This window comes from Photinus pyralis, unplaced genomic scaffold (genome assembly GCF_008802855.1).
Source record: "Photinus pyralis isolate 1611_PpyrPB1 unplaced genomic scaffold, Ppyr1.3 Ppyr1.4_LG8, whole genome shotgun sequence".
In the NCBI taxonomy this organism is placed as follows: Eukaryota; Metazoa; Arthropoda; class Insecta; order Coleoptera; family Lampyridae; genus Photinus; species Photinus pyralis.
The window spans coordinates 11,887,090-11,949,688 of NW_022170819.1; the positions used below are offsets into that span (position 1 = coordinate 11,887,090).

Genomic DNA, 62,599 nt, shown 5'->3' on the forward strand with positions numbered 1-62,599 from the left:
CAAATATTAATGGTATCAATTACAACTTGGGGGGAAGCAATGAAGCATGTAGAAATCTTCAAAACTTTATGAATCTGTTTAATATGACTCTATGTAATAACATACTTAATAATCAACTTAGGACCTTAGATTTAGTAATTAGTAATACTAATGTTCAAGTACATAGAAGTGATGATGCACTGGTTGATATCGACCCGTATCACCCTCCCCTAATCATATCCACTAGCATTATTCTAAGCGGTTTAAGTAGCGACAATCATTTCGGTAACGCCACACAACATTATAATTACAAAAAGGCCGATTATTTGTTATTATATCAATTACTTCGCGACGCTGACTGGACAATCTTAGACACATATGGTAACGTTAACGCAGCAGTAGAAATGTTTTATACTATTCTATATGGGATATTAGATCGCGCTGTGACTAAATTTAAAAATAAGAAATTAAAATCATTTCCAGTTTGGTTCACTATAGAAATTATTCTCGACATTAAACAAAAATTGTTCCACCATAAGCGTAAACGTAAATCGGATCATCACCTGCATGAATTTGTAAGGCTGAGGAAAAAAATCAAAGAGCAGGTTACAGTTGCCTACAGAAACTATATACATAGTATTGAGAATGAAATAACTACGAACATAAACGGTTTTTAGAATTGTATCAAAAATAAAAGGAAAAAAAATCAACAGGTTCGGGGATATGAATATAGGGATCAAAAATATTCCCAAGAGTTAGCAGCCTCAAAGTTTGCAGGGTTTTTTGCTTCAATGTATACAAATGAATCGCAATACGATATGGATGTGAGTGTTTTCTGGCATATGGGCCAGGATACGGTCAACATAATAGCACTCCATAAAATTGAAATGGAGCAAGTTGGGGAAATACTCCGCAAACTAAAACCAAAAAAATCAGCGGGGCCGGATCAGATACCACCATACATCTTTAAAGCATGTTGTGATTTTTTTAAATATCCTCTTACCGTATTATACAATATGGCATTAAGAACAAACACCTTTCCTGACCAGTGGAAGTTATCGAAAATAACTCCTATTCACAAGTCCGGCAATAAAGAACAAATTGAAAACTATAGACCAATATCAATCCTTTCAGTACCGGCTAAAATATTTGAAAAAATTGTATATCAACACATTTTTAATAAGGTTAAAAATTCTATCTGTATACAACAACACGGATTCACCGAAAATAGGTCAACCGAAACTAATTTGGCAACATTTCTGGATTACGTAGCAAATGCTCTAGACAAAGGTATACAAGTAGATGTCATATATACCGACTTTGTTAAAGCATTTGATAAAGTTCACCATGGAATTTTAATTAAAAAATTAGAACATTTCGGATTTTCATTCAATTTACTTACATTCTTTAAGTCATATCTGCAAAATAGACTACAATATGTATGTATACATGCTAAGGTGTCTGATCCGTTTCGTGCTGTATCAGGAGTACCCCAAGGAAGCAATTTGGGCCCGCTACTGTTTCTACTTTTCATTAATGACCTTCCTTTAAATATCAAATACTCACGCTGTTTAATGTTTGCAGATGATTTAAAGATATTTAAAGAAATTAAGAATGTTGATGATGTGCAACTACTTCAAACTGATGTTGACAGTGTCGTGGCTTGGAGTAATAGAAACAAACTTTACTTTAATATCAATAAATGCAAAAGCATGACGTACACTACAGCGAAGAAGGGGTATACCGAAGCAGATTACTCTATGCACCAACAAAAACTGCAAACTGTAAAAGTAATTAGGGATTTAGGAGTAGAATTTACAATTACCTTAAAATGAGACGAGCATATAAATAACGTTGTTAATTCAGCACTAAAAAATTTAGGGTTTCTAATACGTAATACCTCCGAATTTCAAAATATCGTTTCCATAAAAATTCTCTACAACTCCCTGGTACGATCTAAATTAGAGTACGGCAGTAGAGTTTGGAATTCCGGTCTACAAATCCATAAAAAAAATAGAGACAGTTCAAAATAAATTCTTAAAATATCTACATTTTAAGAGGTACTTACCCCCAATATGATCAATATCGGGAAGTTAGAGAGGAAAATCATATCATGCCGTTAAAATATAGGAGAGAAGTTGCTGATATTTGTTTCATGTACATACAAATTGATAAATAATAGAATTGACTGTCCTAATTTGCTATCACTTGTGAATCTGTATGTTCCAGCTCATAAAACCAGACCAAAAAGTATATTTTATGTGCCTACGTGTCGAACCGGTCACAACTTAAAATCGCCAATGATAAGGGTAGCCATAACCACCAATGCATATATTCACCAGACCAATTCTAATATATTTAATGTAAACTTAACATTATTTAAAAAAGGAGTTATTGCATATTATTATGATAAAATCTAATAGGTCACGAGCCAGGAAACTTGAACGAGTGTCCGTAATGTCTTGTTACATCTTTGATATTGCATATATGGTATTTGTTTTTTTTTTTTTAGTATTGTTGTTTTGTTACTTTTGTTTGTTTAAGTTGTTAAAGCCAAAACCGTTGACTGCTGACAATGTAAAAGGGCAAGTCCCGTTTTGTTAGTAAATAAAATAAATAAATAAATAAATGAACACGGGGCTTGCGAGGAACATTCGCACATCTGTCACGGCGGTGGTTGAAGACGAAGGATTGCTTTTGTGGCACTAACTACGGATTACTCCAGATTCGCCTTAAGTAGGCATAAATGGGTTCCGTGTGGTCGGATTTGACGGCAGGCAACGGTTGCCGCCTGAATGGTGGTGTTAGCTTCGCCTCGTTTTTGCTTTCGGCAGATTTCTTGTATCTGTTCTGGTAACTGACAATACGTGCACTGCGATGTGTTCTCTTTTAGTTCGACGGAAAGTTTGAATTTCTCGAGAGATTTCCTCGATTCGGGTGCATTCTTCCGCATTCTACTGCTCTTTAGATGCGAGGATGCAATAATCCGTAAACATGGAATGTTCGTAAAGATTTGAGGAGTTAATTTCACCTGCGGAATATTCGCCCACAGGAAAATTCTCCCCGTCATATTCGCCGTCGGGAAAAGTTCCTTAGTACTTTCATAATTGATCCAAAGTTCTAAATACGAACCCACTGCCTGTTGGTTACACTTCTTTTCACTGTTTTTGTACAATGTACGCGAAGTGACTAATCATTTTCCGAATTCGATTATTTATCACTATTCTTTTAGTTACGGGTCTTTTAGTTGAGCCCACAGAAGCTCCAACGCGAATCTAAAAAATCACTATTTTGACGTGATCTTTGCGACGGCTCAAGACCGATTAATAGATTCTCTTTCTTGGAGGTTGCTAATTCTCTAATTGCAACTTTCAGCTCTTTCTCAGATGGCAGTGCGTAGGTGTGGAACTCGACCTGATTTTTCCGTACGAAATCTTGGATTACGCAGAATTCGTCCGGGCTGTCGGCAGCGATGCGAGCTTCCTTTCCTATTTGGCAATTTTGGCGGCAGTTTCGTTACCGGTGTGCATATCAGACGTGTCGGCGGAGTTCTTATTCATCGTCCGTCGTTTCGTCGGCTGGATTTTCGGTGGTGGCGGCGCTGGTGGGTTGAGGACTGGTACCTTAAATGACTGCGCTGTAGGTGCTGGTGAGGGGGTGGGCGTCCACGTCGGTAGAGTTTATCGATCTGGTGGCGGCTGTAGCGGGTTTGATGGCGGTTACCCCTTCGAGGGATATCCTGCTCTGAAAACAACACCTTACCGCTACTTCGTGCCTCTTCGGTTCGTGGGAGTTCCTTTTCACTCGGGTGTTTCACTGGTACTAGCGGTAAGATGTTCAAACCGGTTTGAAGACCACTCGCGGTAGGTAGATGAATTCACTACTTTGCCTTTAACGGTGCTGTTAAAGACTTCTTATGGAATAATAATTACTAAAGGCACCATCTATTAATTGGTTTCCTTCTGTGTTAAGTTATGCCGTGCAAAGAGTGCTACGGCGACTGTATCCTCGGATTCACGCACGTACACAGTATCGGCGACTTAATTTCGCTCTCTTGCTAGTGCCAGTCGCCCGGAGATTTTACAACTTTGGTGGACTAATGGTCTATTGGTCCATATGGAGTGAGGATACTTTTTCATTTCACTCAAAACGCTTCACCGGAAAAGTACCTCACTGCGCAAGAGCAGTTTAGAATGCCTGTTCTCGAGAAGCGTATTGGACACGAATTCTGACGACAGATACAGTATCGTCGTGTAAGATGCTAGCCGTCGTCGTCGTCGTTCGTCTAATTGTTGTAGCCACGCGGGCGGCCCGGGTTCGATTCCCAGTCGACGTAGAATTTTTTTAAATTTTATATTTTACTATTTCTACATTTGAGCAGACTAATGTTCAACGTTGACGTAGGATGTCACACAGGTCCGTAGGGGCTCGTATTTTTAGGTGTTTTATCAAAGCTTACTCTTTCTACTTCACAATAACTTTAAGCCCGATTTACATTATCGGCCACGTCACGGTGCGGTCAATTACTGTAGCGTGTATTGCTTATGAACATGCTCTGACCGTAACCTAAATGCGAATGGGCCTTCAGGAATACACGCTGCAATAATTCATTGACCTGACCGTGACGTGGTCGATAATGTGAATTGGGTTTATTTTCCGAATAAATTCCATTGTTGATCCAATCGTTGTCAAGGTACTTATTTACCAAATAAGTTTATGGGGAGATGAAAAGATTGGCCCTAAATCTCTCAATTTAATTTCGAAATTTAGTGTATCATACGAGCAGAATAGAGTGCATTGAAGAGCTATCGTTGGCCTACTTCGAATACATACATGGTGAAGTATGAATAAAAGTAATCAAATGCTTATACTTGCAAAATTCAAAGTAAATACTCGTAAGTGCTCCTTCGCACTGGGCGACTTAGCAGCGCTGCTAAGCAGAAGGACAGGACGCAGTGCAGCGCTGCTAAACCATGCTAAATAGACCAGTATGAAGGGGCAGTTACGAGTATTTACTTTGAATTTTGCAAGTATAAGCATTTGCTTACTTTTATTCATACGGGCCATGGACAGCAAGTGATATGTACTGATAGTAATTATCAGAAAAACATACCTATTGTTAAAAACATGATTCCACATGTTAGCGATCCCAGTCTCGAAGCATATTTTGCTTTAGTAAAGATATTGTAGAAGTTTAAAAACCCGTTCAGTTCTAAATGATACATATTCCAACCAGATACAGCGATCCATGGAAGTACCACATATGGATTCTCCTAGACGATTACACGAAATAAAAAGTACTAAGGCAAAAAATAACTTACAGTGTTCAAACCGTACCCCAACAGCATAGTGGATAATAGCATCAAAAACGTATCGCTTGTGTTAAAAATCAGCCATAATGCTGAAATACAACGATAATTACCAACCACTATCGAATATAGTTCACCCTTACCTGATATTCTAGTACTTGTGTTGGTATACGCAGTTGTAATTAGAGAAGAAACTAACCATAGACACATAAATTTAAGCCCGCCATAGAGACTACCTTTTTTCGCAGGTTTTTCTAGCACAGGACTGTTATCCGCAGTCTTATTTTCATAGCAATTCATTTTGGATCGAAAACTGACTGTTACACCGTCTCAAAATTTTGACATAACAATTGATTGTATTTTTTTTTGCAAAATTGATTGATATAATATTTCCGAAAATGTTCTCTTTCAAATTTAAAATGTGTAGAAGTTCCAGATTTCCGAACCCATTCCAATTTTTGGCTGCGTCGCTTAGAAGAGATCAAAGCGCTTTGAAAAAAGCCTGTCATTTTCCCTTGTTAGATTTATGTAATATGTATGGAGCATTTGTTGGACTGTTGGGCATGGTTTAAGTTGCCTTTCACGATCAGGATTTAGCATTGTATCGGCCGTTTTTAGGGAGTGTGTTTGTACGATATGTTGAAGATAGTGCAAGGCGGTCGAACGTTACCTTGCTCGTTCTATCGTGGGAAGATCGATCTCCACATCAAATGCCTAACGCCCGAACACGAAAGAGATTGTAAATTAATTAACTTGGTTCTGTCTTTTCAATCTTACGCTCTACTGGTCGCTGGCTCTACAATGGTAGTGTTCGTCTAATCACACAAATATTAATTTATTTCATTTTCAGAGAAATCCGTACTTATTTTTGCCATGGCTGGCATTATACGCTCTTGTAATCGCCGGAGATATGACAGTGGTTACCATACAACTGTTTAAGGAAGGGATCGACTTTGAGAAGCGATTCTTGATCTCGTCCATTGTATTGATTTACAATTGGCTGGCCATTTTTTGTATGTTTGTCCATATGAATGTCGGAAGATGACAATTAAAATTTCTTAATTGGTAGTATAGGACATACTGTAGGTAAGGTTTCCCTTCACTCGGACGGGTTGTTGTGTACTGTTACGAAATATGGAGACATAGCCGCCTTTACGCAGATCTCCTGACTGGGTTCACGTTTCTCAAAAAACTTCACTGTGCTCCTCCCACGGGGCATATCCGTCACAAAGAAAATATACAAAACGGTGACCCAAAAACGTTGACAGGTGCGGTTGCGGTAGCAGTCTGGAGCACAAGGCGGTGGCGTCGCCAGGTGTCCTCGTCTGATAAAGCATAAATATAGAGTAGGTACATTTTCTTCCCGATTTGGTATATGGCGTACTCCTGAGAAGGGACTTTCTATCCCGCACAGATACTTAATCATGAAAAGTGGCAATATCTTCTTTGGCAGTGTGCTGGTTTCGAGAACGAAAAATATTATACCGAGCCGTACCTACTCTGTGTCCCTGGTTGCTCCGTTGGCCTATTACCTAAGACTTTGCTGTTACCGAGTAGGCACATTTTGACCGCTTGATAGGATGCATAGACGTAATCCAACAGGAAATCCGACTCTGATTAAACAACGTTACCGACCACAAAACCTGTTTTGCAAGCAGTAATTTAACTAAGAGACATGCGGTCTGCTCGCCAAAGATATTGTTGTTTAAACTGCCCGTTTCTATATGTTGAAATAATGCCGACGATGGGAGCGAGCCAATCAGCAGTTGAAAATTTACGTGCTGTAAACGTAATTTAATAAGACACAACTGTTGTGGAACAGTTACTGATACGTCTTATAATTATGTCGCTACTTTTACGCTCTTTACGGAGCAGTTGGCCATTTTTAGTAGCGCTACATATGTCAAAGTAGGGAACGTGACATAAGACCCCAACTGTTACCGATACGCTACCTCGTAGCGTATCGGTAACTGTTGTGTCTTATGAACGAGCCCATTAGAGGTTTCAGGCGGGACATCTTGCACAATGTTTTAATTTATTTGGCTACGGCCTGAGGGAAACTCTGTCAAATGGACACAGAATTTGCTGAGTTTATTTAATGATCATTGTAATGCTAGTTTTTTTGTATTGTAAATTTAGAATTTGTGTAAGTCAGGGTTGTTATTGTATTTAATGAGCGTCAGAAATTCAGGGAACGCATAAATAAGGAAACATTTTATTTGAATATGCTTGATGAATGACTCCATTTCGTTAATAGGTCTCTAATGAAGGGTGAAAAAAAAAATAATAATACCCTTCACCCTTCATTTTATTTGAAATCGACGCAAGAAAGAATTTTTATCTGGACAAATACCTATGTCCATACAAGCCGTTATCGGACGAATTAATTGGTTGGGCGTGATAAAATAACACCTGCATGATAATCGTACGCATATGGGGATCAACAACGATGCGGATAATGAAGTATAGGTGGTGAATGCTTAAATAAGTGAGCAAGATCCAGGACGCGCGCTATATATCGTGGAGAATAACGGCGCAGACCGAATATAGCATCGGCAACTGTCGGGAACACTTATGGATTGAGATTCCTATACTGTATTCATTTTAAGAAGGTAGCGGTAGAAAGCATAGGGAGGCTTTGACCTTCACTGTGATTGGTTAAAACACGAGTCAGTATTACAATGAAACATAAAACGACTGGTGAATTTTGTAAGGTGGTAGTAACTGCCGAAGTGTCATTGGTTGTTATTGTCAAAGATTTATTTCTGTTCGCAGTGCTGAATATTTCTACAATAATTTGGTGCCGTTTTATATTTTTCTTGTGTGTGTTTATCTTCAAACACAGCGCCATCTACTACCTTCTTATAATGAATGCCAGTATAGTTCAATTGCGTAACTTAAATCTGTTTTCGAAAATTCAACCGGTTTAGGGAGTTGGTAGATGTTGCTATGGTAACCATTATTGCCACAATTGTTTCCATGGTAATTTTTACCAACCTGGTTAAACCGGTTCAATTTTCGAAAACGCTTTATATTTCTTATGATAACACTCACATAGAGACGTAACGGAGGGCACTGTCAGCGTCACGAACCGTCGAGATAAGTTTAGATACAATATTTTGACGTGACGTTACCGGTCAGTGACGTGACGTTGACGTTCCGTAAAATACGAATCGACCTCAAACCGCGCAAACTCGTTCACTGCGCGCTCGTTATGGTATAGCGCGCGGCCTGTAAGTACGCTGTTGGTGGGGTTATTTTGAAAGAGTACGTACGTCATTTTTAAGTGAAATGTTATCTTAGACCATGGACTGCTAATTGCAAGTCAAATATGGGCAATGACGTCGCCTGGGTGTATGCGAGTTTCAGGGTAAAAAAAGTCTGTCCGAAGTTGTCCGATGAGACACGATTTGAGACTGTCAACCTTTAAATTACAAACGTCAATTAATTGATAATGTACCGGGTGACCCAATAAGACTGTTCCTCGGCCATATCTCGAGAACTGTTCGTCATATGACTTAGGGGTAACAAAAATTATTGGGTAAATCGGTCATGAAGAATCGCTGGAAAATATTTTCAAGTTCTAAAAATGACCAACAGAGGGCGTAACTGCCATCTTAAATTTTAAAATTGCATTTTCTTTAAATTTCCTATAATAACCTTTTTTCACATTTTTAAAGAGAACCAGTATATCTATCATTTTCGTAAAAACAAAAAAAAAGTTATTTCAAAAACAAAGATGGTGTGGGGCGTTTAATTGTTTTTGTAATAAATCTGCTTTAACTTCCGTTTGACCGATTTTAACAAATTTGGTATTGTTGAAAAGAGCATTCCTTGGGGCTATTTTTGACAATATGACCCAAAATCCTAAAAAAATCAAAAAAATCAAATGGAATGATATGACTTTTTCTTTATAAAAAAGTAGCCTATTTGGCCATTATTTTATAATGCATCATGTTTCATTTGTTTAATTTTCTAATGCCTACCTAAAAGTGTAGAGGGTGCTTTTCTTTCACGCCATCGACAAATACCGGAAATACGTCAAATAAGATACAATTTAAGCATTTTTATTCTTTTATTTTTTTAGGATTTTGGATTATAGTGTCAAAACTAGCCCCCTGGCGGAGAAGGATTCAACTAAATTAACTATATTTTGGTTGATTCTTGTTGCCCAAGGAATGCTCTTTTACATGTTACAATCAGTCCAACGGTTAAGAAGTTAAAGCAGGTGATTGCAAAAACAATTGAACGCCCCACACCATCTTTGTTTTTAAAATTTTGTTTTTACGAAAATGATAGATAAACTGGTTCTCTTTAAAAATGTGAAAAAAGAATGTTTACTTCATTATGCGAAATTTAAAGAAAATGCAATTTTAGAATTTAAGATGGTAGTTACGCCCTCTGGTGGTCATTTTTAGAACTTGAAAATATTTTCCAGCGATTCTTCATGACCGATATTTTTTTACCCCTAAGTCATACGACGAACGGTTCCCAAGATATGGCCGTGGAACAGTCTTATTGGGTCACCCGGTACACTTCGCGTACGTACTACGAGGTTGTAGAAGAAGCTGCTCTTTACGAATTGAATTTGTAAAAGCTGCAATGTGAAAGTGTTTCATCTTGGACAGATCACTTTAATTTGGATATTGTTTGAACTTCTGTGAATACTCACTTTTCATTTCTTGAGATCTCTTGAATTGTTTTGTTTTCTTTTGATATGTCCGTTCTGTGAACGGGTTGTGTACAAAAAGGTCGTATGTCGTCTTAGAATTTTTATTGCAGGATGCTCTAGTTGTGTTTCTGTTGTATAAGAATAAATGTTTGTAATCTTCGGTTGCCATTGAATTGTGTCAATTTTAATTCCAACGTAAGATCATTAGATTTTTCCTTTAAGTTTGTTGTACCCGAGTGGCTGTTTCAAAATTTTATGTAGCGTTTCCGTTAGAATTTACAGAATCTGTTTGCGGCATTCAAAAGTCAACGTCAATATTTTTATGTGTGCCGAGACCCATCCGTGCCCTGAGTTTAATTTAAAAAAAAATGGTAATTGTAAGCTAGCTAGTGGAATGGTGTTTTGTCTACACACAGCATTAATTTTGCACGCCCAACGTGGGACTTTGCACTTATTTTTTATGTGTTCGAATGATAAAGGTCAGCAATATAATTTAAGCGTTTGAGTCTGTGTCAATCAAGTCGTTCAGTGCATAGTGAGGCCTTTTTACAACGTTCTCCAAGTATTCGCTAAAGTTAAGATTTTTCTTTAGACCATTCGAGAAGCCACAAGTTGAATCATCAAATTCAACAAAGCCAGTTCGTGTTAGGAAGATTAAGTGTAATAGAAACGAAGTGAATTTGAACTGCAGTAATTAAGATATTTTTAATTAATTGTCTATCGATCGCTTACATACGTGGCGTGTGTAAATCGGGCTCTGAAAGCCTATCTTTCTTTCAATGTGTTTAATTTTTTTATGTCTTACCGAATAAATTTTTATCTTTGTCAATCAAATAGGTTGTGTTTAATCGAACCCAAAGTGCGATCCAGATTAGAGTTTTTCTGATAATTTTTCTGTTGGGACTGTTGAGGCCGCTGAATTTCCCATTTGAGTTAAAATTAAGTCAGCATTGAGATTTTCCATTTTAGCGGATCCCTGACGTGTACAAGAAAATAAATAATAAGATTCTAAATTTAAAGTTTTCTTTGGCTTTTGATCTTTAGCTGGACAGGTATGTTTTGGTGGCTTAGGGCCGGTTGCACAAACGCAGTTTAAACTTCGCTTGGAATTAATCAGTGGATTACGGCGTAAGATTGGTTGAAATTTGACGTTTTTTCAAATTGCAACTAATCATATGTCTTAATCCAATGCGTTAATCTAAACGAGGTTTAAACTACCTTTGTGCAACCGGCCCTTAGTGACCGTTTGCCATTGTAGATAGCCCTATATTGACTTTTGCAACGTTGTGAAGGACGCGTATCCGTTACCGTTTATTAAGAGCATTCTGGACTGGACTTGGATTCAGATGTTACAGACTCGTACAACCGTACATATCGAGGTGGAGGATGCATTCAGCGACGTCTTGACGAATAACATACAAGGAATAGCCTGATCCGCTCAACCTGAGCCGTGTATGGCGCAGCCAATATTCCCGGGATGGTGATGCAGGACCTCTCTGAAAAAATGCGACAAAGTCTAAATTATAGAATGTATTTATAAAAAATAAAGTATAATAAATACTAGGTACAGGTTGTAAAGCGCACTGTTTTTATTTAGTTATTGTATCACAATAATTACCATCTACAGCCCCTTTCAAACAAAATTTGTGCAATGTCTTTCGAATCACATCGGCCGGTTTGGTCGCCGGCGTTGCTTTGGCGAGCACCATCAGTAATTCCCCAAAAAACGCGTGACACGTACTTTTAGTTTGCATGTGCGAACCTTCATCGTCGACCGTAACTAAGCCCGACGGTAAATCTTCTAGGAGTGCCTTCCTCGTGATTGTAACCGTATTACCCGCCTTTGGAGGCGAGTGAAGGTCGGAGGGTAAAGTTAGGGAAATTCCTGCGAAGTTCCACAACTGCAACACCCTAATTGCGAACAGTCGTGTTTCTAAATTCGTGTTTTGCCATGTAAAATATAGGGGTGTGTGGCTGAAAACTTTTTCAAATGTTGTGGTAATTACTAGAATGTTTGGGTAAGCGTCGATTATGTCTTCGAGAGTGCGCGCTTTCCGCTGTAGTACTACAGGTTTCGAAGTAGTTTTTTTGGAACGTTTTTTCATTCCGAGCATTGCCAGAAGATTCTTCTTAGCCATATTAAAGCTGGGTTCTAAAGCTTTTCTTGGTTTCTCGTATACCTTCAGTTTGGGGTTTACGACCTCGCGGGCCGTTGACGAAATGACTTTCTTTACGAGTGCTCTTGGCGAGCTCGTCGATTCGTGTTTTGGGTATGTGACGTTGCGAGCCTTCATTACGTCTCTTTTCACTATGTTTGAAGGAGGGTCAATCTCAGGGCGAATGAGTATCAGCTCAATTTGAAATTGTTGGGAATTTTTTGCGATCTGATCCAAAGCCTCTAATTGCGCTGGCGTCCAACGATTTGGCCCGTGCACAAGATGTATTATTGATGAGTCGTTTTTAATTTCTCGGTACTGTCTTTCGCATTTCGCTGTCAAATTTTCAATAACAGGGTGGATACTGAAGGTGATCATAAGAATTGCTATTGCGAAGAGACCGATTCCGATTAGCATTGCCGTGATCCATCCTGATGCTACATGCCCTGAAACGAAAAAAGACTTACTCTTATTATCTAACAATTTAATAAGCACGTGCAAGAAAAGGAAACGTGGTCACCCGTTTTACCAGGACTCTCGAGGTGTTTCGATATATAGTGCGTCATATGTCCATGAACTTGGCAGGCCTACTACAGCAGACCACGGTTCTGATTACTCATATCGTTAGTGTTCCGTTAGTGCACGTTACTGCCGCTGAAGAAATCGTTAGTGCACAAAAGGAAACTTACTATTTTTACATAATAATTGGGGGCCTGCTAACTTCATGCCAGCAGACCCATTTAAGAAAATCGATTCAATCTTTACACTAGTTAAACTAGCAGCGTTAGTGCTCGTTAGTGCCGCTAATATAAACGTTAGTGCTTAAAGTGTAAAAGCTCAAAACGTTGTAAAAAGGGGTCTGATAACTTCATGCAGCAGACCCACATTTGTCAAATTGGCTCTGTCCTAATGCGAATTTGAAGCTGTTCGTTAGTGCTCGTTAGTGCTTCCCATGCGACCGTTAGTGCTGCAAGGGATCCGCGTCAAAAAGGTACCAAACCACCTCAAAATTAAACTTGACTTATTGGGACCTGCCAACTTTACGCCAGTAGACAAACGAACGAAATCCGATTGATTTTCTACTTTAATCGACCGGTAAGTATTAGTGCTCGTTAGTGCCGCCAATATAAACGTTAGTGCTCAAAGTGTACCAGTTCAAAACGTTGTAAAAATGACTCTGCTAATTTCATTTCATTTTAGCGCATGATGAAAGATACGATGTAGCAGAAAAAACATGTAAAAAACGTAACTTTTGATAATGCTAAGTTAGACCCTCCACTTTTTAGAAATTTTTATGGCTTAACCGTAATTGCGCTAGATTTAATTCAAGTGGCGCAATTGAGCGCATAACCAGATGTATCAAGTGGCACAAATACCGGTAGCCAATTGCGTATGAAAAGATGTTAAAAAAAGTAACTTTTAAAAAAGTTAAGTTGCTCCCCCCCCGCTTTTTGAAAATTTGTCACGGCTTAACCGTAATGGCGCTAGCTTTAATTCAAGTGGCGCAATTGAGCGCGTTCATTTAAAAATAATACGACTATCAAATCTCTCAGTGGGGGGGGGGGGCCAAGTTAACGGACCCTGGTTATTCAGCACCGACTATGATCTCTTGTAGACGGTGAGACATGCACAGAAGATTCTTGTCAGACAGCCAGATAAATAACAAAAATATGAATAAATTACCACAAATGGTGCATATAACACTTCTGCAGTGACTTCCGAGCGAATGTGCATAATATTTAAAACATTCTACACCAGCCACCTCCTAGGGAATAAGCTTGAAAAATTATTAGACAAACTCACACTCTGTTAAATAATTCTACCGGAGCGAATTGTTCTAAACACGAATTTTCTGGACGCTATAATGTAAAACTAATATTAACGAAGATAAGATATATTCCATACTTTTGACTAACCCTGTATATAATATTTTCAATTTTGTGAGTTGAATGGTTCTCTAAACATTACAAACATTATTTGAAAGTCGATTAGTAATAATTATTTAAAAACTAATAATTTCCATTGCGCCTTCGCGTGTTCCAGAAGTTACTAAAACTGCTGAAAAAAGGAAACAAAAGACCATTTCTTAAAAATTCCTTCTGAAAAACATTTTTGTGTCCTTTGGTCACAATTCATTCGATATATGTGATACAATTGTACTAACAATAAAAAAGTTTCTCGCATGGTTAATTTTGCTCTGCGCGGACAATTAATGCGCGATTTTGTAGGGCCTGTTAAATCTACACTAATACAAGATAAGGCATTAGGTATATACGCAAAATGGAGGCGAATATCATTCTAGTTTAAGACACCGAAAGAATTATAATGATATCGTTTCTAGAAACAGAAATATGACGGTGAAAATATGGAAAAACATGGATTTACTATCGTCGTTTTATCTTCAAAGACGTGAAACCTTAAAATTAACTATTTCCACTGTTACTAAAAATTAGCAAACACTATAATTTAATTGTCTGTACCATTGACCAGTTCTCATTGAAATTTCGTGGCTCTATGTTAAACGGATTCGGAGTAAAAAAATAAATAGTGGAGCCGCGCACGGATTTTCCATAAGCCGTAATGTATTATAATGCGTTCCGAACTGACTCCTAAGGTCACGTGACTTTTTCGAGCGCTCCGGCCTGTAAGTATCGTAGGGTTCGCAAAAACCCCTCTAAAAGACGCCTAATTTTAATGCAATCAAAATAACATGCGTGCGCACTTTGCTCCGTCCTTTTAGATTGTTATAAAAACGTCAGTAAATGGCATTGTTTTAGGTTATTTGAATGATATATTAAATGCGGACGCTATTTCCCTTAAGTTTCTTATGGGATTCTTTTCCACAAAAACTAAAACATTGTTTCACATCTTGCGTTAAAATTGAGGGTTTTTAACGGCGTCTTATGCGGATCTCATTTAAACAACCACTGATTTTAAAGGGATCAACACAGAAAATAAGTCTCCTACGCTCCTTAAACTATTACCAGCACTATACCAAACCATTTGGCAATATCAACGTTTTCTTCAGTTGAATACATCGTACACGAACGAAAATAGAAATACGGAAGCCAAAGCAATTGTATTCCAATTAATTAATATGATAGCAAAAGCTTTTAAGAAGTTATTTCGGTTGCATAAAATTAGGCGTCCTTCAGAAGAGTTTTTGTCATTTAAAACTAGACAAAGGGAAAACAATACACAAATCCATATGGCTACTTTTAAAGGAATATCAACTGTAAATAAATCTACAGTCAGCCGATAAAAATTAGTAGTAGGTTGTTTATAACCTTGCCATTAGAATCCTGCGTGCCCCTCTATCAGCATGTGGCAACCCCTAGAAGCGTCTGTTCCTTGCTGTTTTGCTCTGCGGACATCGCCTTTCACGCGCACCCCACACTTTGAGAACGACCCCTTGTCGTAGGTGCTCCATGAAAAAGGTGTTTTCTTCCACATTTGTGGTCGTGTTTTTGGGGTCGCGAAAAAATGTCAAACATTCAAGTAGATGACCTATGTATGTTCTTCCGCAGGAAGTGAATCTTTGAACGTTTTGTCATTTTATTAGTCACTATTTTAAATCCGCCATTTTATTGGGCGCCATCTTGGATCGGTCGCCATTTTATTAGTCACTTAAGTCTGCCATTTTGTTGGTCGCAATTTTAGATCTGCCCGCCATTTTATTGGTCTTTAAATCAGCCATTTTGTTTGGGCGCAATCTTGGATCCGTTCGCCATTTTATTGGTCACTATTTTAAATTCTCCATTTGAAATATCTCTTGTAGGTAAGTTACAGTTGCCTACCCTTCATCCTTACGACTCACCGCTAGAGCGAGTAAGCATGGCCTCATTATAGGTTAATAAGACCCTGGGTCGCCGAAGTAGATTTACAGGTTAAAATGGAGCATGTCTCCTACAAATGTAATAGAGCCCCCTTGCCTGTCTTGGAGATTGAATTATAAGTTAGTATTTGGGCCCCACACCTGTTTTTTCATTGACTTCTAACTATAGAATCTTTCAAAGCGTCCGTAGCTTCAATTTCAGGTATAGCAAGTTCGATTCCCAACGCAAATAAAAAATGTTCTATAGCAATGACATGACTGATGACGCGGATCCAAGATGGCGGATTTAGAAGTGACTAGTAAAATTTCGGGAGGATCTCAGATGGCGTCTAACAAAATGGCAGATGAACCTATTAAATTTACTACCCTTGGTGCTAACTGACTGTTGGCCGATTGCAACATAACTGACACCTGAAAGGCTGAAACTGCTTCAACAGGTCAGTGGCCGGTAATTGTTCTAGCCGGGACGGGACGGAAGAACCAGACTGATTCCCTTCTAAAATCACCAGGGGTTTCCTCTGGATGCTGTGATCTGTTGTGGTAATGGGAAGATTCACCCTTACCAAGTTTCAAAGTCTTTAACCCTGATGCTTAGGGTAAAAAATGCATGGTAACCAGGAGACATGGTGATGTACAAAACCTGTGGATCTTAGTGCCGATGCGACAGTAGTTTAACAAAACGGAATGTAAAGAACTAACCGTGACCTACGGTTTCTAAATTACCGTACCAAAGCCAATGCCAAAATTAAAATCGCCAACTGCCAAGTTTACCAACTACCTACAAATAGCAATTAAGCAGAGCAGCGATATACCTACAGCCAAAAAGATTACAAAATCTACTACCTGACCAGTGCGTCATGATATTATTTGCACCAGAAGCAATTCCCTGGTACCGTCCCTTGTCGAAGAGTATTCTTTTGTGCTGCTTCGCGGAACGTTGGCCATCTTCCAGAAACAGAAGCAGCAGCGGAAACTTTTCTTCGGTCGACGCGCACGATTTAGACGACATGTTGACAGTTAATTAGACACAGGTAGGTATTGATTACAATTTAAACATGATTTTGCACAATTATTGCACATTTACTTATGTCAACAGAACGCTCGCGTTTGTATATTTTAAGTGGAATTGTTCGACAATAGCCGCCGTTTAAAAACATTGACATTGTGTAAGTCAAATTGTTTTCAAAACATATAGGCATGACGACGGTGGCAGTTATTCGCGTTGTTATCAAGAAATCTCGTAAAGCATATCGAATATGCAATTAACACTGTCACTGGAGTATTTATTTGTTCTTATCGCCACGAATATTAGAAAATTCTTTCTCTGGAATGCAGGAATGCAATGTGTTTTAGTCACGCAATAAACCGTTGGCTTTTTTTGAAGGCCGGCATTTTGGTATGTACCTACCACACAAAAACCGCCTAATCTGGTTCGAAAAAGTACCTACAGCCCGAAAATTTCTTCACATTCTCAATTTCGACCCAAAACAATGTCTTTAAGTTTGTCGAAATAGTCATTGGGCACCTCCAGTACAACCAAATTTGACCTCAGCAGAAACATAATACGATTTTGGTTCGGGGTGGGTTCCCCCAGTACGTTCTGTTGGATCTCCCTAGGATTTTTTTCAAAATTATGAGTTTATTTTCGCCAAATTACAAATTTGGTGCTTGTAGTAGCTTATTGCCAGATGAGGTAAGTACAAAGTGATAACGCGTTTGGATCTTTTATGATTAATTGCGGATTCACGGATAACTTCTGCGCACTCTGGTTATCAGTGAACTTATCACCACAACTGTGTCTCCGATGAGTTCTGCAGTGATTCTTCGCAGATAGAGCGCTAACCTATTTGGTGAAGTGGGAAAACAGGAACACTACGCGTCTACTCACAAGCATTACAAGATTACAACATTGTTATCTTTGACGTTACAAGAAAATACAATCTATAAACATAACATAGTACCTCTTGATCCCACAAGATACATACGCGTTTTGATCTATTTCCAACAGTATTGATCAGCGATAATTCTGACTCTTTTAAGTATACCTACAGAAACTAGCTTTGACGAAACAGACTTAGGTACGTACTTACGCATCTCACCGAAATTGTTAATCCAGCGGCGCCGGTTATCTCGCACATGGCATTGTTTATTGAAAAAGCACTTAATTTTTTGCGATAAGGTCTCTTTTATCAACACACCTGTCCTGATCGAATTTTTAAGTAACTTGACTTTGGGATTAGGTGAATGTTTTTCGAATTTCGCGCTTCAAAATTAATCTTACGACTAACAACAAAAACAGAATTAAACAATTAACAATTACCGAACTAAAATTATAGGACAATCTTCATCAACCTGAAAGTTGCAACTAAATTTTTCACTTTTCATTTGATAAAAAAACCCTACATGTCTGGATCATACAACTAAAATAGTTTACATACATGGTGTCCCGAAGGTTATTACCAATCTCAGACGTCAACAACACGCCCTTTTTTACCCACATGGCAGATCACAATTATCGTCAGCATTGTTTCAACGACCCATTCCTGTGATTTACACAAAAATACTTAATTCTTAGAAATGTCGAGACAGAAGTATGCAACGGTGGTTGTAAATCGGTTAATAAACGATGAGTTTGCTCGTGTAACTTTTTTTTCATCCGGCTAGAAGGACCAAATGTAGCGTTAGGGTTGTACATGAACAACTTGTTATTTGGGCCGCCGGCGGGAACGCAGGTCGTTTTTGGGGTACGGTACGGTTCTCGATGTTTCGGCTTCCAGCTCAATTCGCGATTCCCAAATTTTAAATATCTTTCAAAATTAATCAAATTTTGGGCAATTTGGGAGAGAACATCCAAAGTTAATGGATTAATGGATGGTTAAATGGATGGGAAGATCGACTGTGACTGTGGGTCATTGGTTAGAATCCGGATTCGGGCATAAATATTTGTAAATGTAGGTATAGTCTATAGTGCGTTGGGTTGGTACAGAAGCCTCGGCCGAAACACCTGCCGCATAAAAAATAAAATAAAACAAGTCGGTGCGTCGTAAGTTAATCGTTCGTATACATTTATTGGCGTAAAATATGTACAAATATCATACACGAGGTACTAAAAACAATCTTTCAGTTAAAGGATATTCTCACAATAAATTAAAAATAAATACCACAACCTCCCCGTAGCGTTATTAAAATTTTTTTCCAAAATTTTGATATCGCCATCTCAACTTTTGCGCCGAACTTAATAATTCGACGAAAAAGTAAATTTCAGTCTAATATTTACATCAATTAACCCCCCTACGTCGCACATGCGATACATTCACGAGATCAACGGGAATCGGCCATTTTCTCTCCATCATCAGGTTGATTACATCACACTGTTCCATGTTTGAGATACGTTCGCATCGTTTACTGATTGACCAGTATATGTACCCTTCAGGACATTGGTGCAGGTAACCGTGTAGCAAATGTAGATTGTTCGGATCTTTATCGCATCTAATAAACGTTTGGCTGCACTCGTCCGCGGTATGGTCGAAATAACCCTCAGAAGGGCATAACCTTTTATTGGGAACGGGAATCTGCAATTGAAAGACATTAGTGCAAACTGTGTCTGATGAAAACGGAACTTCTTACAGGAGAATGCAAACTAGAGTCAATAGTCTTGAGGAATTGACGACCAGTGAGCTCCGCTGTACAAGTCTGGGCTTCGCCAGGTGGAAGGCACTGCGTTTTGGATTCATCGTAAATAGTACCATTAGGGCAGCTTAACACGAGCACCTTCGTTTCGTAAGTATAATTGTTTATTGTGCATTGATAAAATAAATCACAATATTTAGGGTGCCGTTTGAAACCCGTTGGACATATCAGTACAATTTGGTCTCCAGTCAATTGGCCGATCGGACAAGGTGTTGTCGATTGAATCATGCTAGAGTTGGTAGAGGAAACATCAGAATTGCTGCTCGCTGAAGAAACACTGGCGTTCTACAAGCAAAATAGCAGCTACAACACACACAAGCATAAGCAATCATTACCTGCTCTGCTTCCGAAGAGTTATTTTGTGTCTTACAAACTCTTGCGGGGTAAACTGAATTTTCATGGTTACATACATTTAAAGATGGATCAAAGATAGTTCCTGGAGGACACATAAACTTGTAAATTGAAAACCGCTTTCTTTGATTATCATCCCAATCCACGCACCGATAAAAGATTTTACAATCAGAAGGATGAGGATAAAATCCTGCTTGAGTGCACTTAATTGGGTATCCATTTTCGTTGAATTCTATTCCATGATTGCAATTTTCTCCATGCACAGTTTGCCCTGTTTGGCCGTGTTGTCCTGGTTGGCCTTGTTGATTAGGCTGACTGGGGTGCCCAGGCTGGCCTTGCTGTCCTGGTTGACCGGGTTGTCCTGACTCACCTGGTTGCCCAGATTGGCCGGATTGTCCTGGTTGCTCAGATTGGCTGGGTTGTCCTGGTTGACCTTGTTGACCTGGTTGGCCAGGTTGACCGTGCTGTCCTGCTTGACCCGGTTCGCCGGGTTGTCCTGGATGACCTTGACCGGGTTGGCCAGGGTGACCGGGCTGGCCTGATTGACTCTGTTGATCAGGGTGACCGGGCTGGCCTGATTGACTCGGTTGTCCAGGCTGTCCTGGTTGGCCAGGTTGACCTGGTTGCCCCTGTTGTCCACCTTGATTTGGTTCAGATGCCGTACCGCATTTTCCATACACCGCCCAAGGATGATTGCAAGATTGCGAGGCCTGATCCCACACCGTATTATCTCCGCATGTAAACTCATATACCAGAAAAGCGTTTTCTCCTTTTACGCAACGATAAAACTTTGCACAGTTGTTTTCATCAGGGAAAAAACCTTCTGTGTGACAATGTCTGATTGGGTTAGCTTGGCCTGGAGCTGGTTGCCCTGGTGTTCCGGGTTGTCCTGGCTGACTTGGTTGACCGGGTTGTCCTGGTTGGCCAGGTTGACCGGGTTGTCCTGGTTGCCCTTGACCTGGCTGACCTTGTTGACCTGGTTGACCAGGTTGACCGGGTTGTCCTGGCTGACTTGGTTGGCCAGGTTGACCGGCTTGTCCTGGTTGCCCTGGCTGTCCTTGACCTGGCTGACCTTGTTGACCTGGTTGGCCAGGTTGACCGGGTTGTCCTGGCTGACTTGGTTGGCCAGGTTGACCGGGTTGTCCTGGTTGGCTAGATTGACCGGGTTGTCCTGGTTGCCCTTGACCTGGCTGACCTTGTTGACCTGGTTGGCCAGGTTGACCGGGTTGTCCTGGTTGACTTGGTTGGCCAGGTTGACCGGGTTGTCCTGGTTGGCCAGGTTGACTGGGTTGTCCTGGTTGCTCTGGCTGCCCTTGACCTGGTTGGCCCGGTTGACCGGGTTGTCCTGGCTGACTTGGTTGGCCAGGTTGACCGGCTTGTCCTGGTTGCCCTGGCAGTCCTTGACCTGGCTGACCTTGTTGACCTTGGTTTGGCCAGGTTGACCGGGTTGTCCTGGCTGACTTGGTTGGCCAGGTTGACCGGGTTGTCCCTGGTGCCCTTGACCTGGCTGACCTTTTGTTGACCTGGTTGGCCACCTGGTTGGCCAGGTTGACCGGGTTTGCTGACTTGGTTGGCCAGGTTGACCGGGTTGTCCTGGTTGCCCTTGACCTGGCTGACCTTGTTGACCTGGTTGGCCAGGTTGACCGGGTTGTCCTGGCTGACTTGGTTGGCCAGGTTGGCCCGGTTGACCGGGTTGTCCTGGCTGACTTGGTTGTTGCCAGGTTGACCGGGTTGTCCTGGTTGCCCTTGACCTGGCTGACCTTGTTGACCTGGTTGGCCCGGTTGACCGGGTTGTCCTGGCTGACTTGGTTGGCCAGGTTGACCGGGTTGTCCTGGTTGCCCTGGCTGCCCTTGACCGGGCTGGCCTGATTGACCGTGTTGTCCACCTTGATTTGGTTCAGATGCCGTACCGCATTTTCCATACACCGCCCAAGGATGATTGCATGATTGCGAGGCCTGATCCCATACCGTATTATCTCCGCATGTAAACTCATACACCAGAAAAGCGTTTTCTCCTTTTACGCAACGATAAAACTTTGCACAGTTGTTTTCATCAGGGAAAAAACCTTCTGTATGACAATGTCTGATTGGGTTAGCTTGGCCTGGAGCGGGTTGTCCTGGCTGACCTGGTTGACCGGGTTGTCCTGATTGGCCAGGTTGACCTGGTTGCCCTGGCTGACCTTGTTGACCGGGTTGTCCTGGCTGACTTGGTTGGCCAGGTTGACCGGGTTGTCCCGGCTGCCCTTGACCTGGCTGACCTTGTTGACCTGGTTGGCCAGGTTGACCGGGTTGTTCTGTCTGACTTGGTTGGCCAGGTTGACCGGGTTGTCCTGGTTGGCCGGGTTGTCCTGGTTGGCCGGGTTGTCCTGGTTGCCCTTGACCTGGCTGACCTTGTTGACCTGATTGGCCAGGTTGACCGGGTTGTCCTGGCTGACTTGGTTGGCCAGGTTGACCGGGTTGTCCTGGTTGCCCTGGCTGTTCTTGACCTGGCTGACCTTGTTGACCTGGTTGGCCAGGTTGACCGGGTTGTTCTGACTGACTTGGTTGGCCAGGTTGACCGGGTTGTCCTGGTTGCCCTGGCTGCCCTTGACCGGGCTGACCTTGTTGACCTGGTTGGCCCGGTTGACCGGGTTGTCCTGGCTGACCTTGTTGACCTGGTTGGCCAGATTGACCGGGTTGTCCTGGCTGACTTGGTTGGCCCGGTTGACCGGGTTGTCCTGGCTGACCTTGTTGACCTGGTTGGCCAGATTGGCCGGGTTGTCCTGGCTGACCGGGTTGTCCTGGTTGCCCTGGCTGCCCTTGACCTGGCTGTCCTGGTTGGCCAGGTTGACCGGGTTGCCCTTGCTGGCCAGGTTGACCTGGTTGCTCCTGTTGTGCACCTTGATTTGGTTCAGATGCCGTACCGCATTTTCCATACACCGCCCAAGGATGATTACATGATTGCGAGGCCTGATCCCATACCGTATTATCTCCGCATGTAAACTCATACACCAGAAAAGCGTTTTCTCCTTTTACGCAACGATAAAACTTTGCACAGTTGTTTTCATCAGGGAAAAAACCTTCTGTATGACAATGTCTGATTGGGTTAGCTTGACCTGGAGCGGGTTGTCCTGGTGGTCCGGGTTGTCCTGGTTGGCCAGGTTGACCGGGTTGTCCTGGTTGGCCAGGTTGACCGGGTTGGCCGGGTTGTCCTTGCTGCCCTTGTTGACCTGGTTGGCCAGGTTGACCGGGTTGTTCTGGTTGGCCCTGACCGGGCTGGCCAGGTTGGCCGGGTTGTCCTGGCTGACCTTGTTGACCTGGTTGGCCGGGTTGTCCTTGCTGCCCTTGACCGGGTTGGCCAGGTTGACCGGGTTGTCCTGGCTGACCTTGTTGACCTGGTTGGCCAGGTTGAGCGGGTTGTCCTGATTGCTCTGGCTGCCCTTGACCTGGCTGACCTTGTTGACCTGGTTGGCCAGGTTGTCCGGGTTGCCCTGGCTGCCCTTGACCTGGCTGACCTGGTTGACCGGGTTGTCCTGGTTGGCCCTGACCGGGCTGGCCAGGTTCGCCGTGTTGGCCTGGCAGACCTTGTTGACCGGGTTGGCCAGGTAGACCGGGTTGTCCTTGCTGGCTAGGTTGACCAGGTTGTCCCTGTTGTCCACTTTGATTTGGTTCAGATGCCGTACCGCATTTTCCATACACCGCCCAAGGATGATTGCACGATTGCGAGGCCTGATCCCATACGGTATTATCTCCGCAAGTAAATTCATACACCAGAAAAGCGTTTTCACCTTTTACGCAACGATAAAACTTTGCACAGTTGTTTTCATCAGGGAAAAAACCTTCTGTATGACAATGTCTGATTGGGTTAGTGTGACTTGGGGCGGGTTGCCCTGGTGGTCCGGGTTGTCCTGGCAGACCTGTTTGGCTAGATTGGCCGGGTTGTCCTGGTTGACCCTGTTGGCCGGGCTGGCCTGGTTGACCCTGTTGGCCGGGCTGGCCTGGTTGTCCAGATTGGCCGGGTTGACCGGGTTGTCCTGGTTGTCCAGATTGGCCGGGTTGACCAGGTTGACCGGGTTGTCCTGGTTGGACCTGACCGGGCTGGTCAGGTTCGCCGGGTTGTCCTGGCTGACCTGGTTGACCGTGTTCACCTGGTTGGCCAGGTTGTCCTGGCTGACCTTGTTGACCTGGTTGGCCAGATTGTCCGGGTTGACCTGGTTGGCCTTGCTGTCCAGGTTGACCGGGTTGTCCTTGCTGGCCAGGTTGACCGGGTTGCCCCTGTTCAGATGCCGTACCGCATTTTCCATACACCGCCCAAGGATGATTGCATGATTGAGACGCCTGATCCCACACCGTTTTATCTCCGCAAGTAAATTCATAGACCAGAAAACCGTTTTCTCTTTTCACGCATCGATAAAACTTTGAACAGTTATTTTTATCAGGAAAGAAACCTTCCGCCTGGCAGTGTCTGATTTGGCTAGCTTGGCCTGGAGCAGGTTGGCTAGATTGTCCAGGCTGGCCTTGCTGTCCTGGTTCACCACTTGCGGAACCTGATCCAGTTCCTGTGGCAGCGCCATCTCCTGTACCGGATCCACTTCCTGATCCAGACCCATGTCCATTGCCAGATCCTTCCCCTGTTCCGCTGCCAGCACCATTCGCTGACCCACTACCAGACCCTGATCCGTTTCCGTTACTACTACCTGATCCCGATCCGTTGCCTTGGCCACTGCCGGTACCGATACTACTGCCGCCTCCAGATCCTGATCCAGTTCCAACAGCCGTTCCGGAACCGCTTCCTTGACTGTTGTTGCTTCCTGTACCTATTCCTGTCCCACTTCCTGAACCGCTACCATCGCCACTTCCAGACCCCGATCCACTTCCATTACCATTTCCTGAACCAGTTCCACTTCCGCTGCCGTGTCCAGACCCCGAGCTGCTACCACTTCCCATTCCAGACCCACTTCCTTCGCTATTGCTGCTCCCGGCTCCTGACCCTATTGCACTTCCAGAACCGTCACCGTTTCCGCTGCCCGTACCTGTACCAGTTCCATTTCCCGTTCCAGATCCACTTCCTTGACCACTACCACTACCGGTTCCAGAACTGCTACCGGAACCACTGCCTTGACCTGTACTGCTCCCAGTACCTGACCCATTTCCGCTTCCAGATCCGGATCCATTTCCATTACCAATTCCACTCCCAGACCCGCTGCCATTTCCAATTCCGCTACCAGAGCCTTGACCGTTTCCGCTACCAGATCCAGAACCTGTTCCGCTACTGCCTCCTGTGCCTGAACCGCCGCTATTTCCAGACCCACCTCCAGAACCTGAGCCAGTTCCACTTCCACTACTTGAAGACGATGATGAACTGGACGAACTCGATGAACTTGATGAGGTGGATGAACTTGACGAACTGGACGAGCTAGCTGAGCTAGAAGAACTAGAAGCACTCGATGCTCCCGCAGAACTGGCCGCACTTGACGCTGCCGAACTGGCCGCACTTGACGCTGCAGAACTGGCCGCACTTGACGCTGCAGAACTGGCCGCACTTGCCGAACTTGCCGCGCTTGAGGCACTGGCTGCACTACTGCTTGCGCCTGCGTTATTTCGGTCAGTGTAGAAGTTAGACGGATTATTTACGGTGGGAGCATTAACTTTGAATATTTCACTATGTACCCCGCAATTTCCTCTGACCGCTATGGGGTGATTGCACGTTAGCGAGTCTTGATCCCAGACTGTGTTTCCAAAGCACGTGAATTTGTATAAGTTGAATATGTTGTTAGCCGCTTGGACACATCTATAAAAATTGGTGCAGTTCGTCGCATCGGGCAGAAAACCTTCCTTTGTACAAATCGACCAATCATAATAACTGCTACCTTCCTTAACTTGTGACGCAATCCACGTCGATACGCCGTTTATTTGCTTGAAGATACCATCCAGTTCGTTTCCAAATTGCAATCCTCTGCATCCGTATCTTTTGGTCAATTGGGGATAATTGCAAAAACCGTTTTCCGCATCAAAAATTCTTCCAATGCCGCATTCGTATTGTAACACTGTGTATTGGTTATTCCTTATCGTACATTTGTAAAATGTCTTGCAGTTGACACTGTCTGGGAACAGGCCTTCGTGGGGACATGCGAAAAGTACTGCGTTGGATATTTGCCTCGCGTGACGTTCTTCTGTAACAAAATTACAATAATTAACACTGATTGGTAAGAAAATCATGTTTGTTAGTTTCTTGTTCTACTCAAACCAGCAATACACCATGTAATTTAGTTCTTCCATGACATTCGTAATGATAACTTACTAATTCGGTCTCGTCATTGCTGCGATGGATTTTATCATTAATTAAAAACGTTTAATTAATTAATTGTACCTCGGCCTCGGCCGTTTTCGGAAAATTCGGTTCCAACTTCATGCGAGCACCGGAAACACTTTCAATAAATCCTCAAACTATTCATGTAGCTTTTTCAGAATTTAATGTAGCTCAACTCGTTTTCGTTGTACCTTCAGTATTTTCGCTAAATTTTAATCCGGCAAATCACGACCAATTTTACCAAAACATCTGAACAATTTCGAACATGTTTCCGTACAATTAATGTACAACAGGTGTTCCATTTACGACACTATTTTGTTGTATGTATCTACCTAATCGTTAGTGCTATCAAAAAGTAATATAAGCGGCATGTGCCCTTTTTTCGTCAAACTTAAAATGGAAAATCAAAATTCGAAAATGTTTGTTCGCTTAAGATATTCGGGGGAAAATAAACAAGTACAAATTGTGCACAACCCTTGTGCAGGTAAAGCGCATTTTTTTAATCACCCCTACAAAATTTCTTCCATAAATAAGAAAGTTGGCACTGCACATTCTACACAACACCAAATTTGGAAAATGGCGCTACATTTGGTTTATTCCAAGTGGCTATGTATCAAATTTCATTTAAATAATAATAATAATAATAATAATAATAATATGGTCTTTATTGCATTTGTGTATTCACATTAATCAAAGCAATGATTTTAGGGCGAAGTTCAGCCTAGGGCTGTTCTACCACTTAACCCTAGATTCGGCCAGTTTTACAATGAACTAGTAAAGCTTCATAAGGACCAATTTACATATAAATTAATATAACATACAACGCAAATTAACGAGCAACAGTGGCACAACCAATGTAACTTAACTGTAACTTTCAGTAGATGTGAGGTGTTCAAGGAGGAAACTTTTAAATTTAGTTTTACTATAGTGCATAATCTCATAAGAGTATTTATTAAAAATGTGTACGGCAACATGGGAGAATGAACGTTCACGCAATGTAGTATTAGATATTGGAGGAGTTAATCTACCCTTAAATCTCAAATTAAGGTTATGCACATCTGTTCTAAATGTCAGGCGTCGATATAAATAAGCTGGTGTTTTCATATTAATGAGAGTGTGAATGAAGGTGGCAGTATGAAAGTATCTCCGATCATTCATATTCAGCCAGTTCAGGTCTTTTAACTTATAACGCACCCGTTCATACTTTCGAATTCCAAAAATTAATCGAATACATGAATTTTGAAGCTTTTGTATACGATATTTGTCAGTACTGTTCAGGCACGGGCCATAAATTACATCGGCATAGTTTAGATGAGACAAGACCAAACATTCACACAAACGCTTTTTTTGTATTACTGGTAAGTATTGACGATGGGGATAGATTAACTTTAAATTTAGGTAACATGTTTGAAGTGTTTTGGTTACGTGTTTTGTAAACCTTAAGTTTTCATCGAAATGCAATCCCAAATTTTTAACGTCTTCTTGAATAGTGATGGCGATATTATTCACTACTATTTCAGAGTTTCGCTTTACAACATCGCGATCTTGCTTCCTTCCAAAAAGAATTACTGCTGATTTACTCGGATTTATGACTAGTCCATGATCCAACGAAGTTTGATAAATTGCTGAAAGGTCATAGTTGAGAGCGGCATTAGCCTGGAGAGCTTCCCTTGGATCAAAGGACAAGTACAATTGAGTGTCATCTGCGTAGTGATGATAGTTGCATGAGAGTAGGCAATGGTTGAAATGAGATGTGTACATTAAGAATAATAATGGTCCAAGAATGGAGCCCTGTGGTACCCCAGTCGACGTCTGACAGAATTCTGACACATTATTATCGTAGACCACCGCCTGGCATCTATTAGAAAGAAAGCTAGATACAAGTGCGCATGCTTGAGGCTCTAATCCAACGTAATGTAAAATGCCCAATAATAACTCATGACTTAGGGTGTCAAAAGCCTTTGAATAGTCTAACAGAACTAAATAAGTTAACTTCCCCTGATCGCTGGCGCATATAATATCATCAGTAACACTAAGTAGGGCTGAACTGGAACTGTAACCCTGCCTAAAACCAGACTGAAGAGAAGGAAGCAATTGTTGGAAATGGAAAAAATCTCTAAGTTGTTGTTCCATTACTTTTTCTAAAACTTTAGACAGGGTAGGAAGAACGCAAATGGGTCTTAAATCGTTAAGGCTTTGTGGTTCCCTTTTTTTTGGTAACGGTCTTACATACGCGATTTTCCAAGCGGCTGGAAATACCGAGCATTTTAAGCATTCATTTATTATATGAGTAACAAATGGAATGATAAACGGAATACATAAACGTAATGCCCTAATACCTACGCCATCATGTCCTACTGCTTTCGATTTGATTTTTAGAAAAATGGAAAACACTGAATTCATCTACCGAACTGAATTTAAAGGTGCTAGTAATGGAATCCTTTAGATTTGAAACATAAAAATTAAGTATGCTATCATTGATATCGCTGCGAGGGATCGAATTTATAAAATGGGAATTAATATCATTCACATTCCTTAGGTTCGTTGGGAGCTGATGGTCTTTGGTTTTTCCTATATTTAACTCACGTAAAGTGGCCCACATTTGCTTGGCGTTCGAGCTACTAATTGTATTTGAAAAGAATTCCTTTTTTTCAGTTTTAACCATAACTGTAATTCGATTACGCATTGTCTTATAGGCATTCCAGTCCAGAGGATTACGTGATAGTTTGAATTTGCTTAAAAGAGTGTTTCTAATTTTGATCATTTCGCGTAAATTTGGATTTAGCCAAGGAGCATAATTCTTAGTAAAACGGTAAGTTTTGTATGGTGCAAATAAATCTAACAGAAAGAGAATGTTCTCATTTAGAAAACCTACCTTACTGTCGATGTCCTACATATCGTATATAACTCTCCAGGGGATTGCCTCCAGATGACTTTTAAATGCAACGTAATTAAAGTTTTTAAAATTTCTAATTGTTTTAAACATTGCTTGGGAGGTAGTGGGGTCTTTAATCGAGCAAAAAATTGCTTCATGGTCACTAATTTGAGGAACAGAAAGGGTCCCTGCTTCAACAATCATCTCAAGTTTGGAAATCAAAATATAATCAATAATGGATGCAGATTTAGGAGTAATTCTAGTGGCTTCTGTGATTATTTGACTTAAATTGAGAGTATCAAACAGGTCTAGTATGTATTTTATGTCCGGTCTGTTTACTTGTTTGATGTCCGAATTAAAATCGCCTACGCATATGACGTTATCTACGTCAATAAAAATGTCCTTAAAAGATTCTTCAAAGGCTTCAAAAAATTTACGAAAGTACAAATCGGGTGGCCTATATACAACTGAAATGGCTTGCGTTGTGCTTCCAATTTTTACCTTAATCCACAATTGCTCAATTTCATGAGAAGTATCTACAACACGAAAATTGATTGAGGTTTTAGCGTAAATTCCAACTCCTCCTCCACGAGTTCCTCTATCGACTCGAGCAAATTTATAGCCTTGAATGTTTACGAACGACGTTGAAATTGAATCATTTAACCATGTTTCCGTCACGGCCAAGATATCAAAGTCGTTATCATACAAAAATATTTTCAATTCGTTTAGGTGTGCCACTAATGATCGCACATTTAAATGTCCTATTTTTAAATGGTGCATAATTGTTTAATCAAGTTATCAAGCAATTACTACAAAATAAATGAACTAATAGAATATAATTCACAAGAATCAGTGAGTAATAAGAAAAGCAAAAAAGGAAATTAATGTCCTAAAAACAAAACAAAAATTTTTAAACCACACAAAAAACAGCAGACAATGTGAAGCAAACCGCCTCTCGTAGGTGAAAAAAATAATACAATAAATTGTGTCCCAAAGATGGTATTCTTCATTCCTTTTACGGGCATCAGCAGTAACATCGAAAAACTGACACATCACACACAAATTACTGATACCTTTTGACATCTGATACCGATGTTAAAATGATTTTTCTTCCATTCTTGACCGCATACACTTTGCCATCCAAAGTCCAGGTACTTCTGTTGCCATCCCTCCATAAATAAGAAATCGGGACTGCGTATGCGCAAAACCAAATTTTGAAACTTGCGTTATATTTTTTACTTTTATTCGAAGTGGCTATGTATCAAATTTTATTTAGGTAAATGTCTCCATAAATAAGAAAGTTGGCACTGCGCATGCGCAAAACGAAATGGCGTTAAATTTGGTTTTATTGCAAGTGGATATGTATCAAATTTTACTTAAATGCCCAATGGTTTTATTTCTTCCAAACGTCCAAATCGCCCTTTATAGGTACTTTCCTTTGACAATTCACTCTTAAGATATAAGGAATTATAACGGATCACGCCATGGGATCGAGGAGGAAGACTATGGTTAGCATCAATTAATTCCTTTCGTTGGGACCTTTCATTAGAGTACCATGAAGGATAAAACAAGTTCCACTCCCCCTCCCTTCCCCCTCCACCCCGTACTTTGATAAGAGGACAAAAAGAAGGGCAGTAGTTGGTAGAAAACGGTTCCTTTCGTTGAGACGTTTAATTAGAATACAATTAATTTTAATTCTTAAAAAATGCACTAAAAATTGGCATTTCAGAATGACCCTATATTACTTAAAAGACAACAGAAAAATATTTATTACAAAACATTGTTGAATGACTTGCCGTTTTCAAAATAAGTACACGGGGTCAGGTAAAAAAGTTATGGACGCTAACTTAATTTTTTTAAACGGACCACCCCGTATATTTTAATCTAATGAGATAGCATATTGAATTTTCTTTTCAAAATATAACACTCAAAAATCTAAAAAATTTGGTTCAAAAAAGATTTTAAAAAATCAAAAATCTTTTGTTTTTTGAATCATTTGAGCGTTTTTTTATTTTCTTCAATTTTAGAATTTTTTTTAATTATTGTAAAATCCTTTTGAACGTTTTTTAAATGTGTTATATTTTTAGAAAGATAATTTATTATAATATGCTATCTTTTTAGATAAAAAATATATAAGGCGTTCTATTTAAAAAGTCAAGTTAGATCCGATAACTTTTTTACCTGAACGCGTATGCTTATTCTGAAAACAACAGATTATTCTACAATCATTATAAAGAAACAACAATATTTTCAGTTCTTTATTGTACCATTTTAAATTTGATTCCAAAATAGGGCATGGCGTCCTTATTACTTTTTGTGACAACACTAATCCTATAAAAGTGACGAAAATGTAACACCCTGTACTTTCTCTCTTTTGGTGGATCACAATTATTATGGATAAATAATCAAATAGTGCTTTCCTAACACCTTCAGTTTAACCAAAAAATTAAAAATTGAAATGGTTGTACACCTTATATATTTTTACATATTTGGATTCCATACACAGTGGAGCGTTCTCTGGAATCGATGGTCATCCTATGTCACCATTCAGTACTGCATTTTCCGACAGATATTTATTTTACGATAACCCCTTCTGAATCAGTTTATACGAGACATTGACCACAATAGTGTCTAATATTTGATTAGTTGTTGAGATCGGCGGCCATGTTGCATCGAGTTTCTGTTACATGTTTATGGTAATTTTGTATTGTGTGTTGCCTACACTGCAATTGCGTTGGTATTTGATGATGGCTAGTTTTAATTTTCGATGGAACATGGCGACTAGGCTGGGTGGGCCTATTATCGCCACTGTAACAGTGACAATTTTTAAATCGACAGACAATAGACTTCCTTCCCTTAAATCAATCAAGTGCATGTAAAGGCCATTCATTAGAAATCCACAGATTTCGCGTTTCTCACGCTGCGTCGTGGCATCATTATTAGCAATCTGATTCCGCTGTTTTGGTTACGTAAAACCAAAGAGTACAATTATGGTTACTCTTTGGTAAAACTCACTAAATCAAGCGCAAGACAGTCACCAGTAATTTTCGTATGCGACTAACCGACCAGTGACGCTTCCGGTAAATATGAAATGAAAAATATAGAGCGCCAAATTCATTGGGAATCTATTGATCTTAAAATTTAAAAAAATTACAACATTTTGTACAAACCCTCTAATGAAACCATCCTGTAGACTTCATAATAGGTATTCATAATCTAAAACTGTGTTACCTCAACGAAATTCAATTCCAAACCATAAATTTGATAAATTCGCCTACACTAAGTGTGCTAAAATCGAAAAAAAATTAAATATGTTAGCGGGTTCCCGTTACAATGCCGTTTCATTATAGCCGGGTGGGCATCTGTAGTCCTATGTGAAAAAATTTACTTAACGGTATTAAACTAATTTTGATAATCTCAAAATTTTTTTAATCCCTGTTATTGGATAAATTAGATACGCAAAATTGATTTTTGTAGTAATTTAGAGCCAATGAAGAACGATTTTGGTCCATTCATAGCGACTTGTATTAAAAAATAAAATTTGACTATTCGACTCATCTCGTATATATTTCCGAAAACAACGCGGTGTAAAACGGTCTATAGAATCCAAAAATGTAACCATATAGAGGGTGTAGATTTAAATTTTGAAATTTAGGGTCACATTCGGATAGCCAAACCGGAAGTGATATAACAGTGAATATTTTTATATCATTTCGCAGTAGCTCTCGAGCATGTAATTTTTTTTACACACGGTTTGGTCAAAGTTACAGGAGCGAGAATAGGTACGTTGGTTAGAACACGGTACCACTTATGATATTGATGGAGTAATTCGTACCGATTTAATGTTCCATATTGTTCTGTCAGTGAAAAGTAGCAAAGTAGCTTTATGAAATAGGCCCCAGATCATTTGGATTATTAAAGAAAAAAAGTAAGTAATTTAAGATTATTTTTATTTTTAATTATCGACCGCTCGGTGCGTACGGGGTAGTCCACACAAGCTATGTAAGCTTTTCTTTCTTTCAGTTCTTTTTGTGTCCAAGATCCAAGGTGTTAATCAAAAGTTGTTCGTGGCCACCGAGTCTCTCAAATTGAGAAATTGTAAGATTTTTTTTTAGGAGATGCGGATGTCCGGAAAATTGGAAACTTAATTATGGTACATTAAGGTAGGTAGGTACTTTCAGTGGCATTTCCTATAGTTTAGGGATTTATTAGAAATATGATTGGTTCTCCAGTGAGGTTGACCAGGATTGAATTCTCTAAAAATGGCGGAGGTACAATGGAAAGGAATTTTGGTACATTGGGGTACCTTGAATTTTGAAGAAGGTAACATATGATCCTGCATATGATTTAATTTACTACATAATTGATGATAGTTTTTAGCGGTTCGTTTGAGGATTCTTTCAATTATTTGGCTCATATTAAATAACAGGATTGGAAATATTGTAAATTATGCCACGTCATGGTCACCATTGGCGTTTACGAGTGACGCAGATGCTGATATCCTAATAAAGATCCTAATAAAGATTTTATAGAGCAATCGCATAACAAACACTTCAACCAACGTGAACTACGACGGCTATAATACCTAACGATAACGTATTTGAGTAGGTACCTAACAAGACTAACGAGCCTCCGCGTTCCTACGAAGCAAATGAAAATAAAATTAGAGTGCATTACACAAATAAAATAAAAGTGCATTACACAAATAGGTACTCCTCTGTTAAGGTTATCAGGATAATAAACCTGACATGCGAACGTAAAGTGTAATGACGTAATAAACTTTGCAAAATGCAAATTAGCGAGCTCGACAGGACCCTAAAGATATCGTCAACTTAACGGTACTATAACAGGAAATGTGTGATATCTTGAACTCAATGGGGAATTCCATGGGTATCCGAAACGAGTTTTGTGCCATTCCACTTTAATCAAGGTAAACACTGCACGGGTACAAGAGGTATAGACGATTCGAACTAATTGATGGATATGGGTTTATTAAACTTTTGCGAACCATTGGAACGGATCTATTTTCATCGCGTAGGTGAAGCAATTTTCAATTTGGAATACTATACCTGAAGCTGATGCTGGTGAATAGACCACGGCCAGAAGCAGAAGAATGGTCTGCAGGGTTGCCATCGTTCTTTATTTGGTGAATTAGTTGTTATCACTTCGTAACATCTGAAACATAAGGAAAAAAATAATTAGTAAGTATTCTGCACTGCGATTGAAAGTATACCAGGGCGTCTTTTTTTCTCCAGAAAGAGTAAACTGTATTTATGTGAACAAAGCAAATTTGAAGATTAAATCAGTAATAGTTATTCACATAAGAGCCAGGAAAATCAATTATTACTGACGAGGGCTTATGGGTTATTGTAGTACGAGGCCTTTCAGTATATTTCACTAACTGTTCGTCCACCTAATATCCTACTGACATTTAAATGGAGTCCTTTCTTCCTGAAACTGTGTAATCTGTTGCGATAAAAGTGATAGATAATAAATGATAGATATTAAAAAGTCTCTGTTGTTTTTTGCCATGTTAAATTACATTTCTGTTTATCATTAATTACAACTGTTTACCATTCAATTCGTATGTACAAGACTACTTTGATTATTTAACCACAGTTTTCATTACCTTTCCTATCTTGCTCTCGTTCTGGTAATTTCGTTGGGGAAACTGTAAAATGTGCTAGCTTCACGGACACGAAGACGATTTTATTCGGTTCGAATTTTATTTATTTTTTTTTCGATTTTGTGGGCGAGTGGTTCCTGAATACGGTTCTGACTTTGTTAAATGCGCGCGAAAGCTGGCGGCGCCAGTGAGTCGTGAGATTGACGCGTTTAGTTCAGATTAGAGGAAGATTTTGTTTATTTTGCAGCCGCGGTACGCACCGTGACATCTACAACGCTACAATGCTACAACGAATATCAACATATTTCGATAAACACGAATTAATCTCCGATAAACAGCATGGGTTTAGATTAGGAATGTCAACCATTACGGCGAACTTGGAACTTTACAACAATATAGTTGTCGACCTAGAAAATAAAACAGCTCCTATAGGAATCTTTTACGACCTTAGCAGAGCGTTCGACTGCGTTAACCACGATCTCCTAACTTTAAAACTGAAGAAGTATGGTATTAGAGGAATCCCGCTTTATTGGTTCGCCTCCTACTTATCTGGCAGATCTCAATTCGTACGAATACCGCATTTCTCTAAAGACTCACGAGTAAATTATCACTCCAAAGAGCTACCTATCAGAATTGGAGTACCGCAAGGAGCGATCCTATCTCCCTTCTTATTTTCGTTGTATATTAACGATCTAATTACATACCTCCCCATCAACGCAGTCACTCTTTATGCAGATGACACGACCGTCCTCGTCAGCAGCAGCCAAGGCAACATTGAAAAGGACTCCAATACCATCTCAAATGCCATGTTCAAATGGTGTACAGGAAACCAACTAATCTTAAATAGAGAAAAAACGAAATATACACGCTTTCATTCCTCAACGTCACATCAGAGTGTCCAACAATTATCCCTGAATATTGCAGGGTCAGGAATCGAATACCAGGAGAACATTAAAATTCTAGGCATCACCTTCTCCCATGATCTCAAATGGAAGTTGCACATCGAAGCTATCAGTCGAACTATCTCTAAATCTATTTATAAGCTCAGATTCCTCAGAGACGCAGTTGGCATCCCGGCACTAAAAGCTGTTTACACTGCAGATGTTGAATCCCGATTGCGTTATGGTATTATCATTTGGGGACCCAGTCCTCATGTTAATCGGGCACTACTTTACCAAAAACGTGCGATCAGAGCGATCTTCAAAGTGGCAAGTCGTACCTCATGCAGGGATCTGTTTGTCGATCTAGGCGTTCTGACTGTTATCTCTCTGTATATCCTAGAAGCCGCCACATATGTACACAAACGCAAAAGAAATTTGATTCTTGAAAACAACGCAGCACATAAATATGATACAAGATGTAACAATGTAAGACCCCCTCAACATAGACTTGCTCTCACTGCGAACAGCACGCGTTGCATGCCGATTAAAGTATATAATCACCTACCCGCCACATTGAAGATCCATCACGTCAATCTTTTTAAGAAGAAGGTCATGAATATACTAATGTTAAAACCTTACTACAGCTTACTTGAATTTTTTGAAGACACATTTTAATTTTCCAAACATGTTTTTCTTTTGCTTTGATGTTATTTTGACGATCCTGTGACGTGTTAGACTTGTCTTTATAGGGAATAAAGTTATTATTATTATTATTATTATTATTATTACTGGTTCAGCGGGATTGCGGAGTTGAGATTATGCCGCGAGAGAGTTCGTGGGGAGCCGTTAAAAAATTTGGTATTGAATTAGAGAGTTTCTCTAACCGCGAGAGACAATTCGCGCGAAGTTGTCAGCCAAGTGTCGTCGGTCACTCGCAGATAACCAACCGTGGAGTATTGTTTTGTATTTTGTATAAGAATTGGCTTGGGTCCCCGAAGGAACTTATGGTCGCGGGGTGGATTTTATTTATTTGAATTCGTGTCGAGTCCTCGAGTCAGCAAAGGTAAGTCGGCCACCTGTAAATATTTTTTGTGGAGAAGTTGGTGAGTCTCCAGTAGCAAAGTACGAGACAAGACAAAAGTAGCGAATTCAAGTTTTTGGCGTCCTTGTTTTTAAAAGGGACATTTTCTTGTTTAGAAGCCATCACCGTAAATACGAATAGTAAAAATTTTGTGATTTCCGTTCCGTTTATTCATTGTCCTTTTTGAGAAGTCCAGGGTTTGCTTTCCGAATTTGCGAAATTCTATAAAAAGTAAGAACAAGATTTACAGGGGACATTTTTGATATTACTTCGGTGTGCAAAGTGTGCATTTAGCCCTTATCCAGTTTTCTTGATTAACCGCCTCGTTTAATTGCAGGGTAGGCGTTTAATACTGTACGGTCCTAAGCAAGAAGGCAGTATTCCCTCTTTGTATAGGTTCCATATACTAGGTATTTTACAATACCTCACAAAGTTATAAAGTCGTAAGTGCTCCAGTTACGGCTTCCTAGCTTTGTAAGGCACCGTAAAATAGTGTAAGTAGCCTATATAGAAAGAGGAAAACCATCAATTGTGAAAATTGGAGATACTGCCTTCTTGCTTCAGACCCTCCTGGCCCGGTGTTCTGAAAAATCACGTACTCACCGGATTGGGGTAACGCATTTATTCCAGCTTAAGTTTGGTTTGTTAACAACTGAAGCGGCTTTTCTGTTTACATTTTATTAACGAGCAACAAAAATCGGGTTCATGATTTTGGACTTTCTGTCCACCCGTCCGTCCATCTGTGTACATACATGATAACTCTGATGTCCGCTTTTATACATGATAACTCGCGAACGGTTTCGAATTTTCCAATTCAGTTTCCAGTAATGAGTTTAGTAGACAATGTTCACGGGAGTAACTCATTAAATTTTGGTCATTTATACTTTCGGTCCGTCCATCCATCCGTCCGTATGTGTACATGATTACTTGGAAACGGTTTCGAATTTTCCAATACTGTTTTCAGTAATAGGTGGACAATGGTCAAGGGACTAACTGATAAAATTTTGGTCAATACTCGTTAACCGAAAGTGGTTTAGTCACAATCCTACATTACAGATCAAACATGGTTCTACTTAATTCTTAATTACTATCGGAATGTACAATGTTCTCAGCGAGTTCTCATAGCTCCTTTTCTGTGAGATATTTTCCGGTCATAATAAACTAAAACTAAACTACTTTCGTCCGTAAAATGGGCGAAGAAAATGCGATTTTTCTCTCTAGCGAGGAAAATAAAAAACAATCGCTGCGTTAATCTTAATAATGACATTTAAAATTGAAATATATCCGAATCTAGATTGCTATATGTAAAACTTTATTATTGTTCAATTTTGATTGTAGTTTCAGAAAAAAATAAGTGTAAAACTTGAGAAGAAAGTGTTTTTCAACTCTCGAACAATTGACTCACGAGCGTACTTTGCACTCGAGTTGAAAAATTCGATCAGTCGAATGACTTACAATATATACGACTGCGTGTAAATTAAGTAGGAAGCGAGGCGGGGTTAACGCCAATTTCCTTACAATGACACATATTTCACGTAAAATTGACAGAGCAAGGATTGCCTGGAAGGACAATGCTATTAAAGTCACGAAAGAAAACTAAGTTACCCCACTCCGACACAGAAAGGTTAAGACGACAGTACTTTTTTTTCATTAATTATAAGGAGGGTTTTGTTCAGCTTTCCTGCATATCGTTTCCCAGTAGATACCGTTAGTTAATTTATGATTCCGTTCCCGCTTGAGAAACCTCTACCGTTTTCGTGTGCCGTAATTACATTTTAGATTTTTCGCCAGTCACCGATCGCCCGATCGCTGCAGTTAATAATTTCTTTGTCTGACTATCTGTCCAGCCGACCTCTTGACCAGGAGCAAGGTGGATAATCTTCGGGTGGCGCTAAAGAACCCCGCACCGACTGTAGGCTTCGGCTGATTTAATACCTACATCTAATTACATTATATATACATAATTGTCATTTTTTTACCTGCTCAATTAATTAATGTGTTAATTTATTATTATTATTAATGTGTTAATAGCATCATTAATAGCAAAGAACCGAGGCTGCGCGGAATGCCGAAAGCCCATTTGAGTTATTGTATATGCACAAGCTGTTTCACGAAAACCGTTACCTAAAAGTATTCATTAATAATTGAAATATGAAAATTTGCATACTGACATAGTTTTTCATGATCTATTGAAAGGAAATATTATCATGATCGTTTCACTTCCTCCACTTTCCTTTCCTCCTTCCTCCTAAAAAATTATGCATATTGAAAGGTGCCACCCTGTGTATACAACTGACAACGATACGTACATTTTTGAGAGTTGGCAACCATGCAATTTCTAGGTGGGGAAAAGCTGCCTGCGCCACCTAGAAAGCACGAACGGGGGTTACGTTTGGGATCTTGTCTTGAATGGCGGTCGTGAACGCGTCGCTCCATAAATGTTCGTTGTTATTTTGTGTTATTTAATGCAGGTAGTAATCTTTGCATTTCTTTATATCGCATTTGTGTTTTGTATGCCACATTTTATATTTTTTGTGCGTTTCAATCTTTGTTTCTGAAATTTACTTGTCCCTGAAGTAACATTCATATACGTTTTGATTATTTTATTTTAATATGTGGAAATTACCGATTCGTTTGATGTATGTACTGACTTGTCGTTTGTAACTAACATTTTCTCCGTGAATGAAGCAGTCACGGGGGTGGTAAAAACTGTAGTCAAAATTGATCTACGACACCTAATTCCGTGATTGTCTTCGACTTTCAACTGTAAGCTCGAAACCCCGAAACCAGGGGCGGGTTACCTATCATGCAAGGCAATGTAATTTTCCATCTTGCTTTTAACAAAAGGACTTTGTTGCACCAAAGATGAGTCACATCCTGTGTATTTCACCCTTTCTTAGAATCTTGGTACCTGATGTGGACCCATAATTCCCAAAACTTGTTTTTAACCTATAGGTATGTTACCTCTTGAAGTTTACCTGCTACTTTTTGTGATATAATTTTATGTTACGCATTCACATCATTACAAACAATTAATTTTATAACACAATTTGATATTAATTTGACGGCTGGTTTTTTTATTGGTAAGTTTTTTTTTCCAAGCCTATTTCTATTTTTATTCGGTGAACTACCATTTTCAAAAGTTTATTTTTACAATGCAATTTATTTCGACTTAAATTTCCGAGCTTTCACAATCTTAACAATTGCGATCATTATTAAACAAACTTTTTACAATTTCAATGTTTTATTTTACGTTCCTTCCCTACTGTGCTTCAGGTCAAAGCGTTGTCTACAACTAACGTAAGGGAGCTCTGCTTTATAGATGTTTGATCACGTGCCACTTTTCAAATTTAAGCGAGATCTTGTTTAGTTTTGGAGGGAATAGTCATTCGGGTGGCCATTTTTAAACGTTGTCGGGTTGACTTTATTTCCGTGTTCTTATAGTGTGAAGTTAGCGTAGAACCTGGGGCTTAAGTACACTACAATATAACGGTTACAATTTTAGAAAATCTTAAATAAAACGAAAACCATTACAGACAGGTATACAATAGGGAATGTAACAATTGATCGATTTCGACATTTGAAAGTGCAAAAAAATAAAGCAGGGTCTATTTGAAAAAATCAACTTTTTAGGTTCGAACTTATTAAACTTGACCATTAATTGTAAAACACCCTGTAGAAGGGCGATCAAAATTTAAATCATTCGCATGTACCATAACGTCTGTATTTCGTTGATTTTGGAAGACATTTTGAAAATCAAATCAACGGACCCATAGGTACAGGGCGCTACAGAAAAGTAGTCAAACGTGAAAAATTTGGAAAAATCTTGAATAACTTGAAAACCTTTGATGCTGGGTATAGGGAAATGTGGTATCAAACGTCGTAGATTTTCATGTAGATTTCGAAAACGCAATAAAATATAGGGTGTTCCATTTAAAATAATAAAGTTGCTATCCACATCCGGTAAAACCGGAAGAGAAACGATGATGATAATATTTTCTTTCGATAGATCATGAAAAACTATGTTGGTATGCAAATTTTCAGATTTAGAATATTAATGGAAGTTTAGGTAATGGTTTTCGTGAAATAGCCTGTATATATGGTAACCATATTTTGTATTTTTAATTACAAAATAAGCCGATTCCTGTAAAGGTGTTGAATTTAGTTGAAAAGTTAGTTTCTTGTCATTTACTCCATTAAGGGTTGTTCGCGTTTACAAGATCATTCCGGCGACACCAATTTGAAAACAATCAGACCAAAACTGTAGGAGAAAATAGGAAAAATCACCACGTTAGTATAACACGCTCGGGGATGGCGCCCAGATGTCGCTGACCTCACAACATTTAGCTCCGTCCCTAAAGTTCTTAATTACATGGTGCCGGTAGGTACATGCGCACTCCTCGTCTTTCCGCAAGCGTTCTTCCACGGGGCCGCATTTGCTGCCAGCCAGCCAGCCGACCAAAGTGAGATTAAAAGCTACCTTTCTACAAATAAATTTGCAAAAATGCGCTAAAAACAATCCGCCTTCTTCAAAGAGGTACCCCTTCTCCCCTCTGGACTACCTTCAAGCAAGGTCGCATATAGATAGTAACTTTATTCTCACAAAAAATACACAAATCATTTCCGCAGTGCTAATAAATACAATACATCGATCTTTTCCTTCTATTTTACCAAAGTGAATTAAATAAAGTGCTTCGTCAGCTTACAGATAATAACAATATAAACGAGAATGTAGGTGTCTCACATCCATCGGTGAACAGCAACTTCAACACAAAAAGCACTAGCTGAAAGTACCACACCGATTGCGTAGATAAGAAATATTCCACGCACATGTTCAAGACTCAAGACCACTCGATGATCTGAAGGTTCTCTCTTCTGGTTAATTTTCAAGTAGAAATCGTCAATAATTTTGTTAGTTATACCACTTTCAGTGATGGCGTAAATAATTCTGTTTAAAGCTTCTATTACGATATGGTTGTTGACGGAGTAGATTTTCCATTTCATTCCTATCTCGGTTAGCGAATTATTGAGGATTACATACTGTTTTGAGTGGTCAATCGTAAATAAATTCAGCTGAGACTTGAGGGCCACGAAAATACAAGGGAAATGGACATCGTCACAGGTTAGCTCTTCGCATATGTGCACTTTTTTTAATATTTCATTTATAATCATGTCCTTACTCGTCTCACCCGGAATGCACGACAAGAAAAGTAAGGGAGACACGCACACGGGCAGATTTGAATATGCGATCTTTTGTAAGGTGTCCATATTTTGTTTGTTGCTTACAGTGATCGCTTTTATGAGATTAGCTTTAAAACCCGTTTGGATAACAATACCGTATAAGAGGTACAACATCAATACAAATTTTAGCGTTCTGAGTTTTGGGATTTTGGTCACTGCACCTACAGTTGACAAAGAGAAGATATCAATGGCGATATGGCAAAAGTGTTGCATCGAGGATTCGGTTCCGAGATAGGTTGCAATCAACCACCAAGTGACTAATGAAGAGACAAATGCCAGGAACACTAAGATCCAAACTTGATACTCAAAAAGAACATCGATGAGAAAAAAGGATGAATTGTTTCTTAAGGGGATAATCCATGCCCAATCATCAAATAGGATGGTATGGCTTTCGTACAGACTAACTGCCCAGTTTGTAGTAATGGAATGAAAAAGTGTGTTGTTAATATTTTCTTGTCCATTACCATAATGCTTGTGCACAATCCTAAGATCAAAAGATTCACCAAGATAAGTTACCGCTGTTGCTTGGATTCGATTAGCCAAAGTGTCAAGATCGTTAAGATGCATATATACAACCGCACATCCATTGAACTTTTCTCGCCATATATTAAAGTTGATGACCAAATCGTCTTCACAACTTTGCATCAGACAGTCTTCAAATGCGGTACCGCATTTATTTCTGGGACTAAACGGATTGCACGTATATAATTCCTTGGTGGTTGTCACCAACACGGCGACATTTATTAAGGTAATTGACCAGAAGGCGTTAAGAAATATGTCCTTCAGATCTGATGATGATGTCACTATCAGAAACTTGCCATACGGAGATACTCCATGGATCCATAAGCTACTGAGAAAAAGTTTATACATAGTGATCCACAAAGCAGTATAATTTTCGGCGTAAACTATATAATTTTTACCACTCCACCTAGAAGGCCGCATTGGTTGATTGACGTTGACAATTGAATGAGGAATATCTAAATGTTCGTGTACGGATTGCGTGCTGTTCACATCAAACAGAATAAATGGCCAATCATCGTCCGCGAAAATCGTACGAATAACGTTCGACACGCATTTATCTTCTTGTACACCGGCACAATTTATTTCCAAAATTTGTACCCAAAACCATACAACTAGGACGCCCACGGTTTTTTTCATTGTAAAGTTCTGTACTGCTATAAAGTTTTCGGTGTAATATATTAATGGGTGTACGGGTGACAGGTGTTTTAGGTTAAAAGGTAATTTAGTGCAGTCGTTACAGTGACTATTGATCGCAATTAGATGAATTGTGGACATACCTCATTAAATGGAAATTTATAGTCAGTCGATATACAGAGCGTATGTAAAAAATTAAGTGCCCTTAGTCCAGGCAAATAGCTCTAAAATAATTTATTTTCAAAAAAAATTATTTACCGGGCGAAACCGGGTTTTTCAAGCAGGTGAAATGATTATAAATTGAGAAAAAATAATTAAAACAGCTGAATTTTTCCGCGGGTGAAATCCTGGGGGTTGAAAGTGGTGTTTTGCTAATTGTGGCAAAACTATTAATTTTAGACGAAAAAGAAAAAGATAAGCAGCTTTTGTATCTGCACTATTTTCACATACCCTCCAATTTTCCTAGAAGAACCGGAAAAACTGTTTTTTTTTCGTTTTTTATTCTTATTTTTGCGAAAAAATGTCGTAGGGGTTTGAAATTTGGAGGAAACATAGCTTGTTTTATGATAAAAAAGAAGATAGGGCTGTAAAGTTGAACCGTTTCCAAGATCTTACGATTTCTAAAAAAAACACCTCTTTTTCAAGGGAATGAAAAATCTATTTTTTTTCATCGTACAGAGGTGCGCGGGGTAGCAAAATTTTCGTAACGACTTACATTTTAATAATCAAAATTAAAAAGTATTATTCCAATATTCTGCATTTTTACCGCAATAAAAGCAATTCGAAGTAAAATCGAATTATCTTGCTTCCTGTGTTTTTGTTCACTAACTCTTCTTCCTGCCTGTTTTACAGCTGATTTTGTAAGTTTATCAACAGACCCAACGCAATTGTATCAGCATAAAACAGGCAGGAAGAGGAGTCAATGAACAAAAACAAATTGTTCAGGAATCAGGAAGCAAAATAATCCGATTTTATTTCGAATTGCTTTTATTGCGGTAAAGATGCAGAAAAAAGAAATAATAAAGATATTTTAACTAAAACAGTTGAACATGAGATAACAAAAGAGAATATTTAAGCAAACATTAAAGAGAAGCAAGAAGACAAATTTCGAAAAAATCTTTATTAATATCCAACATATTGATTTATCATGTCAAAAACCGTGCATATCTTAAAACTGTTTTTCCAGTTTTTGGCGATTTTCTCGAATTTTTGCTATAGGAATAATATTTTAATATTTTCGTTTATTAAAACATAAGCCTTCCCGAAAATTTTGCTATCTCGCGCACCTCCGTACGATGAAAAAAAATAGATTTTTCATCCCCTAGAAAAAGAGGTGTTTTTTTTTCATAAATCGTGAGATCTTGGAAACTTTATGGGCCCAAAAATTATCTCCTTTTTTGTCATAAAACAAGCTATGTTTCCTTCAAAGTTCAAACCCCTAAGACATTTTTTCGCAAAAATAGGAATAAAAAACGAAAAAAACAGTGTTTCCGGTTTTTCTAGGAAAATTGGAGGTTATGTGAAAATAGTGCAGATACAAAAGTTGCTCTTTTTTTAATCTCTATAACTTTTACGTTTAACATTTTCGTCTAAAATTAATAGTTTTGCCACAATTTGCAAAATACTACTTTCCACCCCTTTCAACCCCCGGGATTTCACCCGCGGAAAAATTCAACAGTTTTAATTATTTTTTCCCAATTTCTATTCATTTCACCTGCCTGAAAAACCCGGTTTCGCCCGGTAACTACTTTTTTATGTAAAAAAATATTATATAGCCTGGACGCGTATGGGCATTCTGTACTATTATTCAGAGCAGCTCTGGTCTGATTCGCAGTATACTATGGCTTCACGTTATGCGCAATTTGATAATGCATTATATACTGCGATTCAGAGCACCGATATGGTTTAGTGCTCGGTTTCGTGTTTGTTTTATTACTAAAATTAGCTAAGCACTTGTCGCACCAAACACTGTTAATATCTTCACCCGTTTTTTTAAAATTCCGCTTTAAATCCATGTTCTACTAGTTCCAAATATATGATCATTGAAAACTTATTCTCGTGGCACATTTCAACCAATACCTCTTTATAGATCATTTTAGTGCAGTTTGAGAACCTTGATTACACACAAACAACAAAAAATATACTTTTCTTGTAAAGGTAACAATAAAAACACTTTTTGTAAGTGTATGATTGTGCTTTATAGAAACCCATTATATACAGTGTTTCAGAACTCTAAAGCAGGCCTTCCACGTGCATTCATTTAATCGAACTTTGAATTAACGCCATGTCTTCGAACTTGGGACAGAATGTTGAAACACCACTTCCACGTTCGCACATAGTTCGTACAAACTTGGTGAACAAATACAAGTACGATTGTGCACGCGAAAATAACGATATGCGTTTTCGGTTCCTCATATACTACAATGCGTAAATCTATCTCACTTATGTCTTAACTCCAGAGCGACAACCACATCCACGCGCGCGCCAAGCATCGCTCCGAATTGGCAAAACTCTTCGCTCCGCACCAAGAACGATGCAAACTTTGCCCTTCCACGTTCGAACTTGGTCTGTTTGCAGGAGTGTACACTCCAAGTTCGATGAAATGAATGCACGTGGAAGGCCTGCTTAAAGTTTAAACCATTTCGGTGCTCTGAATCGCAGTATATAATGTCTTATCAAATTGCTCATAACGTGAAGCCATAGTATACTGCGAATCAGACCAGAGCTGCTCTGAATAATAGTACAGAATGCCAATACGCAGCCTGGACTGGACTACTTTATTTTAATTCACTTCCTAAATTCAGTCACAATCAGTAAAAATCTACAACCAATCATAACGGTAAACACTACAGTTCTTCCTCTCTCTCAATGTCTTTGTCTCGTCAAAAATACCATCATACTTGAAGAAAATCGTAGCGGGAGTTCACGTAAATGTGGAGCTCTCCGTGGAGTGTTTCGCAGAGGTATGCGCATTTGCCGGTTATCGGTGGAATGTCTTGTAGTGGTGTGGCATTCAGGCGAGGGGTTGCACCTTCCTTTCGTGGAGCACCTTGAAAGTGTGTATTTTGGACTAGGCCAAGGTCTCGGCATTCGGCAACTCAGCGTGGTCCGCAATCGTTAGAGTAAGGTCTGGAGTTACAGAATCTGATCCATAGTAATGCAAGCAACGGTACCGCACGTCAGGGTGTCTATGATGCTGTCTGTCTATTATCATCGTCAGGTCGTTGCGGAGATTCCGGATTTTGGTGCGCCCGGATTATGATCGTTTGCCGAAGAATCAGTTTCATAGTGAAGGTCACCCAGGCGCGAAATGATTGTACCAGGAACGCACTTGTCCATTCGCGAGTTACCCGCGAGAGAAAATAAATCGATACAACGAAATATCGAAGGATCTTCAGTATTACAATCACTTCTAACGACAATTTATTTTAATCTTACAAAATTCATTTTATACTTAACAAAAATTCATCAAATTTATGTCTTGGTCATTGAGATAACGCTCTTAATCTTGTTCCCAACGATATCAGTGCAAGAATAATGATTTTGACATGTTTTGATCAAAATTCAGGTGATTGCCAAAAATAGATCAAATTCATATTTTGGTCATTGAGATAATACTCTTGGTGTTTTTCCCAACGTTCTTGGTGCATCAAAATCCATGTGACCTCAGAAAAATAATTTAACATCTTTGAATCACACACATGCGGTTATCAAATGTGCACGTGATGTACTCTTTCAGTTTCGACATAATGCGTTTGAAAGCTTTCAAAACTCCAAATTCATGTGTAAAAAATAATTTTGGGTACATTTTGCTCTAAAACTTTTGACCTATTCCACAGAGAAGAGTTATATTGAATTGTTACACATCTAAGAGATATAGGGAATAATCTAGCGGAAGTCCGAACTTGATACATGACCTAGGGAATGAAATATGTTGATTTCTATTATATTGAGCCTGCAGTTTTTCATGTTTTGCGGGATTGGTAGTCACTATTTGCGTATTATATCTCCGGGCCACTGAAATGGGAAATGAGTGGCCAGTGTAGTAAAAATACGGCAAAAACGACTTTTTCATTGTTTTTGGACTTTCCAGGCGCCATATTGATATTTAGGCCCCAGGCATATAGCGCTGCGAGAGGTCCTCACATACTTACATAAATGTTAACTTTATCATAGAAATAAATACTTATTAGGCGCCGAAATCAGGCCAGAAAAAAAAAAATGACGAATGTTTGCATTTTTGACGTTTTTAAGCGGTATTTTGGCATTTAGGCGTCTAATATGAATACGAAAGTGTACCTAAACAGTATCGTCGTGTGTACTAGATGTTATTCTACCCGTAAAGTACCCAAAACGTTCAGTGGCGTGCCTTGGGGGCTCGAAAAACCATAATTTCGGCCGCCATCTAGGATTTAAGGGCTTAAATGTCAAAACCGGGTCTGGCAACAGGGAGCATCGTTTTCACCGGCGTCGAACCGTATACTTAAAAAATCCGATAGAACTGAATACCGAACGATCCTCGAGATCTTCACACATACCTACATCATTTTTCAATACACCTTAAGGGGTTGATTCTGTCCCACCAGATCAGCATGGCTTGTAAAACGAACTTTTGAATCGGCATTAGTTTGCATGCGAAAAACAAATGTTTTGATTCGGCTCTAGTTTTACTTTTATTTGAGGTGCCTATATACAAACTTTCATGCAATTCGGTTCACAACTAACGGAGATGTAAAAAAAATCGGATTGCGCATGCGTAAAACAATTTTTTTGATCGGTATGTTTTCCTTTTATTCGAGGTACCTACATACAAAATTTCCACTAAATATCGTAACATAAAAAAAATTGGGTTTGCGCAAATATAAAAGTTGTAATGCGCATGCGCAATTTTTTTTGCATCTGCATAGTTGCCTGAAGTTTAAGAAATATTTACTAACACAGAACACCGGACATTCATATTATGTTCTTTGTAACAAGAGTTATAGAAACCCTTTTTGGAGGTTTGAGGCTTGGGCAGTTTTTGGGCGGTTACTTTTTGGCCCGTTAGTCTACGTAGCCAAAAAACAATAGCGACCTTTAATATATCCCGAAGAACATGTGTATCAATTTGCAAAGCGATCGGACGTTTCTACACAAAGTTACCGTGCACACGGACAGGCAGACGGACGGACGGACAGACAAACAGCAATACAAAATTATAAACGATCTCGAGGATCGTTAATAAACTAGATATATGGTAGAACTTGCCAGTTTGTAGCACAATACGCCGTTAGACATTTTTTAGAGAGCCTTTTTCAAAAATGTCTCCTAGATTGCAACTTAAGGCAACGCCTCTTATTATCGAAATGCACACATAATTGTTTTGTGAAGATTTGTGCGCAGTCTGTGCGCTTTCCTTAAAAATTATTTTTTGTTTGGATGGGGACGGCGCCACCTTATAGGTCTTTCTGCTATTTAACCTGGATAATAGCAGAAGCTTTGCTACAGAGGCCTAACATTGATGAACCCGTACAGTTTGAGATTCAAAGATCCACACTATCCTATACTATAGCATAGTATTATCACAGATTGATGTTTAAATCTGTGGTATTATGCCTATAGGTATATGCTAGAAAGCCTGTCAAAAACTGTACTATCCCATTAACAAAGAGTGTAAGTATTTGGCAAAATTATTATGTTATTTGTTGGCCAGCATGAATGATAAGTAAGGTAACAGTAGTAACTCTTCTCAAAAAATTAAAAATTGTATTTTTAGGAAAAATGTGATACTAAACCACCATGTGAGATATATTGTTATAAAGAGAAAAAAAGACCCCAAAATGTTAAAATTCAATATGGCGCCCGTAAGAAAAACTAAAGTTGCCACGTGTTTCTCCGTCATCTTGAAAGTAATTAAAAACAGGATGCCATATTTGAAATCTCCATTAAAAAGTGTCCGAATAATGTGTTAATTAGAAATGTCTACTACGATTAGTTTATCATAAAAAAATTAAAAAAGAAAATCAGAAATTTTCGTTTTTTTGCGATATCTTCAAAACTATTGAAGATATTTCAAATTTCTTTTCAGATTCATATTCAGAACGGAAATTTGCAACTTTGCCCTGATTTAGTCAACTTTCTATCTCTTAAGATAAGTGAGGCTCCATAGTGGCACTCTGTATACCGGGTGATTCAAAATGACTGCAGACAGTTTGAATTAGGCGCTTAATAAATTTTAGTGTTTTTTTACTTAAGGCGTTGGCGATGGTTTTCTCCCAATACACAAATCACAGATCCATTGGCGTTGGTTTTTTTACGTGTGTTTTTATTTTCTTGTCATTTCAGAATGTACGTAGTAAAAGGAAACACTTTATAGGGATTATATAACCTCAGTTAGTACTTGGTAAGAAACGAAAGGAACTGTTTTCTGCCAATGACTGCCCGTCTCCCGTACCCTTTATTGAAATTGAGGGGCATGGGAGGGGGAGCGGAACTGGTTTATCCTTCATAGTACTTTAATGCAAGGTCTAAACGAAATGAATTAATTTCTATTAACCACAGTCTTCCCTCTCCACCCTTTCTCGTGATGGATTATAATTACTCATATCTCAAGAGCGGAATGTCAGAAGGAGGGTACTTATAAAAGGCGATTGGACTATCTGAAAGAAACATGCACAAGAGACAGAGTAAAAGTGCTCTATTTTTAGTGTATTTCTAAATAGTAAGTATATTATATGATACAAGTGTATAACCTAGCATTAAGAGCACTTATACAGGTGTATCATATGCTATTATTTATTATGTAATAAAAATTAACTGCTAACATTTAGTAATCAATACGTTTACTAAATGCTCTTTTTTTAATAGTAAAGACAATGTTGCAAATTGTTTTTTAGTCAACGAGTCTTAGCTTTTTTAAGAGAAGCCAATTGTGTTCACCTTATATAATGTCAGGAGCCTTTACAAGATACGGTTGTACTTTTGGCATGTATCAGTTGTTGATTATAGCGGATGTCGATCGTGGTGTTGATGTTGAGGCTAGTTTGAAGCCTGTGTTGGTTTAGTCTAATGTTACGTTACTATGACTGTATTGTACCTAACGGTTATAAGATATGATGGTCTGCTGCCGGTGATTAAGAGGTCGAAGTTTTGAATATGTGCTACGTTCTTGGTCACGAATCCCAGATGGTCTACGGAAGCAACATAAAAGCCATTAGGTAATTCAACAAAGCGTTCAAAAACTATTAAAATAACCAGAAAGAATAAATAACCTAAAACTATAGCTTCGACGGAAACCAATCCTTTAAAACTATTGCTCTTTTATTATCCCCTTCGCCCTTCAAACTGCCTTTAAGCAAGTTGGTGGATCAGCACTTCAAATGCGGATACGTCGAGAATGGAGTGTAAAATTGTAAATATCACTATTGCTGTCTCCTGTCTAAGAGAAGTAGGTAACTTTATTTTCACCAAGAATAAGAACACAAATCATTTCCAAAGTGATAAATACAATACATCTAACTTTTAACACTATTTTACCAAAGGGAATTAAATATAAAGTGCTTAGAGAGTTTATACATAATAGTAATACAAACGGGAATGCATCTCACAGCCAACGGTGAACAGCAACTTCAACACAAAAAGCACTAGCAGAAAGTACCACACCGATTGCGTAGATAAGAAATATTCCACGCACATGTTCAAGATTCAAGACCACTCGATTATCTGAAGGTTCTCTCCTCTGGTTATGCTTCAAGTAGAAATCGTCAATAATTTTGTTAGTGATACCACTTTCAGTGATGGCGTAAATAATTCTGTTTAAAGCTTCTATTACGATATAGTTGCTGGGGGAGTAAACTTTCCATTTCATTCCTACCTCCGATAGCGAATTATTGATGATTACATAGTGTTTTGACTGATCAATCGTAAATAAATTCAGTTGAGACTTGAGAGCCACGTAAATACATGGAAAATGGATATCGTCACACGTTGGTTTTTCGCATATGTGCATTTTTTTAGATATTTCATGTATAATTATGTCCTTATTCGTCTCAACCGAAATGCACGACAGGAAAATTAAGGGAGACACGCAGATGGGCAGATTTGAATATACGATCTTGTGTAAAGTGTCCATACTTTGTTTGTTGCTTACAGTGATCGCTTTTATGAGATTAGCTTTAAAACCCGTTTGGATAACAATACCGTATAAGAGGTACAACATCAATACAAATTTTAGCGTTCTGAGTTTTGGGATTTTGGTCACTACACCAACAGTTGACAAAGAGAAGATGTCAATGGCGATGTGGCAAAAACTTTGCATTGAGGATTCGGTTCCGAAATAGGTTGCAATCAACCACCAAGTGACTAATGAAGAGACAAACGCCAGGAATACTAAGATCCAAACTTGATATTCAAAAAGAACATCGATGAGAAGAATGGACGAGTTGGGACTTACGGGGATAATCCATGCCCAATCATCAAACAGGATTGTATGGCTTTCGTAGAGAGCAACTGCCCCATTTGGAAAAATGGCATGAAACAGTGTTTTGTTGATATTTCCTTTTAGATTAGTATAAAGCTTGTGCTTAATTCTGAGATTAAAAGATTTACCAAGATAATTTACGGTTGTCGCTTGGATTTGATTGGCCAAAGTGTCAAGAATATTCAGATGCATATACACAACGGGACACCCATTGAAGTTGTGTCGCCATATGTCAAAATTGATCACCAAATCATCTTCGCAACTTTGTACCAGACAGTCTTCAAATACTTTACCGCATTTATTTCTGGGACTAAACGGATTGCACGTATATAATTCCTTGGTGGTTGTCACCAACACGGCGACATTTATTAAGGTATTTGACCACAAAGCGTTAAGAAATATATCCTTCAGATCTGGTGATGATGTCACCACAAGAAGCTTGCCATACGGTGATACTCCATGCTCCCATAAGCCACTGAGAAAAAGTTTGGACAGAGTGACCCGCAAAACAGTATAATTTTCGGCGTAAACTACATAATTTTTACCACTCCATCGAGATGGCCACATTGGTTGATCGACAGCAACAAATGAATGGGGAATCTCTAAATTTTCGTGTATGGTTTGCGTGCTATTCACATTAAACAAAATAAAGGGCCAATCATCGTCGGCGAAAATCGTACGAATAACGTTTGACACGCAATTGTCTTCTTGAACGCTAGCACAATTGATTTTCAAAATTTGTACCCAAAACCATACAAATAGGACGCGCACGCTTTTGTTCATTGTGACGTTCTGTACTACTGTAAAGAGTTCGGGTGTACGCTTTGGAAGGTGTTTTAGGTAATTTAGTCAGTCGTTAGAGTGATTATTGATCAACAAATTAGTATGTTTTATGTGACGCATTGTGGTCGTAGCCCATTAAACGGTAATTTAGTGTCAGTCGATAAATTCAGTTCACAGAGTGTATGTAAAAAAAGTGCCCTCCTTCTTTAATTTTTTTTGTTTGTCAGCCGTAACATTTGGATCATGAGGATTTTTGGTGCGTAATAAAAATATAAAATATGACTCGGTCCGTTTATCGAAATGTCTGTGTTTGTACGTACATACAGTGAATTTTTTTTAAATGCGAACATAGGAGTTTGCATGCAATGTAATTTCCCTATGTTCGATTTAAAAAACACATCAATCTATGGAGTAGTTCAAATGAGTAGTAGATACAATTGACAGCTGTCACATTTTAAAAAATACCGCCGTCCAATTTAATTACGAAATCGGTTAGGTTATTGCTTAGAATGTCAAGGAAGACACTTTTCTTCATTTATGTATTGAATAGATCAAATTAGTAGAATATCAGGTGCACATGAACTACAAATAATTGAAGGTTGGTTCACAATGAGTTGTGGTGTCAGTGCGTGGTCTGTGAGGTCAAGTTATCGTAAGTTTAAGAAAAATTTATCCTAAAGTTGCTATGGCCTCACATGGCTTCTTTAAACAAATCTTACCAAGTGCTCTTCATCATAAAGACTATAGAATTGCTGTTCATAGTCACACAAGTTGGGCGTTTTGCTGGTGAGAATGTGAACCACGCACACCTCATATTGATGTGTTTTTTTTTAAAATCGAACATAGGGAAATTACATTGCATGCAAACTCCTATGTTCGCATTAAAAAAAAACTCACTGTATGTATATTGGGATACATTTAATACTGAAAAAGTTTGTTGGCAGTTTTTTGATTGAGACCTTGTATATGGTCCTTATTCCTTAATATTTAGTAGTAGTATTATCTTATTTGAAAAAGTGTATACCTAAGCCCGCTTTGAAAGCACGCACAATGTTAGTGTTGAAAGTACCTTAAACGCACTTATACACGTGTGTCATACGCTATTCCTTATTATACTTGAAACAAGTATACATTGTGCACAACTCTTGTGCAGATAAAGCGCATTTGTTTAACAGAAGTAGTTTTTGTTTTGACATCACCAATGGATATATTTCTTTCAGACGTTTCAATCGCCCTTTGTGAGTATCCTCTTCCGACAATCTGTTCTTGAGGTATAAGGGAATATACCCGATCACGACAAGAGGTCGAGAAGGAGGGCTGTGGTTGGTAGAAATTAATTCCTTTCGTTGAGAACTTTCATTAGAGTACCATGAAGGATCAAACTAGTTTCAGTTTTTTTTTTAATTCTTAAAAAACGCGCTACAAATTTGCTGCTCAAAAGCTTTTCAGCCCGATCCTTTTATGTGTAATAATAAACTAAACAAATATAGAAAACGAGCTCCTGGGTATGGCTATAGCATGTGCAAAACCAAATTTTAAACCTGATGTTAGTTTTGCTTTCATTTAAAGTGTATATGTATGAAATTTCATTTAAATACCTTCATAAATAAGAAAGTTTGCTATCCGGTTTGTAAATGGTCGCGATGCGAAAAGGGCACTGTGAATGTTGATCGATTGGGCCCAATTTTTGGAATTGTGTTTTATATGGCTAAAGCTATGCGCATATTGAATTTCATGCAATTCGGATCATAACTCACGAAGATGCAAAAGGCCCTTTCTTATTTTTTGGGCTACATTGCCAATTCACGAATTCCGATCTACAAATTTGATAAAGAATCCACCTACAAAATATCATCCTAGTCGGTCCATTCGTTTATGAGTTATCGTGCAAACGGACGGACAGACGGACAGACACCGCAAAATTATAAACTCGCTAGGGGCTCGTTAATAAGTGTACAAAATTTGGTTCCAATCGGTTCAGCTCCGACTTCCAACGTCCCGTTGCATTTGCGGTTGATTTTGCACACCTCCACAAAATAGTACTCAATTTTTTGGGCACTTCTCATAGCCCGAGTTTCTATTTGCGACACGAGAAAGAGCTAGAGACCGCGATTCGAATTCGGAGAAACTTTAAACCGCGTGACAAAATTCGCAGCGGAAGATACCTTTTGGGCACTCGAAGTCGACTACCCCTCGAAGACCCGCGCCTTACAAAAGATGGTTAATTTCGCCCCTATGAAAAAAACAAAGTTCCATCACGCAGGAGTTGTGCGCGTTTACAAGATCTTTCCGACGACACCAATTTGAAAAACATCGGACTAAAACTGTAGAAAAAGACAAGAAAAAACTGAAAAATCACCACGTTAGTATAACACGCTCAGGGATGAATCCCAGATGTCGCCGACCCCATATCATGTACCCCCGTCCTTAAAGTTAATTACATGGCCTCTATAGGTACATGTAGTTTTAGGTACACTCCTCGTCTTTTTACAAGCGTTCTTGTACGGGCCCACATTCGCTGCTAGCCAGCCAGCCGATCGGCCAAAGTGAGATTAAAAGCTACCTTTTTTACAAATAAATTTGGAAAAAATGCGCTAAAATAAGAAACGGGCCATCGTGGCCGCTTTAATTGTCACTCTGTCTGTGCGTTCTTCCCTTCGCCCGGCAGACTGTGTTACTAATTGTACTTTATTAACGATCCTCGTGATCGTTTATAATTTTGTATTGCTGTCTGTCCGTCCGTCTTTCTGTCCGACTGTCTGCCCGACTGTCTGTCCGACTGTCTGTCGGTCTGTCTGTCCATGTGCACGATAACTTTGTGTAGAAACGTACGATCGCTTTGAAAATTGATACAAATATTCTTCAGAATATATGAAAGGTCGCTATTGTTTTCCGGCTACGTAAACTAAAAAAAAAGTTACAGCCCAAAAACTACCCAAACCTCCAAAAAAGGGTTTCTTTTATAATTCTTGTTACAAAGACTTATGAATGTTAAAAATTAATTTTATCTCTCATTGTATTCTAATTAAAGGTCTCAACGAAAGGAACAGTTTTCTACAAACTACTGTCCTTATTTCTGTCCTCTTATCAATGTACGGGGTGGAGGGGGAATGGAGGGGGGGGGGAGTGAAACTAGTTTTATCCTTCATGGTACTCTAATGAAAGGTCTCAACGAAAGGAATTAATTTTTACTAACCATAGTCTTCCTCCTCGATCCCTTGTCGTGATGGGTTATAATTCCTTATATCCTAAGAGTGAATTGCCAAAGGAAAGTACCTACAAAGGGCGATTGGGCATTTGAAAAAAATATAACCATTGGGCATTTAAATAAAATTTGATACATAGCCACTTGGAATAAAAGCAGATTTAACGCCAGTTTCAAAATTTCGTTTTGCGCATGCGCAGTGCCAACTTTCTTATTTATGGAGGCATTCAAATGAAATTTGATACATGGCCACTTGGAATAAAAACAAATGTCGCCATTTTCCAAATTTGGTTTTGTGCAGGATGTGCAGTGCCAACTTTCTTATTTATGGAAGAAATTTCGTAGGGGTGTTTAAAAAAATGCGCTTTACCTGCACAAGGGTTGTGCACAATTTGTACTTGTTTGTTATTTATTGAGATATTTAAATGAAATTTTGTATACAGGTGCGTCAAATAAAAGCAAAACTAATGCGGAATCAAAAAATTTGTTTGGGCATGCGCAATTCTAAATTTGTTTAATTTTTTATTATATTATATATTTAACTGAAATCTTGTATGTAGGCACCTCGAATAAAAGTAAAACTAATAGCGAATCAAGAAATTGTTTTGCGCATGCGCAATTCATTTTTTTACTTGTTAATATATTTAAATGAAATTTTGTGTGTAGGCACCTTGAGTAAAAGCAAAACTAATGCCGATTCAAGCATTCTTTTACAAGTTTTACAAGCTATGCTGATTTGGTGGGACAGAATCAACTCCTGTAAAAATAATGCTTGTGTGAAGATCTCGAGGATCGTTTGGTAGTCAGTTGTATCGGATTTTTTTAATAGTAGATGACGAATTTTCTTTGATGTTTTGTTTTATACGTTTGCTGATTATTTAACACCAGATCTTTTAGTCTAATTGCTGTGATTTTACCCTCATTTTCTCAAACGAATTGCATGTACGGAAATGAAGTTTTTAATTTCTTAACCTGTGGATTTTCATGGAATTGGCTGTAGTCCAAGAACTTTGGTTAAAATCTGAAGATCAACCTAGGTGAGTTATATAGCAGCCAAAACACATTAAAGTCACGTCATTACGGTCTGAGTGGCAGCTACAATTGCGGGAAAGTGGGAGGAAGCTGTACAGTGTGGATGAGTCAACGATTGCGCGGAGTAACTTAATGCCTTGAAGATAAGATTTTTCGATAGAGTGCTTTCGTATTATGATGTGGTTGAATATTCTCCATATTTTAAAAATATTTGGAATTATACAGGGTGCGCCCACAAAGTAGGGCGCCAAAATGGTACATTTTTTAAATAGAACCCCCGTATTTGAATGTATTTTTGAATTCTACGTGTAATTGTACGTCTTTTTTATTATATGGTTAATATCCGAAAAGCTAATAGTTTTAAAGATAATTCGATTTGTAAGAAAAATTGGGCATTTGCAAGCATCATGTATATTGTCAAAATTATTACTTAAATTTTGATTCCAGGTTTTATATCTTTCATCCTGGGTTAAGTAAAAGTCAAATAAATACATCTACTATGAAACATTAAAAAATAGCTTACAGGGTGTTTTTTTCTAGATCCAAAGTTACAAAACTTCATATTAAAAAATTTAACTTTTTTTTAATGGAACACCCTATATATTTTTCTGTCAACTTTTAGCTCCTTCAAAAACCTTCAACTTTTGATAATAATGTCCTATACCTATCTCTGATAGCTTTCGAAACTTCTTGGTTTTTATATTCTAATCTTAAATAAGTTCTATGTAATTTACATAATAGTGAGGTGGTCATGCAAAAAAAGGCAATTTTCATCTGCCTCGTTCAAAACTAAAATCATATTTATTAATTCATTTTTCTACTAATTCATTTAAGTCTATGAAAACTGGAGAATAAATTTGATAGTAAAAACATAACCAAATATCTTGGTTTTTCTACTTGTTATATTTTAATCTGAAATAAGTTCTAATTTACATAATAACGAGGTGAATATGAAAAAAAATGAAACTAATATCACTGACTGGATGACATTAGGAGTTAAATTAAATTTACTTTCTAGTCAAATGTTTTTACTTATTCTCCAGTTTTTGGACTTAAAATAAATTGTTTGAAAAATAAATTAATCGGAATATTTTCGTTTTGGACGAGATAGATAAAAATGTCCCATTTTTTGCATGGCCACCTCACTATTATGTAAAATACATAGAACTTATTTAACATTAGAATATAAAAACCAGGAAATCCAAGATATTTCGAAAACTATCAGAGATAGGTATAGGACATTATTATCAAAAGTTGAAGGTTTTTGGAGGAGCTAAAAGATGACAGAAAAATATACAGGGTGTTCTATTAAAAAAAAGTGAGATTTTTTAATATGAAGTTTTGTAACTTTGGATCTACAAGAAAAACACCCTGTACCTAAGATATAAAGCCTGGAATCAAAATGTAAGTAATAATTTTGACAATATATACTCGCGCTTGCAAATGCCCACTTTTTCTTAAAAATCGAATTATCTTTAAAACTACTAGCTTTTCGGATATTAACCATATAATAAAACAGACGTACAATTTATACATAGAATTCAAAAATGCATTCAAATACAGGGGGTTCTATTTTAAAAAATGTACCATTTTGACGCCCTACTTTGTGGGTGCACCCTGTATAATTCCCAATATTTTTAAAATGTGGAGGATAACCATATCATAATATAAAAGCACTCTATCGAAAAATCTTATCTTCAAGGCATTAAGTTACTCCGCGCAATCGTTGACTCACCCTGTACATTGAGACGTGAAGTCTGAAATCTCGAAGGTAAAAACGGTTAGCCAGAAACTGGAAATGAAACTGCACGCTTCAAATCCGTGAGGTAATAAAGAGAAAATGGAAATCGAGAATCAGGAGTTGAAATCACGAAATCCAGATTGGAAGACTGTAACTGAAAATTGTGATATTCTAAGCGAGAAACTGCAGCTGGGATCTAGAAGATGAAATCGGGAATCTGCAAACGGCAACAGGAAAAATGTTGGGCGATATACGATACCTAATATTTAAAAGGCGTTATACGTAGGGAATAGCCAACAAAATACTTTTTAATGAGTCTCGACTCCATTAATCATCTAAGCCTAAGCACATTGGAATGGGCATCAATTTCCGATCAATAGTCGCTGTAACGATAGAGAAAATCACATTCTGATTTAAAACACCTGCCAAAGACGGCATGTGATTGATACACCAATTTGAGAAATTGTTCAGAGCAATACCTAGAATGAGAGAGTGGGTGTGTGCTGTACTACTTTTAGGTATTTGCCTTCAAATTTTGGGTGTGAGCGTCCAAGAGGAGAAATGCGTGTCGAGGGTTATTCGTGCAATTTTCACCGACAACGATTGGCCATTTATCCTACTCGATGCGAATACTACGAGTACCATAGATCATTTCGAGATTCCACATTCAATTATTAATGTCGATCTACCGGTGTGGTCTTCCATGAGGAATGGTAAAAATTATTTGATTTACACGGATGATTTTGTTTCCTTATGGTTGATTTTGTGCAAATTAGTTCGTAGCAAGAAAATATGGAACCATGTGATATCTCCGTATGGCAAGTTTCTTGTCGTGACATCATCGGAAAATAATGTGAAGGATATGTTTCTTAAAGTTTTGTGGTTTTTTCCCTTGGTCAATGCCGCAGTATTTGTTACCTCCACAAAGGTATTGTACAAGTGTAATCCGTTTGACCGGGGAAATGTATGCGGTACTGTATTTGAAGATTGTCTGGTACAGCGTTGCCAAGATAATGGGACGGTCATCAGCTTTGATTTATGGCAGGGTAACTTGTATGGGTGTCCCATTACTTATGTGCATTTAAATAATTTGGACACTTTATCTAATCGAATCCAACAGAAAGCACTAGGTTATCTTGGTGAAATGTTTAATGTTACAATTATTGAAAATGTGTCTTATGTAAAGGTAAACAATATCAACACATCACTTTTTTCTGTTATCTTTCCATATCGTGGAGATACTTTCTACGAAAGTCATACCATTCTAGTTGATGAATGGGCGTGGATTATTCCCCTAATTCATAACTCCTCGTTTATTCTAATCGATGTTCTTTTTGAATATGAGGTTTGGATCTTAATATTTCTCACATTTGTCTCTTCATTGCTCACTTGGTGGTTGATTAGAATCTGTACCGGAACCGAACTCACGATGCAAAACTTTTGCGGCACTGCTCTTGACATGCTCTCCCTCTCAACTGTTGGGGTGTTGAACAAAGTTCCGAGACCCAGAACTCTAAAGTGCGTTTTGATCTCGTACCTTTTGTACGTAATCGTCTTACAAACAGGTTTTCAGGCAAATCTCATAAAAGCGATGACTGTAAGTCATTACAGACACAATATGGACACCTTGCAAAAGATCGTACATTCGAATCTGCCCGTTTGCTTGTCTCCCCTAATTTTCACGTCCTGCATTCCTGGCGAGGCGGACACAAACGATCTATTTCGGCGACTTTCTGAAAAAGCTCACCTATGTCAAACACCAACTTGTAAAGATATCCACCACCCGTGTATTTATATGACATTTAAGTCTCAGTTAGATTTATTTACAATTGACCGCACGAAATACGACATAATCTTCAATAGCTCTCTAATGGGATTACGACTGGAATGGAAGGTTTATTCCCGTACCAAGTATTACGTCATGGTACCGTTGAACAAAATTATTCACGCCATCGCCGAAAGTGGTATAAGTAAGAAAATGATCGACAATTTCAACTTGAAGATTAACCACAAGGAGGAGCTGCCAGATGAGCGTGTGGTCTTGAATCTTAACCACGTGCGTGGAATATTTCTTATCTATGGACTTGGTGTGCTGCTATCTTTAATTGTTTTTTATGTGGAGGTTGTTGTTTATAGAATGTGAATCATTGCTATAATATCTGTACCTAAGTACTATAGTGTAATGTAAAATAGAATTAAAATGTTAGTGCATTTTGTTATTTATCATGTGATAATTATTTACGGTATCGAATAAAGTGGTTTTTGTGCAATGTCCATAAATACTTTAATTTTCAACAAAATTTTATAGATTTTGGCCGCAATTTTTGCCGAATCTTATTTTATTTTGCCGTAATTAAATAAAAGTAAGCAATTGCCTGCACGAACCAAGCTTGTGTTGTAAAATCAAGGAAATAACAAACGCGAGAAGTTCGTAGGTATATAATATAGTATCCGTTAATTTGAAATTGTTGTCGCACCTTTTGTAATAAATCCGAATGGCGGAGATGATAACGACAAAAAAATAACGACTTTGATTAATGGCAATGATAATAAATTAAATGATAAAAATAATGAAGCTCTCGATCTCGTTCCCTCACATATTAATTTTTGGAACATGATTCATGATTATATGGTTTTTAAGGTTCCTTTATTGGTACACACAAAAATCGAGTATCTCTTACAATAATAAGCCAACAAACGCGTTTTTTAGTTATATCCTTTGTGTAAATGATCAAAAATATGCTTTCACATAATAAATATTTCGGTAAGTACATACATTTTCCGCAATTAATTAACAAAGATCCGTGTACGTAAAACTTCATTGAAAAAGTGCAGAATTTGGAGGAGTAAACATAGGTATAAATAAAAATCCGATACAACAGAATACCTAACGATCTTCGAGATCTTCACACATATATCATTTTTACAATATACGTTAAGGGGTTGATCTATCCCATCAGATCACATAGCTTGTAAAACAAATTTTTTGATTCGGCATTAGTTTTACTTTTATTTGAGGTGCCTATACATACAAAATTTCATTTATTAACAAATAAAAAACCGACTGCGCATGCGCAAAACAAATTTTTCGATTCGGAATTAGTTTTACTTTTATTCGACGCGCCTAGATACACAATTTCATTCAAATATCTTAAGCAATAAAAAAACCAGCTGCGCATGCACAAAAAAAATTTTTCAATTCGGCATTTGTTTTACTTTTATTCGAGGTAAATAAAAAATTGGGATTGCGCAAATACAAAAGTTGGAATGCGCATGCGCAATATTTTTTTGCACATAGTTACCTGCGAGGTTTAAGAAATTTTACTCTCTCTCTTACCCTCTCATATTTATTAACACAGAAAACCAGACATTCATATGTTACAAATAGCAAGAGTTATAAAAGAAACCCTTTTTAGCGCATTTCCACAAAAATAAAAAAAAATGCGCTATTGTGGCCACTTTGTCCGTCCGTCCGTCCGTCCGTCCGTCCGTCCGCTCGTTTTGCGACGCTACTAGTTCTTTATCTTAAGAGCTATTGTTCTACTTTTTTCGCTATTTGGTTCGTTATGGTGTCGAGTCTTGTACCAAGGAAGGAATTTTTTCTGTACCGCTTACAAAAAAAGTTATTGTAAAAAAAACAAAAAACCGTTTTTTACATGTTCCATAATTTTACACTTTTGCCGTTTATTAACGATCCTAGAGATCGTTTATAATTTTGCATTGCTATCTGTCGTCTGCCTGTTGGTTTGTCCGTCTGTTCCTTTGTCTGTCTGTCCATCTATCTGTCCGTGTGAACGATAACTTTGTTTAGAAATGTTCGATCGCTTTTACATCTCCGTTAGTTATGAACTGAATTGCATGAAATTCAATATGGGCATAGCTTTAGCCATATAATACGCAATGCCAAAAGTTGAATCGAATCGATTCAAAATTCACAGTGCCCTTTTCGCATCTCGACCATTTATAAACCGAATTGCAAACTTTTTTACTTATAAAAGTATTTGAATGAAATTTGATACATAGGCACTTGGAATAAAGGAAAATCAAACGCCAATTTCAAAATTTGGTTTTGCGCATGCGCAGTGCCAACTTTTTTATTTATGGAAGAATTTAAACGAAATTTGATACATAGGCACTTGGGATAAAGGAAAATCAAACGCCAATTTCAAAATTTGGTTTTGCGCATGCGCAGTGCCAACTTTTTTATTTATGGAAGAATTTAAACGAAATTTGATACATA

The 62,599-nt window shown here is 38.6% G+C and overlaps 4 protein-coding genes and 2 long non-coding RNA genes across 6 annotated transcripts in view; 3 read left to right on the forward strand and 3 right to left on the reverse strand.

Annotated features, from left to right (window-relative positions):
• Nucleotides 1-5,615: 5,615 nt before the first annotated feature.
• On the forward strand, nt 5,616-6,333 carry LOC116178435. The gene is made up of 3 exons (XM_031497924.1): nt 5,616-5,854; nt 5,907-6,092; nt 6,139-6,333. Exons 1-3 carry the CDS (start codon nt 5,687-5,689, stop codon nt 6,331-6,333), a joined length of 549 nt encoding a protein of 182 aa, XP_031353784.1. The 5' UTR covers nt 5,616-5,686.
• Nucleotides 6,334-11,245: 4,912 nt separating this feature from the next.
• On the reverse strand, nt 11,246-17,134 carry LOC116177778. The gene is made up of 3 exons (XM_031496886.1): nt 16,795-17,134; nt 11,579-12,562; nt 11,246-11,456 (listed from the first exon to the last, which is right to left on the reverse strand). Exons 1-3 carry the CDS (start codon nt 16,958-16,960, stop codon nt 11,353-11,355), a joined length of 1,254 nt encoding a protein of 417 aa, XP_031352746.1. The 5' UTR covers nt 16,961-17,134; the 3' UTR covers nt 11,246-11,352.
• Nucleotides 17,135-20,224: 3,090 nt separating this feature from the next.
• Nucleotides 20,225-20,668, reverse strand: LOC116178436. Its single transcript, XM_031497925.1, has one exon. The coding sequence runs from the start codon at nt 20,666-20,668 to the stop codon at nt 20,225-20,227; it is 444 nt and encodes a 147-aa protein (XP_031353785.1).
• Nucleotides 20,653-34,291, reverse strand: LOC116177765 (collagen alpha-2(IV) chain-like). The gene is made up of 3 exons (XM_031496855.1): nt 34,226-34,291; nt 21,619-26,144; nt 20,653-21,136 (listed from the first exon to the last, which is right to left on the reverse strand). The coding sequence occupies exons 1-3, from the start codon at nt 34,287-34,289 to the stop codon at nt 20,765-20,767; spliced, it is 4,962 nt and encodes a 1,653-aa protein (XP_031352715.1). The 5' UTR covers nt 34,290-34,291; the 3' UTR covers nt 20,653-20,764.
• On the forward strand, nt 33,241-34,647 carry LOC116177801. Its single transcript, XR_004146758.1, has 4 exons — nt 33,241-33,319; nt 33,369-33,479; nt 33,530-34,357; nt 34,412-34,647. It is a non-coding gene; the product is annotated as an uncharacterized LOC116177801 (long non-coding RNA).
• A 17,911-nt stretch (nt 34,648-52,558) lies between these two features.
• The window catches only part of LOC116177799, a 58,954-nt gene continuing 48,913 nt past the window's right edge, over nt 52,559-62,599 (forward strand). Inside the window, exon 1 of the long non-coding RNA XR_004146757.1 lies at nt 52,559-52,637. This is a non-coding gene — a long non-coding RNA (uncharacterized LOC116177799). The remainder of the gene's footprint in view (nt 52,638-62,599) is intronic.

Excerpts from the sequence above, each read along its gene's own strand:
- LOC116178435 (XM_031497924.1), top strand. The coding sequence starts at position 5,687 with ATGTTCTCTTTCAAATTTAAAATGTGTAGAAGTTCCAGATTTCCGAAC. Across the intron at positions 5,855-5,906 it reads TTGTTGGACTGTTGGGCATG|GGAGTGTGTTTGTACGATAT; the intron begins GTTTAAGTTGCC and ends GGCCGTTTTTAG. Across the intron at positions 6,093-6,138 it reads TGGTCGCTGGCTCTACAATG|AGAAATCCGTACTTATTTTT; the intron begins GTAGTGTTCGTC and ends TTTCATTTTCAG.
- LOC116177778 (XM_031496886.1), bottom strand. The coding sequence starts at position 16,960 with ATGTCGTCTAAATCGTGCGCGTCGACCGAAGAAAAGTTTCCGCTGCTG. Across the intron at positions 12,563-16,794 it reads TATCATGACGCACTGGTCAG|GGCATGTAGCATCAGGATGG; the intron begins GTAGTAGATTTT and ends TTTTCGTTTCAG. Across the intron at positions 11,457-11,578 it reads TTTGAAAGGGGCTGTAGATG|AGAGGTCCTGCATCACCATC; the intron begins GTAATTATTGTG and ends GCATTTTTTCAG.
- LOC116178436 (XM_031497925.1), bottom strand. The coding sequence starts at position 20,668 with ATGGAAAATGCGGTACGGCATCTGAACCAAATCAAGGTGGACAACAGG.
- LOC116177765 (XM_031496855.1), bottom strand. The coding sequence starts at position 34,289 with ATGGCAACCCTGCAGACCATTCTTCTGCTTCTGGCCGTGGTCTATTCA. Across the intron at positions 26,145-34,225 it reads TTCACCAGCATCAGCTTCAG|AAGAACGTCACGCGAGGCAA; the intron begins GTATAGTATTCC and ends ATTTTGTTACAG. Across the intron at positions 21,137-21,618 it reads CGGTCAACCTGGCCAACCAG|GACAACCCGGTCAACCTGGC; the intron begins GTCAACAAGGTC and ends CTAGCCAACCAG.